General features: G+C 32.8%; 3 protein-coding genes across 5 annotated transcripts; all 3 read right to left on the reverse strand.

Moving 5' to 3' along the window:
• Nucleotides 1–484: 484 nt before the first annotated feature.
• LOC128987291 (uncharacterized) lies at nucleotides 485–8,873 on the reverse strand. 3 transcript variants are annotated; one of them, XM_054408060.1, is made up of 6 exons: nucleotides 8,791–8,873; nucleotides 7,896–7,947; nucleotides 5,709–5,813; nucleotides 5,366–5,568; nucleotides 4,039–4,081; nucleotides 485–1,025 (listed from the first exon to the last, which is right to left on the reverse strand). In XM_054408060.1, exons 1-6 carry the CDS (start codon nucleotides 8,824–8,826, stop codon nucleotides 574–576), a joined length of 891 nt encoding a protein of 296 aa, XP_054264035.1. In that variant the 5' UTR covers nucleotides 8,827–8,873; the 3' UTR covers nucleotides 485–573. The 3 variants fall into 3 exon arrangements, with proteins under 3 accessions (XP_054264035.1, XP_054264034.1, XP_054264036.1); XM_054408059.1 differs by having other exon boundaries at nucleotides 5,366–5,523; nucleotides 5,607–5,813; XM_054408061.1 differs by lacking the exon at nucleotides 5,366–5,568 and having other exon boundaries at nucleotides 5,602–5,813.
• Nucleotides 8,874–14,326: 5,453 nt separating this feature from the next.
• LOC128984923 (probable cytochrome P450 6w1) lies at nucleotides 14,327–21,004 on the reverse strand. Its single transcript, XM_054404292.1, has 4 exons — nucleotides 20,957–21,004; nucleotides 17,403–17,568; nucleotides 16,278–16,457; nucleotides 14,327–14,475 (listed from the first exon to the last, which is right to left on the reverse strand). Exons 1-4 carry the CDS (start codon nucleotides 21,002–21,004, stop codon nucleotides 14,327–14,329), a joined length of 543 nt encoding a protein of 180 aa, XP_054260267.1.
• A 1,440-nt stretch (nucleotides 21,005–22,444) lies between these two features.
• LOC128984924 (uncharacterized) lies at nucleotides 22,445–52,313 on the reverse strand. The gene is made up of 3 exons (XM_054404293.1): nucleotides 52,226–52,313; nucleotides 26,873–26,971; nucleotides 22,445–25,192 (listed from the first exon to the last, which is right to left on the reverse strand). Exons 1-3 carry the CDS (start codon nucleotides 52,311–52,313, stop codon nucleotides 23,136–23,138), a joined length of 2,244 nt encoding a protein of 747 aa, XP_054260268.1. The 3' UTR covers nucleotides 22,445–23,135.
• Nucleotides 52,314–72,089: the final 19,776 nt, after the last annotated feature.

Raw genomic sequence — 72,089 nt, forward strand, 5'->3', positions numbered from 1 at the left:
ACTACACTGAGCTTTCTCTGAAACATTCTGTACGTTATGTTTTAAAGTTTAAAGCATTGAGTAACAACAATGGATTAGCTGATACATGCAAATCATGCTGGAAAAATTATGAGATCCTCTATCATATGGTCATTTTAAAAATTACCTAAGGATGCCAAAATAAAATATATTAGGCTTCATAGTTGTTCATTTTTTTAATTTGTTATGGTTGTAATTTTACTCAAATGTTTCTATAAATAAGTCATATAATTAAACTGAGGCTACTTAAGTTTCAGGTTTGCTGCTACGGGAAGGTTAACAAGCGTTTTAGTAACTTATGGTAATAGCTTATTCCCTATATGGGAAATTCGCTAAAAGATTGTTGCATATTTTTATCATATTTTGTTTGATTTAATTTATAATTGAATTACAACATGTAAATTAAATATAGTTATTTGTTATTTCCATAAGAGAATTTATGTAATCTTAAATGAAAGAATGCAACAAGAGTCGTTAATATTTTATTTGCTGATACAGTAACACAATCTTGTGTTGGACAGTTTGATTAAAACTGTTTTATAAATAGATTTTCCCTTATCTTCTAAATAACCATCTCCATGGTCTATTTGATGATGTGATAAAGTCTCCAACATTCAGTTTAATTGCTGTATAGTATTCTTTCCTCTCTGTAACGGCCACTGTTATTTCTCTTTCATAGTATTCATTATTCTCGAGCATAAATTTCGTTTTATATCCAGTTGAGGTTTTTGATGATTTAATCTGTAAGCCACTGCAAGAGGACACTCTAAAACTTTCCAAAACTAAGCCAGTGTCGTCAATGAGTGAAGCTATTACGATTGTATCTATGTTACCATTAATATCATGGCAATAGGCATTACATTGTATCCTATCATTAGATAAGAGTCCCCATAATATTCCCACTTTCAGAGTCTTAGTTTGAGGGCTTCTTTTTAAGTGATGGTACATTTTCATGTTTTCAAAGTATCTCATGTCAAAATAGTTATCTCCACTTGGCAAAATATTTACTGAAAATTAATATTTCATAGTTATATGTAGTATAAAACTGTAAGACACATAATATTATAAGCTATGTACGTTGTTGAAAGTGAATGCCTTTTATCAGAAGGTAGTTAAAGAAAATCATTTTGAAATACAGCATGTTTTTTTTACGCAAGCCAAATATTAAAAGTGATGTTTGATAACAAAATCAAATGATATGCATTTTTGCATGCACATCTATCTCAAGGTTGAGGGATATTGTAAACTAGCTGTGTGCCCGTTCTACGTTCGGGAATCTTGTAGTCAGTTGAAACCTTAAGTCATAAGTAAGTCATAAGTCATTTATTTTCAGAATAGGTTCAATTTGTTACAATTATACATCTCAGTGGTCAATGAGAACTAAATTAATAACATTTAATAAATAAGATAGACAGTAGATAAAAAATAAAGATATAATCAGCCAGACATAAATTCGATAAAACTGTACCGTTCTTTTTTTACAAGGTATGATTTCATTTTTTTTTCGACTAAACATTCCTTTATACTGGTTGGAAGACGGTTAAACATCTGTATACCCGCTGTAAAAGTTTCTCTTTCAGACAGGGACCGGCGGATTAGTGGAAGAAGAAGATCTGAGCCATGTCTTGTGGGATACCTATGTCAATCTCCGACAGCAGGAAGAGACCCAATTTTATTCTTGATAAAAAGGACAACTTTAAAAACATATAGGGAATAAAGTGTGAGTATGTTAAGATTTTGAAAAATTCCGCTACAAGAGTGCGAGGATGGGAGACCAGATAAAATACGAACGGCTCGTTTCTGTTCCGATATGTTGTCTGCATGTGTGGAACATCCCCAAACCTCTATACCATATGATATAACAGGCTGAAAGCATCCATGGTAAACATTGATCAGGTCCCTCAGATCAAGCAAAGAAACCGATGTTCTCAAGGCAAGATTCTCATTATATTCAGATCAACAGATGGATTAATATTGAGTGCGCTGTTTTCCAGATATTCTTGCAAACCTATTATAAGTTAACTCTCAACATTCGAAAACACAATATCTGATAGTTACTTGGCGTGCTATAATCAGTATAAAAAAGCATGCTTTGTCAGGTAACTGTAAGAAAACATATTAGTTTGTTTTGTCAACAGTCTCTAACAGTACTTGAAATTGAGATTACGTTTAGAAAAAAAACCCTTTATACAACCCATAAGGAATTAGAAATAAAATTATTAACTCTTTGATCGTACACAGTGTATTTGTATTGTCTTTAGGTTGATGTTTAATTTTTTGTTGACATATTTAGGAATTTGTACCAGGGCTACGATTATAAGTAAGAGCTAGTAAAAAACATATTCCACGTGATTCCCACTAAATAATTATCACGCGCAGTACATTGTTATAAAGGTAAATCAGGATTAGCACACGCTCAAAAATAAATCCATGTAGGGATTATTAATTAACCTGCTTATCAACGAGGAGTTAAATAATTCTGTTAATAATAACTATGTAATCGATTTAATAAATAAATGGGTACTGATATCTCACCTCCCTTTGATTTCTCAAGGGGTGTGCCTGGGGGGAGTGCCTTCCTGGAGCACATTTTGTTTACCCTGTACACTGCAAATCTGTCCAGATGTGTGAGGCACTGCAACGTGCATTCATATGCTGATGATTGCCAGTTGCATTTCTCGTACGAGGTTCATGCCAATGAGCAAGCTTTTGCGAGTGAACTCTGATCTGGAGAGAATAAGTGAATGGTCATGCAAACATGGTTTGCAATTGAACGCTTACAAATGCACTGTTCTTCATATTGCTCCACCCACTACCCAAGCTACCAGGAAACCCATTAATGGTGAGAGATACCGTCAAGACGTTGGGTATGATACTTGACAGAGGCCTCACATTTCGGACCACATTACTTATGTTTCCCAGGTGGCTTTGGGAAGGCTGCGTGGTCTGTACGGGTACAAAAACATCCTACCAGAGACAGCCAAGCTGCAGGTGGTACAGTCACTAGTGTTGTCAGTGCTGCATTACTGTTTTCCTGCATACGGCAACGGCATCTCAAGGGAAGAGATGCCCCGTTTGCAAAAAGTGCAGAGCTCCGCCGTTCGTTTCATCATCGTTCATCGGTATCCGTAAACGTGAGTGGGTATTCTCTTTCAGTACTTCAAGTACTTGGTGGAAAGGCTTGTGGCACGTGGGGAGATGACCCAACGCGAGACCCGGCACAACACCTTGCTCCACTTTAAAAAAAAGCGCCTGGAAGTGAGTAGGAAAGGGTTTTCCTACTTTTGCCCAAATATCTAAAATGATCTTCCCTTAGACCTAAAACAGCTGAGGGTCCTGGCTTTTATACGTGAGTGGGTATTCCCTTTCCGGGAAAATGCGGGGGTTACTGTCAATGGATGCCGTGTGCAGGGCACATACTTGTAGCCTCATCCACCGAGTCTTGGTTCAGCAAGAGCCTACTTGGTAAGTAATACTTTGTGTAGTAATAGTAGTAAGTAAGTTGTAATAAGTAAGTACTTGGTGGAGAGGCTTGTGGCACGGGGGAGGTGACCCAACGCGAGACCCGGCACAACACCTTGCTCCACTTTAAAAAAAATGTACCTGGAAGTGGGTAGGAAAGGGCTTTCCTACGTTGGCCCAAAGATTTAAAATGATCTTCTCTTGGACCTAAAACAGCTGGGGGTCCTGGCTCTTAAAAGAAACTTAGAAAATGTATTTACAGTATACAATAGTGGTATTATTTCTATGTTATCACACGATGTCTTTTATTATAATAGTGTTGTATTTTTAGTTAGTATTTGACCTGAGTTACTCTGTAAAACAGTTAAATTGTACTGAGAGACGCTCGGAAATAAAGGAATTTTTATTTATTTATCTATTTATTCAGACAATAGTTAGGATATTATCCAAAACCTTTTATAGGAATATTAGGAAACGCAATTTTTTTTTTAAATAAGAAAACAGTAACACGATATTGTACAATTAGATTATAATAACTATAGATAGCCCTTCACTCACCTATACCAAAGGCTGGGTTGTCAACCAACGGGGATCTCAGTACCTAAACAAAAACATATATTATGTACCATACAACATATAATTATATAACTTTATGAGAACTCCTTTTAAATCGGAACAGAAATTGTCACTATCACTTGCCCTAGTTGTTTAACATATTTTCTGCAAAACAAGTAGTGAGCTTATTGGTGTTTGTATAAATTTTGGTAATTGTGCCTACAAAACCTAAGTATATCGTGTTTATAAATTATTTTATCATCTGTACCAAGGACGTGATGATTATGGACGTGATATTTTAGGTTAAATTTAGAGCAAGATTAGTGCTATTGGTTCAGAACGTTCTTTTTCTGTAAGTTAGCACTTTTATATCCTACTAATATTATAAATGTGAAAGTATTTATGTTTGTGTGTAACTCTGAAGTTCCACCACGTGAATACTACTGGACTGATTGAGCTGAGAGTTGAAGAGATATTTGATATTAGAGTTTGCATGTTATTCTTATATGAGTATTCATATTTCAAATTAATTAAAGAATTTTGCCAGCTGTTTCAATTGATCAAAACGGTTCTATGATATTTAATAGCATAAAAAATTTACGGGATATTCCAATAGGTGCAGCACTATTATTTTTTCCATTGATGACAACAGGTAAAAAGTAAGCAGCAACAAAAAATTAGAAGTGTCAGAGTAGGATTGTTTACAGTTATGTTTATGTCTTAAATTTAATAAATTATTTGTGGTATTTTGCAAATGTTTGATAATTAAATTTTTCTATTGTTTAGGGGCAGTGGTAGAACATTATGGCTATGGTAGATGTGTCATACTATAGCATACAGTAGATAACAAAATATAAAAAATTCTCAAACCACGTCCCCCTTTGCAAACGCAACGCACGAGTATAACTGCAATATGAATTTTTTATACGCCAACCCCGTACGAAGTACAGTTGCCGAAATAGATGCACAATAAATAGGCGTATTATACTTCATAACTGTTTGGTCATACCAGCCACATTTGAATGACTATATATGACACAAGTGTCATAAATGCAAGGTGTAATCAAAATCGTTCGTCACCCGGAAACAATGTCGTAGGCCTTCACTTCTTCATTAGAAGGCTAAATAAGTTGATTTTAGCAGAAAATATTCAATACCAGATCACATACAGTATTCCAACCTCACAGTATACATTAATTAAAATTTGAAGTCTTCATAGCTAATTTAACGATCGCTGAAACAGAACGTTTGAAAGTGCATTGATCATTGGTGTGTATCACGCTTCCTAAGTAAAAAGAAATTCAGTACGCATATGTGACATTAAACTCACTTGTTCCAAACCTTCCGGACATTCAACATATTTTAGTTCTGATCGATTTACTAGAGCATAGGTCTTTTTCTTTTGTTCAACATATGTTCTTTTCTTACATTTCAACTGTCCATCTTTGATGTGCCATGCATACGTTATGGTAGTTTCAGTGGCTTTCACTATAATTTCAGGACAGTATAGTCTTCTAATAGAAGTACATGCATCTTTTTTAAAATCATACAAGAATCCAGCCATACTCCACCGACTTTGTAGATGTCAGCTTTTACAATGTCCTTATTGTCCTCATCGTTTACTGGCTCCTTATTGTATTTTCCACATACTATGAGAATATCGCCCTCTACACCTTGGTGGTTGTCGCTAGGATACTCTGTCTCTTCGGCGTTCAGCACCTCCGAAGTGAATACGATTTGTGTTCCCGTTCCTTGCTCTAGCCACCAGTCTTGTAAAACTGAAATACAATGCGAATTTGAAAACAACATAAAACACTAATAGGTACAGCATTACTACATCCAAAGGGCATTTCATTTCATTTTTTCTATAAGTTCTATAAGTATTCTGTTCTATAAGTCCAAAAAATTTAAATTATCATTTTTAAACAAACTATTTATCGTCGTTAAAACATGTATACGTTAAGCATGTTCTTGACTAGACTAATACAGTACCATTACGACTAGGGTAGTAAATCCTACCTCATACAATTTTGCTAAAAGTAGAGAGACAACATTTTTATTTTAATAAATTGTATCAGCCAATTAATGAATAATATTTTAATCTATATCTATAAAAGAGGAAGTATGTATGTATGTATGTATGTATATGCCCAATGGACTCCGAAACCGCTTAACATATTGTACTTTCATGCATTATTAGGCATTATTCAAGGATGGTTTGTTTGAAGTTTGGTGCATTTCCGCCAAAAGGGCTCCGCCCCAGATGGTTTTAAAAGGTCACATGTCAGACTTTTGGAACTGTAATGAAAATTAGACCAATTCGTATATACCGTGGCAAAAATGTGGTTCGGATTCTACTATAAACTGTAGGTCCCTTCGTTGCCATTAGCTGTATGGGCTATTAATTAACAGCTGTGTCTAAGGAATAAGTCGGCCTTAGTTACTAACAAGACTACAAGATCGCGTCACTTATCCTACACTCATCTCCATTCATCCTTGGCTTAAAATACCTACTTTGTATGGTCACCATTTCATTGAAAAAGTATGAAGTAAAAGTATAAAAGTACAAATAAATATGGTTTAAAAGCATATGTTTACTATCACTAACTTTTTTGTTGGATTGAATAATCACAACATTCTGTATTAGTCATGATTTGAAACACTCTTAACATAAATTATTAAGTGAACAATAATCGTGCGTGCTGTCTCAGTTATTCAAATGTCTCCCAATTTGTCACTAACCCACTACATTTCTTTCATTAAAAGAAATAACTTTAATAATAATAATGCAAAGCTTAAATCCACCCAAGCTGTGCAACGGAACCAGACTGACGATTTAAAAAATGACAACAAACTTGATCGAAGCAACAATCATCAGTGGTAAGTTTAAAGGAGAAACAGTCTTAACCCTAAGAATACCGATGTTTTCATCCGAATTACCCTTTGAATTCGAGTGACTGCAATTTACTTTGCGTCTTGCTTTCGCAATCACCATTATAAGACACAAGGGCAATCCCTGACTATCGCCGGTTTACATTTAGTAAAATACATTAAGTTCGTGCTTTTCTCACGGACAGCTGTATGTTGCGTGCTCATGTGGTGATAGATACGCCTAAAAACTTATATATTTATACACCTAATGAAAAAAATAAAAACATTTTTATCCAAAGGCATTTAAGTAAAATAAATATTCTACTTTTTTTTAATACATATTTATTAATGATCGTAAAGAAAAATTACCATTTAAAATAATAGTTTTTTGCGCAGCAACGATCATGCTATACTTTCAAAACTACATATTTTGACTGTCTATGATCAATATATACCAGAATGTGTGTTAAAAATCAACTACACAATTTGGAAATTAGAAAAAATATCCATTCATATGACACTAGAAATAAGAATGTTATAAATTTATAAAAACATAATCTCAACTTCTTTGAAAAAAATTAAACCTTTATGGGATCAAAATATTTAATTCATTTTCTTACGAAATTAAAAAGTAAAATAAACCAAAATAATTTAAAAACTAGTTAAGAATCATCCGTTGCAAAAGAGTTATTATTCATTTGAAGAGTTTTTTTTTATGTAAAAACGACTAAATAAATAATGTTGAGGTGGTCTGATGGAAAAAATAAACGATGAAACTGTATGCGATTTCTACTTTTCTGCAAAGTGAAATAAAAACGCATAAAAATAAGTTATAGTATGACATTGGCATTTGACACTGTTCATGTATGTACATACAATATGAATAGAAATTTTGTTTTTGATTTTGATTTTGACCGCGCGCCGGGTAACTACTAGTATCTATATGTAAATTGAAAATGCTACGAACTACAATAAAAATAATATCCTACCTTGACCATCTTTTATAGCAGCGACTTCAGCATTACGTTCCCAATTTAATACCTACAACATAAGCATAATGTTAAATTGTATATAGTACTTTATGGGTTTAAAATGTAGACATTTTATAAATTACTAAAACATGTCAATCAAATCAAATCAAAATCGTGTTTATTTCAGAAAGTAAAATATTGTATTAAAATACTTCGCCACTAACAATTTTATAGTTATGTAATAATAGCTATATATATGTAATAATATACTGACATACTGTAGTGATTTAATATGAAATGCCTCTCACATAGGCTACTGACCGTGCGTGCGAGATTTTCGCTATCAGGAATTAAATATTAGAAATTGAAAAAATAGATATTTATGGAACATGACTTGACAGTTAATTGATCTATATCTATATTTATAAAAAAGGAAGTATGTATGTATCAAGTATACTCTTTGCCTTTTATATATATAGATACACTACATTGCAGAATTTACTGGTAAATGACTAATCCAAATGTAATATTGCTTACTGGCTTGAGAAATCACGATCAGCTTTATTGATGTAAACAAAAATCTGCAGTAAATGTCTTCTAATGCTATTCTTATGTAGACAATTTTTATGTTTATATCAAATTTAGTGTTAGCATTTTGGAAATTTAACTATTTTTCCCGCCGTCACGGGGTCGAGACCTTTAATTTGAGCCCTCTCCCGCCATTCTAAGTCTTCCCAGTCGACCACCATTTTGACGCAAAGAATCGGCTTACGTAATAAATATATATTATTTATTGTTGTAAATTAAATTACAAGATGGAGTTATGAATATATTAAAACATCTTACTCATATATTTGAATCACAATAAAACTGACGAATTGATGTACTAAAAAAAAAAATAAAACTAGCTTACCAGAAAATAAATAGATACTAGCAAAAGATTCTTCATGTTTTCATTTCACTGGAATCTATCGAATCCACAAGCTAACTGAGCTTACAAGGTCGATCTCGGCCGTTTTCAAACACACCTGGTCATTAAATGATCAGCCATGTTGGTTATGTATGTTGTGCAAGTGGTGGAGAATATCCAATGAAACTACAGTATTATTTTCTTATAAACTTTAGAACATTATTCTTATGATGAATATTTTCACATAAAAAAGCTTCATTATCACAAATAATACATTCCGTGAAATGTACTATTTTGTATGTCTAATGTCTATTTTTTTTAATTTTCTACAAATGTTCATTGCTCAAAACATGCTACATTAGAAACCATAACCAAACATCTGGATGCATGTCTTATATCTTGTATCCTAAAGGACTACTAAGCATCGATGCTATAATTCACTACGTCTATGCTACTGACCTTTTTTATTAAGAGAGGAAATTATATAAATCAACATAATGACGTTTATTTTTAAGTACTTTCTTTTAAATTGATTACAACAGTATTTGTACACTTTTTCAATATAAAACCCTTTTTTTGTTTGGTATTCATTCAGATATTTCTACTCCACTGGAGCAGTTCCGCTTAGTTAGACTTCATACGTGTCTTGTCAGTTAAAAAAAGATCGTGAAATAATATAACCGTCATAGCAAACCTGCAGAATGAGCGAATTTTAATCTATCTAATTGGATTTTTTACTCAAATATTTATATTTAATAGTGTGATATTAACTCTAACTTCATGGACATGAAACTCTAAATCACTGTTATAACTTTCATCCAGGTTTTCTAGATAATTCCGCGATAAGCAATCAGCAATGTGCATTTCCGCACCAGGCAAATATTGAGATTCCAGGTTATATCTCAACAATTTCAACAACATCCTCTGCATTCTAACTGAAACCTCGTGTAGTGGTTTCTTCATTATTCCGATAAGAGGTTTATGGTCCGTGTAATATATTTATATAAGTAATATAACAGTTTTTACTATTTAATAATTTACAAGGCTATGTTGGCAATATTTAAATATGTACGTTGAACTGTAACCGTTTGTATTTCCCACTACCAGTTAATAATATTTGAATAAACGAATGCTATTGGACGATCGGGTCACGCCACTTCCCCAACCCATGAGTCCATGTTAACCGACACCTCTACACCTCAGTTATAGCCAGCTTCCATCCTGAGTAACTCCGGCCCGTTCGGTCGTTAGCAGTTTTACAGTGTTAAACCGTAGTGCTTATTAACTTCCCGATTCCCGTAGTGTAAGACGTCAGGGTGACGTAGTGACTTAGTTACAGTGTATAAGGATAGCACCGTGTCAACGAAGGTACGTCAGGGTGACGACACTTCAGTCCGTTTGAACAATTGTGTGCTTCCCATAAATGTAGTAATGAAATTTCTCAACAGCATATACTATTGCCAGTAATTCCTTCTCTTTTTGAGAATAGCGTTTGTGTATTTCCGTCATGCTCCGAGATGCATAAGAAATTACTTTACCTTCTGAAAGAAGTACACTTCCGAGACCACACTTGGATGCATCTGTTTGGATTGTAACTGATTTATTAGGATCGAAATGAGCCAAAATGGGAGCTTTCGTAAGAAGCAAGTTTATTTTTTCAAAAGCCAAGCCGTGATCATGAGTCCAGTTCCAGGTGGAGTCTTTTTTCACTAACTCCCTCATCGGTGCTGAGATATTAGCAAGGTTGGTTAAAAATTTAATGAAGTATTGAACAAGTCCAAGGTAGGTTTGCAGCTGTTTAACATTTTTAGAGTGTTTCATCTCAGTTATGGTATTGATCCTCTGATCATTTATATTAATGCCTTTTGCACTAACAAAGCCTAGAATCTTTATCGATGACTGCCTGAATTGAAATTTACTTTCATTGAATGTTATACTATTTTGTACAGCTCTTTCCAGCACTTTAGCCAGTGTTTTGTCATGAATTTCTTGGGTGGGGGGCTGTTATGTACAAATGATCAATGTAGATTTTTAAATTCTCGATATCAGCAAATATTTCATTGTTTTTTCGCTGGAATAATTCACTAGCAGGGGATAAACCCATTGGACATCTGACGAACCTGTAACGACCAAAAGGAGTTCCAAAGGCAAACAGATCTGAAGACTCTTTAGAAATCCTGATAAAAAATGATTCTTTCAAATCTAAAGCAGAAAAATACTTCTTAATAATTAAATAAACTATGCCAGAAACTATAACCTCCTTTCATACATTTAATATTTAGTTTGTCAACATCCAAAAAGTTATTTAAGTTATCGGTTGCACCCTCAAATTGTACTCTACATTTGAAGTTCGTTTGTTGAAAATATGGCCAATTATGACACAAACCTATTTTGAAATTTAAACAAGTCACAGTATCGGTGTATCGTCCTTTCAGGAAGTTTTAAAAATCTTGTTTTTTCCTCCCTCACGAATTGACATATCAATAAAATGTTTGATTCGTGTTAAAAAAATATTCTTTGGCAATTTATATGATCCGTTAAATATTTTTACTTACGCTTAAAACATTTTTTCGTAAAGTAGTTTTTTTAAATATTTTTTTATCTATTGAATAACATTTAAATCTAAATTTAGTTTATTTAGTAATATAGTTGATAATTTTTTTATCAAGCCAGTCCGTTAGTCTAAATAGGATTGAAGTGTTTACATAAAAAGTAAAAACGCTAAAATATAAGTCTGGAAATAATTTAAACCATAGCTTATTATAAAAAGAATTGACTTCCCGCAAACTTTTAAACAGTAATTTAATAATATTTATTCTGATAGCCCCTCGACTACGTATATATGACTTTTAGGCTTACCTTCGCCAGTAGTCCTAATTACGCAAACGACACATATGCATTGCAACGAAACATATGTCAGCTGTAAATAATTATTGAAATGTATTAGTAGCGAGCCTAAAATACCAACGGTTATCGTATACCGTAACTGTACTTCGCTGATATTAATATTGTGGCAAAATTAGTAAAATGTAATGGTGATATGAAAAAGTCAAATATGACCATTTCAAACATACAACTTGTTATCAAACTTTTATTTGTAATTTTTTACACAACCCATACAAGAGTACAGCTGAAAAAACGTGTAAGACAACATTTATAATTTGTCGTAGGAACTGGTTAACAAAATTTGGGTTTGCACTTACGACTGCTCAGGTGGCGTCAAATATAATCTTCTTCTTTAATATTCCTCATTGGATGATCTTTTTTTTCAAAATCTCTTATGCTATTTTGAAACATAATATTGGCCTGACCTATATCTATACAATATACATAAATGACAATACCTTGAAGACGTAGGATCCCGCATAACAACCAAGGATATAAAATTGATTGATTAAAGGATACCAACTACAACTGTGGACGAAAAGGAAGAAACTTCTGAAGAGAAATGCTTATGGATAACCGGTTTAAGACATGTCAATCGGATCAAACTTGTAAAAATTACAATGTGGCTCCTAACAAACAACCATAGGACTAAGGGGTTTTAGAGAAGTTCCCTTATAGGGATGAGATATTACAGTTTGCCCTAGGGTAAGAACTGGACTCGGGATCGATTTAAAATTTCGTGATAAGGTCCCCTGAGGCCAAAATACTTGTTCAAATTCACATTTTCATATAATGTGTGTCTGTTACCACGATTACTCGAGCAAATATTTTCCGATTTTAATGAAATTTGGCATATACGTTTAAACAAAAGTTTATTTGAACAAGTTCACGACCCATGATCGAACTATGGGAACGGGGTTTTTATCCTTATCAACCCCCCCCCCCCCCCCCGGTATCCCTTATTAACCCGTTTCCCCTTGGGCTTGGGTTAATGGGGTGAAAATTGATTTATTTTTTATTTTTTGTGTAAAAACATACAATTTTACATAACCATTTTGTAGAGCTTAAAAAAACCGTATTATATGCTAAGTGGTCAAGAGAAAAACTGTAAATTTAAAATGTCTATGTTATTCTTATGAATAAATTAAGTTAACTGTTGTAGTTTGCTTATTATTGACCATATGTTGATCAAATTTATAAAATGTATTAATTTCATACTAAAATATTAATACTACACTAAAAACACTTTATTACCTTCCTTGTAGCAGCAAACCTATGTACTAAATTTTTTAAATGGGTATTAATAGTCAAAGGTTTAAGTCAGTATAACATTTTATAGTAGGTATTTGAGTAAAAATCGATTTAGGAAGATGGGAATTCGGTTTGTTTGCAGGATTGCTGTAGTGGGGCTGTTTTATGTACATGTTGTTAAGGTGATTAATTAATTAATTTAATTTAGGAACGTGTGGATATTTTGGGCTTTATAATAATCTTTATATTTTTTTCTTATAAATATAATAAATAACGGGAGTAAATCAGAACTTTGAATTATTTTTTAGTGCTATTGAAGTAGACAATTATTTCCAAATTTATTTATCCTGAAAACTGTATGAGCATTGAATTTAAATAAAATATAATGTACTCCCTACAAAATTAAAGGTATCGACAGGTTGGGGAAATGTAATGAATTACAAAGGGCTGAAGGTGGGAAAATTTATATTCTCGAATGTTACCAGTTTGGTAGAGTGAGAATGAGAGACGACATACGAGCAGCTAATTTATTGATTCTTGACATTCTGAAAGGCATTTTTTCGGGCGTCACTGCTCCATAAGGCCCCTTTTAAACTCGGCGTGTTCGACGGCCCTGTAAGTGCATTGAGTTAAATGGGTGCTTTTATATTCTGCGGCCGCCGCATTCCGCTGCGGCTGGCTAGAAGCACGACGGCGCACCTACGAGCAGCAGAAACGTGCGGAGGTGCATGGCGTTATATGTAAGCTTTTATACTTTGCGGCGTGGCGCAGTGGCGCTTTCTGTTGCCGGTGTGGTATGTGATTTTGTTTTTCTCTTCTGAGCATCAGTTTGCAGGTTTTGTGTATGTTATATGACGGATCCTTGTACGGATTGACGGATTGAAGTACATATAGAAGTTCCTAAGTTGGTAGCCCTGATACCCCCACTGATGCCATAGCCGCCGCACAAACATACGGCACCCGCCGTCGAACGCGGTGACGTGCGGCGCGCCACAGGAGCCTATTTGAAATATGCTGATCCAAAATGCAGTATTTATATTGAAGGCACTGCTCCAAAAATAAGTTTCAGAGTAATTATGCCTTTAGGCACACCGACTGGACACATAATAAGATTACAGCTGGTTTAAGATTTTAATAAATTGAACTTTGCATGCTACTGGCTATGTTTTAGTCCCATAGTAACTTTTAGAGCACCTTTTAATGAAATGTTTATCATATTATTGATTTTAAATTGACGTAATATAATTAATGTTGAACACATTAATTTTATACGTCTAACTCAGATAACTAAATAAAATTAAAAATATTCAAACATTTATTTACAATGACAATATTTACATAGCTGCATTTTTATCTTTTTCAAATCATTTAGACAAATAATTTGGGTTTATTTCAGCTTCTGTCATGCAGTTCTACAAAATAGCCTTCTGTGTTGACTAGTGTTATAGCCAGACTTCTTGACATTGTAAATGTCCATATCCGTAGTCACTCTGAACCTACGCAGTATATGGACAAGTATTATGTTGACTAGGTGATCCGAGTAGGTCTTTCCTACAACATACACAAGTTTTAGGCTCATATAGCTTAAATCACTTTGAGAATAGAATAAGAATGACGGTACTTAAAACTGGTCTATGTAAAGGCTTTTTCATGTGAGTATTACTTGAATGAAATTGTTTTTTTTTTTGGGGGGGGGAAATCCAAAGGTGGTCACAGTAGTGTTGTCAGACTGCTTTATTTTCAAAATGTTCATAAAATTAAAAAAGTTGCCTATAATTTTGTCAAATAATTGTTTATTTCTCAGAGAAAACGTCAACACAAAGTTAAAAACGAAAAATTGTCTAAAACTGTATTAGTAGGTTTCGCTTTACATAAGTTTCAAATGGTCTCACCAAATATACATATACAGGTGTATCACAATTTTTAGGAATGAATAGATGCTTCAGTTTTATTATAATGTAGCTAAAGATAAAAACACTCTTTTAAAATACGTTTAGGCTTCTTATCTAAATATATAAAAGGCAAAGCCCTCACTGACTGACTCACTCACTCACTCACTCACTCATCACTAATTCTCCCACTTCCCATTTACCTAGGATGCTGAAATTCGGTACACTGATTCTTTCGGCATTAAATAGGAAAACTAAGTAGTTTTTATTCTGATCGGGCTTTCGGGCTCCGCCCCAGTGGCTCTGGATTTTCCCATGTTAACCTTATGAGTACTCATATTTAAATGGAATTAATGAATCTTAACAGCTGTTTCACTTAAACAAGTTGGTTCTGTTCTATGATGTTCAATAGCATTAAAGTTAAAAGGATTACCAACAGGGTGCAGCACTGTTATTTTTTTAAATTTATGACTACAGCCAATTTGCAACCAAAAGGTGAGTGAGCGTAGCGAACGAACTTCAACCTGGAAGCGAGTTAGCGTAGCGAACGAGCTAACCTGAAGGCAAGTGAGAGAACGAACGAACTTCAACCAGGACGTGATTGAGCCATGCGAACGAGCTCACTTGTGAAGTTAAACGGGGCAAAGCCCGCGGGTACAGCTAGTAACGTTATAATTTTAAATAATAAACGCTTTTCCTGAATTTTTGCCGTAATATTTCTATAAAAAAGCTTGTTTTTTAGTTAAAACAGATACAGAATACTGTGAGGACCAAGGCTTTACTACATCTGGTGGCTTTACCCCTCGTGGTTCTATCTCTGGGGGCTTTACGCCCGATGGCTTTACACCTGATGGCTTTACACCTGGTGGATTCACCCTTGATGGCTTTACACCTAGAGGCCTTACCCCTTGTTGCTTTACACCTAGCTTTACGTCAGGTGGCTTTACCCCTACCTTCACCTCAGGTAGCTTTACCCCTAGTTTTACCCCTAGCTTTACACCTAGCTTTACCCCTGGTGGATGTACCCCTGGCCTTACCTCTGATGGCTATACCTCTGGTGGCTTTACCTCGGGTGGCTTTACGCCTGGTGGCTTTACACCTGGTGGCTTTACAGCTGGTGGCTTTACACCTGGTGGCTTTACCCCTAGCTCTCATTTAAATAAATGATAGTAACTAAAAAATACCCCAAATATTGATTAGCTAAAAATAAAATATTTTATATTTTTCATCTTTGTAAACTTTTACTTTCTACTCCATTTTCCAAAGCAGGACTAAATTACAACACGAGGAATTAATTTGCACGTATTATGCTATGGTTATTAGGTGTTTACTTATTGTAAATATAATAAATAACCAGTTTTGACATTCTGCCACGAAGGCAACTAATTTAAAAGTATGAGATGTAGGGCTTAGGTAGTTTTTTTTTTATTTGTAGGACAAAAAAGAAGAGTCTAAAGTGCTTACCAATACACATTCTGCTGCCGGAACTAAAGGGGATGAATGCATCGCGACTGGTAGGGGTGGTGTTGCCGACAGAGAAACGGTCAGGGTCAAACTGGTCCGGGTTCGGATAAATATTAGGGTCCTTCAATGGTCCAATTAGACATACAACCACAGAGTTTCCAGCAGGGATAGTGCAGTTGCCTGAAAAAAGTGTGATAACTTCTAATTCTTTTAGAGTGAAAAATTCCATAGTAGTTATCGTTGCAATCTCAACTAATCATAATAGCCTATGTTATATAAATTTGAACGTTGACATCCACTCCACTTGATGCAGAACTAACATAATAGAAACTTACACTTAAGAGCGACAGTAGTACTGCGAACTGGTTGAAAACAGTACAATACCTGTATGCTGCAACATTTTAGATACAGGCATTTACTTCTGCTTTTGGTTAACCATTTCTTGTATTTTAATAGAATTTAAATGTCGAAGTCTAATGGATGTTTGAGTTATCTAAGGCTTTGTCTAAGCACCGTAAATTGTAGGATTCTACAACGTCTGGTGTATGCACAACTCATGAGTTTACTTTTTTGTTGCAGAGCTAAAATAGAGAATTACTCCAGTGGAAGTTGGCGATAAGCGTAATTCATTTGTAAGCTTCGCTTCAACTTAGGTATTTAATATGCTTCTTTATCCAAATTGTGTGTGCCTACAGATTTTTATACTGATTTTCATATTTTAATAAGATGGGACGAATACAAAATAAATATTGAATAGTTAACTCTTTGAAAATGTATACAGTTTATAAGTTTGGGTCCAAGAACTGTCCTATTTAAAAAAAAACTTCATTCAAGGATGATTTAGATAACATGATCCAATTAAACATTTCTGTAGTTTCCTTTTAAAATATTAGCAATAAGCTTCATGAAATGTTCAGAAAAAAAAACTCATGATTACTGTACCTGGATCTTTTCGGCAATTTGTATCATAACTTAAAGCCTTTAATATATTGTTAAATAACATTTCTTTATTGATTTACATTGATTCAAAGTGCTTAGTATAGTAAGGTACAGTAAAACACCTGGTTGGGCTTAAAACATTTCAAAAGAAGGGGAATACTAATTTTTGAATTATAAATATCGTACTCAGTTTGACATTCTGTGTGGCTTCTCTAAGGACGTAAGGTATTATAACTGCCCATCGCAGAGTTTCCTTGTACGATTGGTCAAGGTATGTCATTGACTGAAGATGTTCTTTTGTGACGTTATCCGTGGGTCCTACTGTGAGGCGGATATCTTCAAACACCCGATCCTGTAAAAATAATGGTTATTAAATAATGTGGTTGAACTGTGTTAATGTAAACTTTAAGGATGTGATTAACAAGATTGTTTGTGAAACGCATTCTCTTGGATACATATTTAAAAAATTACTTAGTAAAATGTAATCTTGTCTTACATTTCACAACAAACTTACATTTCACATAGAAAATATAAACCGTAAATTTGAAGATAACAAAATTAACATACCAATGTGAATGCTTGTCAAATTTTTGTAAACAATTTTACCATACTACCTTTAAACATAAGTTCTCTAGTAGAATTTGTCATAATTTTAACATAGTTTATATGTTAGACATTTCACAATGTTATATACACAATCACTCATCAATACTACTCTTTATTAAAGTACTACCTGTATATCCTGACGTTTTCCAAGGAGCTGAAGACATGTTGCTACCGTGAGTCCAAGGGTATCGGTGCCCAATAAATACAGTCTCATTAGAATCAATGTCGGATGAATGAGGAATATTTACCTTATTGTGGAATATGTGACTGTTTCTAATGCTAAATTAGAGGGTAAGTCCGTAGCGAGACGGATTGTTCGAGAAAGTGATATCAAAGGTGTTTCCAAATTGTTCACACCCTGATGTCTCCATATAAAATCCATCAGTGCAGTCCATTCCTGTGCTGCACTGGCTCATCTCTTGCTATGGTTGATATATTCCAAACACAGTCCCATGTGAACGAAAAGAATCCAGGACTTTTCGAGGCCACTAACCACTTTTTGAATTACAAAAATTTACAAAAATGATTTCGTCATTCCAGTGACGTATGTTGTCTATTATATGTATGCATATGTATGTAAATAAGTATGATAATCAGAGAACGTTGGTAGAAAAAGTTTAACTTTTATATATTTACGTCGTTCTGAAATCACGTGGTCCCTTTGATACCTGCTTCGAGCGGGAAGGATGGGATAGCCCTTAATAACTCACTTATTATTAATTTTAATAATATTTTAGTACAGTATTATTATAATAACACTAGGATTAACTTTGTCTCTAAATACTTAATTAACTAAAAGAGTTTTTGCGAACCATTGAAATAGTTCATGTGTGGCCTTTTCCGCCTTGCTGCATGGTATAATTCTGGCTGAGGTCCAAATTTGATTTGCGAGTAGATAAAATTAAATAATTGCTATTGTTGATTAAAATCTTGGGTTCATAATCCTGTGTAGAAGGATCAACGCATCGTCAAGGCCAGAGGAACCACTTCAACAAATTAGAACTATTTTCTTGTTAACCTGACTAAACTTATTCGTACAAAACAGTTTTTCGTTAGTTTTGTTCCAGTTTTATGCCAATAGAGAATAAAATGAGGGAATTGGAATTGCAGTTTTTTCTTGAGGATGGGCTTTTCTTATGATCGAAGGAAAAAGTAAACACTGTACGGATATTTTCTTACATTTGTATTTTCCTAATTTTCTTCCGCTCTATGCTGTCTCTAATGAGCCTCCATTTGTTCCATGAATACTCTACTACTCAATAGTTTCTAAAGACAAATCTGTAGTACAAATTGAAAACTGATAATAGTATATCTGTCAAACAAGTGGAACTGATATGCCTTTATTTCTTTGGCTGCTATTATTATGAATAAAAAATAACACCAGCAAAAGACCTAGTTTTCGAGAATATTCTTCCTCTTTCATCATATAACAAAGTTATTAAAATTGTACTAAGTTTGCTTATTTTTTTAACTGTTCACAAAAACATCAGATCCTGAAGCTAACTTCAGTAGATTACATTTTATTATAATATCCTGTGTATTCAGTTCATTGCCATCAGAAAAACAAACACTAACCTCAGAAAGGATCTTACTTTTATCAGTTTGCAATGGTGTTTAAAGATTTCATTTTTTTCCTTTTTTTTACATTCAATCGTTTTCGTACTAATTATTATGAAGCAGAATGCACAAAATTATAATTTTCGTATTGTATTTATGAGCAAAACTTGAGTATTGAATTGGATTTATTGATGTGGGCCTTCTTAATCAAATAACGCAGAGATATGACAAGATTAAGAAATACTTGAATAATTAACCTGCTCGAATTCAACCTGCTTCATTCATTAGGTAAATTTTAATTTAAAATTCACACATAATTAACTGTCGTATTAGTATTGTATCTGCAACTGTTTTAATTTCTGTTGTTCAGTAATAAACTAGTGGTCAACCGTCTCTCACAAAAGCTGTGAAACGTTATAAAATAGTATTGTTACTACGTAGCTCCTGAGAAAAGAGAAATCTTAACGTTTTTAATTCAACAATCTTGTCTAAAGCTGTTACAATGATACCACACTTTTACTATGTAACACCTGAGAGAAAATTTGAAAAACAAAAGATCAACGTGAATGAAAATAGTCTTATCTACAGCAGTTACCAGTTTAATCCACACTTTTACAGCCTTCTCAGCAGAGATCTGAAGTAAACCTCTACAAATAAAAGCCCGCCTCTAAGGACCAAGGAGAGAGACAAAGCACAAAGAGAGGAGACAAAAGATCCTTTAGTGTTTCAACAAAGAGAAAAAGAAATTAAACCGTCTCTCTGTCTTTGACCATGCGTCTTTCATTTCGCCGGCTTAAATTACCTGAACATATTGCTCAACATCAATTTAATTCTTCTTAGTTCTAAAACAAGATTTAATTTAAAGTCTTTAGTATGCTGTAAATTGAATTGAACATCCTATGAGTTAAATTGTTGGTTTATTAATTTCTGTTCATTTGTGTACAATATTGTTAGCTAGATATAAGGCCTTTACAACTGATATACACAATGATGAAACTGATATGAATTTAATTTACTTAACTTAAATAGGTTTTACCTGCGACTGATTTTTAAACTAGCACAGTAAATACTGTTTTCACTTAACAGGATTTTTTACTTACTAAATGGCATTATTTTGTTACTTTGCAGTACAAGTTGGTACCCATAAGGTTCAAGGATTAGGAGAAAAAAAGTAAAATTATAATGCTTGTAATAACATCAACTTATCAGCTGTTTACGTCAATTAAATTTATCATACAAATGAGTAAGTGGTTGGGACAATGAGTCGTTGCATCCCAATCAGTGGCAATGAGAGGTTATAAACTGAAACATAACCTCTCTTAGACGTTATGAGTAGTGATTGTTGAAATAGTGTACGCTTTCAGGTTACGCGATCGCTCCGTAAACTGCTATAGACTAACTGGTTGCCCTCCAAACAAGCCTTGGTAGTACGACTACAGCTGTTTCGTGCTGTCAAAAGTTGAGCATTTTTTTAAATCACGAACGTCTTGCTAATAGTCCACAATTTAGAGTTCGTATGGAAATTTAAGTAAGATGGAGAATGCATTCAACCGTTTAAACACTCGAGAAGGACTCACCTTTAACCGGCGCTGCGTCTCGGGCCCAATCAGCGTCTGTTCGACCATGTATTAAAAAAATTCATTTAAAAATGTAAATGTATTTGAAATTTCAAAAATACGTCAAATAACACGTGTAATAAATATATTTACACTTATACTTTTTACTCTCAAGACGGTAAATACATATACAGGATGGTATGTGGTGATCGATTTCGATTGGACACTCCAATCATCATCAGACATTCGAGTGTCCAATTGAAATTGATCACTTACCATCTTTTATACGTATTTACTGTATTGTGTGTAAACAGTATATATATTTAATAAATATATTTAAAACTCAGTAAATGTATTAGTTACAAGTGTTATTTCACTATTTTTGTACTTTTAGGTAATTTAATAACAAGTAGGAGGCTGATAAAGAAGTTATTAAATGAATTTTAAACGTTAAAGATTTTCATCTCGTAGCTTACATTAAAAACTGCAGCTCTACGACAAATGTGCGAGAGGGTAACACAAGCTATGTAAGGATTTCTGGTGTGATTTAGCCCAGAGTCAGATTTCGTAACGGCTTAATGGCCATTAGCAGAAGTACGTGCTGTTAACTCTATAACAAAGGAGTTAAAAATCACAAGGAGTCTTTCCATTAACAGTTCTCTTTTAAAGAGAGTTTTAGTGTACATTGTCACCACGAGGTAATGTGTATCTATATTTAGAAACAAAACTAAAAAGTATTTTACAGAATTTAGATAGTATAGTGTATGAAAATAAGTTTATTCTTTAAAGGGTAATCAAACCTTGTGTTACATGATTTTTTTAAATATCTTTACCTGAAGGACTTTTTCTTTTCTGGTTTTTCGAATTGGAACTCTTATAGTTTTAAGATAGCTCCAAACGGCTACCCAGCATTATTATTTAGAAACAAATAGTTGGTTTTCAGTAGGTTAGAGCTCCGTCACTCCAGGACAAAATACTCACACACTATCAGATCAGCTTACCTTCAATTTCTCCTCAACTATGTGTAAAATATTCTTTTCTTGTACTTGGTATTGAGAGAATAATCTGTGGAAAGGTTTGGGTTCATTATAGAGTAGTTTTCAAATCTCAAAAACGTTTCATCACAATGTAATGGATATTTTTTTTATTTCATAAGCTAGATGCTATGAAAATAAATAATGTAATTAATAAAAAGTTTAATAATTCGAAATGAGTTCTCAATGTTCTTACATTTAAACCAATAAATAGATGATAGAAAATTGTGAAAACATTTTAAATGCTGATACAAGAGTTTGTCATTTACTTCGTTAGTTAATGTAGATTGATAGCTAAATCATATTAATAAGGCTCGGTAATAAAGTTTATGTGCAATTTGTATTATGTGTTAATTGTTTCCAAGATTTCAAAGAACAATGTTCCTTTGCTTTGATATCAAAGTTCTAAAATCTAGTAAAACTTTTCCAAGAAGACTTTTTATTATGTTGGAAAAGGACCAGGAACAAAACCAGATTTATAATAAAACAGTAAGATTCAAGACTATATTTTAGCAAACTTAGACTAAATTACATATCACTCACGGTACTATTTACACCATTGTACAGTTATCTTCAACATCCTGATAATGCAATAATGCCAGCTGAGGAATGCAAATCAACTACCAGAAAGGATAACACCAAACATTAGTGGATAAACGGTAACATAGAGCCACGTAGAGGATTCACCGATACATAACGCTAAATCAAGCTGTACAGTAACCATACAGGCACATAAGGGGTAACATTTTGGAGATACTTATGAGGGAAAACATATGCCAATTGCAACTGTAGATAATATCAAGTTTTCTGATTCTAATTAGAAAATCCTAAACTGTTCTATCAACCAATTTTCTATCTCCTATCTAACTATGCACGATTAAACATATTTTCAGCCAAGTAACAACAATCTATCGATTTGAACCTCCTCTAAAGCCGTCTATACTCTGTTCACTAAAAGGGCAAAAATATAACAGATTTGACTTAAAAAATAACATTTCAATATTTCTCTAATGATTAATTATTGTACCGATGGTAACGACAAATTTATTGGAAGATCTCAAGTAGCATTCGACTTTATACAACGAATACGCTAGCACAGTCTGATTTGTCTGAAAACTATATTACATACTCGCATACAAAATCTATACACCCATAGTTTGTTGCAACTATGATTGGTAGTTGGGGTTGTCGACCCCTACTCCCTGTATCCTGACATCCAAGGTGTTCTTGTGATCACTAGCGCTCCTGGCGGGCTGGTGGGGAAGTAGGAAGTGGTTGGGACGGCAGCCGAGAATGTGCAGTTTGTTGTCCAAGTTGAACCTGGGACTCTCATGAGTTATGTTGGAGAAAGAGTCACAAATCTCCGGGAGTGCTGAGTTACTCAAAGCTCCAAATCCGTAAACTGGCTGTCTGGTGCTCTCCAACGGATCGGGAATGGATGGAGGTTGACAATCGTCTATCCATGAACCAGAGCTTGGAGCAGTTCTGTCCACAAAGTTTCCGGAGTAAATCACAGTCAGGGGACCTCCGATGGATGGAGTTGGTTCTTCTCCCATTCTTTGATGCCTTGGAAGGCTCCATGGAGGTGTGAACCGTGGTTTCGCTCCAGACCAGGGCCAGTTGATTGCAGCAGTTCGTAAATACCTCCAAAGTCCGAAGAAGAACGTAACGAGAATCGCTAAAGCACATGTTCCTCCGACGATCACATAAATGATCAGCTCAATGTCCATGTGGCGGTCGTTTACTATCATGGAAGTGGCTGATGGTGAATCCTCCATTTGGATAGGCTGTTGTGACCTCAGTGATAGAAATCGTACTACATGATACTCTTCTCCAGAGAGCTCTAAAAGAGTCGCGTTTGTCTCGGCGAGCTTATGCAAGGGAGCTTCTTCCTCTCCGAAAATCTTGTCCTCGAGATCTAGTTCTTCGTCCAGATCCTGATTGCCCCCTTCGTTTGCAGGAACTACACTAACATTGACCATCAGTCGAGGAGGTGCTAAGATAACTCTGTTTACCTTCACCTCATCATATTCTAAGCTCAGTCTTGCTGCTAGGTTTAGTTTGAGATACTTTGCAAAATCCTTTTGTCTCAGTTTTACAATTGTGGAATTTCCAGCTAGAAGAAGTATGAACCATCGTCCAGGAGGAGGAATCACATCTCGATTGGAACTGTCCATTTGATCGTGTCCTTTTATAACCATGTCTTCCAACATTTTTTCTTGTTCTTCACTGACTGTATCCCATTCCTTGAATAGATTTTTCTCTTTTTGGTTTCCGTCCGCACTTTGTTCCGCATTCCTCAAATCGTTGTTTTCTTGTATCACATGATGATCTCTATCGTTTTTCGGAAACAAAATGTCCTCACTAGGTCTAGATTTTATTTTCCCAAATTGGAAAACCTCTTTACTCTCTGTGATCTCACGTTCTTCTTGTTCACTCCCAAAACGCTCTTCCTCCTCCTCAAAATTATGCACTTCAAAATTTTTAAACGTCGTCGTTGTTTCTTTCCCTTTGAAAACTGTTTTACCACTATCCTCCTTCTTCAATAGATCATGAACTTTGCGAACTGCAAGACCTGCGATAATATTTTCTCTCTCCTCATTTGTAACATTTATTGACTTGTCTGTCTTGAATTCCGTTCTGACCTCCCCGAAAATTACAGAAAACGGATCAGAAGTGTCATAAATAATTTTTGGTCGGTAAGTTTTTGTTTTGTTTGACAAACTTTTCATTATATTTTTTGTGATGTTACCCATTGCGGATTCTGTGTTGTGACTTTCTAATTTTCGATCCGTCGGGTAGAGAATCAATTTTCCCTGCACGTCTGAGTGGTTTGCTCGATTTTCCCCAAAAGAGTCATCACTTGACTTATCTGTTGACGTCATCAATACCTGAGGTGTCGCAGCTGATTCTTCTCCGTTATTTCTTCTCGCACCTTTTGGAGCTTTAGAAACGTACTCTGTCTGTGAGGAGTTGGACCCCTCGACACTGTTCTCTATCTGGTTGGCCATGGTAGCCGTAGTGTTTGCATTTTCCAGGTCACCAGGCGTGGATGATCCGAAGGGCTCCGCCCCCAAGACCAGGTGTTGTGTCAGATCCCCGACGTGGTCCCATAGGAGGTCCCGCTCTCCTACCCCGGGTGCCCGAAGGTCCTCTTGGTCGGAGGTCACGGTAGTTTCCTTCACGGCATTGGTGGGTTCGTCGTGGTTAACCTGGGTGTAGCCTAGAACAGATCATATAGAAATGAGTTAAAAGACTAATTTTGATTAATAATTAAATGGATGAAAGGTTATGTTTACATTATGTTGCTTAAAAGAATACGTTTTAAAAATATGTTCATATCTAAACAGTTTATTTAGATTTTAAACTTTTAAACGAACGGAATAATTTTTGGTATATCATTATACATTTTGGTTTGTAATTTACAGACATTCGTTACTCATACATTTGCCAATGTTTTGCAGTGTGATGAAAGTTAGTATTTGTAGTGGTTTCGTTTTCTAGTTTTCAAATGAATTGAAACATTGGAAAACTTTACAACCAAGTAGACTAACTGGTTTTTAATTCGCGTTGCAAAAATATTCACCTTTTTAAATGTCGGCATTCCTTATAAAATTACAAACTACCGTAAATTCAATCCACGCCCATCTCTCCTGAATTCATAATACAGTAATGGCAATTTCTAAGTTTCCTATAGTAGTTTTCATTGAACTTATATATATATATATATATATACAGGGTGATCAACTCAAGGAGGCCACCATTGGGATATCGGAAACGGTAAGAATTAGAGAAAACTTTAAATGGGGGACATTCCTTTATTTTTTGTGGCAGTTAAAAATATGATTTTATTTTTTCGAAATTCAGCCGCCATTTTCCAAAATGGCGGCCAACTTTGGAATTTCTTATGGAACACCCTTTATTTTATTACGTTTTCGGATAGAACAGGCAATTTAAAAACTTTTTTATTCTTGACATTTTTTCGATAAACCCACTCGTTTAGGAGTTACAGCCTATGGAAAAATGACTTCCGGTTTACATTTTACATCATGTAGCTCCTAAACAAGTAGGTTTATAGCGAAAATTCGAAAAGTAAATAAGTCAAATAAGTCTTAAAATTGCATCCACATTCCAAAAAGACCATAAAATTCGTTAAAACTATTAATTCTATTATTTTAAAAATGGCGGCCATTTTCCAAAATGGCGGCAAACTTGAAAAGTGGAAAACTGTGTATTTTATGGTCTTTATGGAATGTGGATGCAATATTAAGACTTCTTTGACTTATTTACTCATCGCATTTTCGCTATGAACCTACTTGTTTAGGAGCTACATGATGTAAAATGTACAACGGAAGTCATTTTTCCATAGGCTGTAACTCCTAAACGAGTGGGTTTTTCGAAAAAATGTCAAGAATAAAAAAGTTTTTAAATTGCCTGTTTAATCCGAAAACATGATAAAATATAGGGTGTTCCATAAGAAATTTCAAAGTTGGCCGCCATTTTGGAAAATGGCGGCTGAATTTCAAAAAAATAAAATCATATTTTTTACTGCCACAAAAAATAAAGGAATGTCCCCTATTTAAAGTTTTCTCTAATTCTTACCGTTTTCGATATCCCAATGGTGGCCTCCTTGAGTTGATCACCCTGTATATATATATATAAAACTTGTATATATACAATGAGCAATAGTTAATTTTAACTTATTCACTCAAAAACTCGTTTTAGGGGTCATTTTACAATTTAATTGATTGATTTAGAACAAGCTAAAGCAACAGATGATGCCGAAATTTCCTCTATTATTTCATTTGCTAAGCCAACATGCTGTTAAATAAAACAAATAAAAATAGTTTTTTTATAGACTTTCGTTTATATTAAATTTTGAATGTATGACCAAAATACTTACTAGTTGTAGGTGCCACGGAGGAAGGGGAGAAAGCTAAATGTAGAACAAGCAGTAGTAGACATCTCCAGGGCGACATCGTACTGGACAAACTCACATCTTCTGGAACAAAACCCCTTCAATTAACACCTTATAAGATGTTACAAAGCTTCTTTATTGCAAAAAAAAAATGATTCGGTATGCATAATTAGGGACAATTAACAAACATAGACTATCTGCCTCAGCCTTACAGTTACTTCAGTAAATTAAAAAACAATTTATGATAAAATATAATGATTACGTTTCCCAACCTCAGTTGTTGATATGGCGAATTTCGTTCCTTAGAACTTCATCAGGTCAAATCTAAGGAGCTTTGTGTAGTCAGTGGCAGTGATAGCCGGTGATGGCCAGCACGTACAATTTTAATCAGTTTAATCAATTTTTATTCCGTGTAAACTATTTTATCAACATGACAAGTTTCAATTATTGTGATTATGACAGTTTTTAAGAAATCTATTGACATAGCACATAAAAAAATTTATTATGTGGTTTCATACAAAATGACCTGATGAAGTTCTAAGGAACGAAACTAGTCGTCATACCAAAAACTGTGGTTGGACAAGACAATCATTTTATTTTATCAATATAACATTCCAACCAAGAGTTACGACGTTACCAAAATTTACCGCCGTAATAATAATATAATAGGCCTACTCAATTAACCAAATTTAGATTACTATCAAGCTTTCTAATAGGCTCAAACAATAACCAATGAAAGACGTTATTCCAAATAGCCTAGGTTGTTGTATAGTTGCAATAAACACCGATCCTCTTGATGCTTTGCAATTTCAAGGTAATAATAATTAAAATTCTAATAAATACCTCTCTAATTAATAACAGATTTAAGTCAAATTTCATTATTGACTAAGTTGAGATAACCTACAATACGTACACTTACCGTTTCGATATCATAACGTCTGCCGATACAACTTTTACTTTCATCAAAGGCCGTAATTAAATTAGACTCCGACTAATCATTCTTTTATTTAAATTATCCTATAGCTGTGATTTGTTTTAATTACTGTAAGATTACTTAAATTCATATTAAGAATAACTTTATACGGATGTCTATTTACAATCATCACTAACATAACCTCCAGGACATGACATTTGACAGACATCGGCACCCGGCCCGGTTTGAGAATTGAGTGAGAGGAAGTAAAACTTACTTACTTGAATACTTGAATACTTGTTGTCTTAATCTTTGACCGAAGTATATCGGATAGATTGCGTCGTTATACTAATATTTACAAAATTACTATATACAAAACTTGTTTTACAAAGTATCATAAACTTAAAAACTTGAACTTGAAACTTAGGCTGTGGTAAGCGTGTCTATTTCTCAACCTGGCATCAAAGGATCATTTGACAACTCGTCAAGACTATACAGGGGCCTATTTGTGAGCAAGTTCTTCAGCTCGGACTTAAACGCTGTACCGTCAAGGTTCCTTAGGTGGTTTGGAAGGGAGTTGTAGATTTTGATAGCCGATCGGGGGTATCTCCTGTATGCATGTAAATATGTGATATAAACAATCACATTACGTCATATAGTTTTTTCTGCGCGGTACGTACTCCGGTATCATGGCAGGGCGGTATTTTTGAAAGAGAGAAGACTTCTCTTGCTAACTCGGTTTTTTTTAGCTGGAAGAGTAGAGTCCTCAAAGCTACATTCGGCAAACACTACACTCGGCTTTGTGCTGGAGTTGGTAAGAGCTGAAAGTTGGCAAATTAAACTACAGATTAGGGGTTTTTTTAATTAGCAAAATTTAAATTTCTTTCTCAGTGATTACATTATTGCGAGTTAGGGAATTGTTGAGTCATTAATATTTTGCGATATAATTTAAAGTAGATTTTTTCAATTTCAAGTTAAATATTTATGAATTTTTAATGTTTGTGAATTGTTAGTGAGAAAGATCACTGTGATAATTATTTAATAAGACTGAATGTTAGATTTAATAAATTTGTTGAATAAATATTTGGTTGTTACAGCATAAACTCTTGACTTATTATTGTAGGGACACGCTCTCATCTCTCTAGATATAAATAAAGAGAATACAATATCATAATAAGCTTTGATAAGAAACAACCCCACTCATTAAATCGGCTGGCAAAGAACCTCTCCCTGAAGATAGCTCATTGCTCTACAAAAAAAATAGCTAGGGTAACAAAATAACCAAAATTTTGAGTTAGAGTGTTGTAGAGTAACAATGAATAATAAACATTTTATTTTAAATCTAGTGACAGCAGATATCATTTACTAATATTCATAAACTACACAAAGAAATTATTGAATAAACACGAAATTACAACAACTTTTGGTAACTTTATAAATGGACAATGTCCTTAAATCCCCCCCCCCCCGTATTTTTGTATAGAAAAACTAAAACAAAGCGGAATCATATGTACAACATTTATTTTACTGGAGGTGAAACAGCGATTTCACTTTACAAACCCAAAAGATTCACGCTCTAACACCCTCATTGTCCAACTACAACTCTCAGCGGAATCAAGACCCCACAAAGGTTACCCACTAAGTTTGAATAACGCAGGGGCTTACAATACAATTACTAAACTCCATTTTGTAACAGTGACTGTGCAAAACACACCAAAACATCTAAGACTATTACGACACAAAACCGCTGAGCAAAATACACAATTATATTAATAAGTTATTTGGATTGGTATAGCTTAGTTCAGACTCAGAAAAATAGTGAAGGCGATTGAAGGTTATTAAGTGGTTATGGGGTCAACATACAAAATTAAATAACTCTAATTGTTATGGAAGGCACGTAGTTTTTACAGGACTCACCACACGTTCCAGTGTATTTATGGTTCAGATGGTTTCGTATCTTAGTGCATGTTAGGTTTAGGGTTGTAAATCTGGTGGACTATTAATTTAAAAAATCGGTCATGCAGTGAACAATTGTACGATTAACTTTTTTTTTTTTATGACCTTAGAGGCCAAAATAATAATGGACACAACTCCAAAAATAGTTCATTTAAAATTCCCATGTTATTGTTTACGAGAAAACGTAAATTTCTGCATCTTGCTTAATTTTGGATATATTTTGACCAAACTGGAAAAACGTACTTATTTCATAGTATACTTATAATGTTTTACGAGAAAAAAACACTTTGTTCTTTTCTTGTAAAACAAACCTAAAGTACCCGTTAAAACTAATGCTATTAAAATGAGGGATAAATTTGACAAGTTTAAGGAAATATTTAAGTAAAAAACAAATCAGACAAATGAATTTTTTTTGTCTGCAGGTTTGCTGAGGGGATATTATATATAGTTTTGGTCACTTAGCAAAAGCAATTTTGCATTTAATACCGTAAAGCTATTAACTGAAACCGAACTTCAATGATAATCTAAGGGTTTTGATGTACGTTCATCGCTATAAATGCCATACTTGAAGGTACTCTTACAAGGTATATGGGCATGAGAGGGGCCGTGTAAATGTCAAGTATGTTTGTAATGTAGAGCCAGCAACAATAACCTTACACCGTAGCTTAGGTGACGATCAATACAGCCGTGAGGACGGTCCTTGATAGTGAACTTGACGACGAATCTCTTGATTGAGAAGCAATTTGTTTCTAATTAGTAAAAAAACATTTTCATCTTATTGCAGCCAAAACTAGGGTAAATACAAGATTCCTTTTATCCAAAGGAGAACTTGACGACGAATCACTTGGCGGAGAAGCAATTTGTTTCTAATGAGTAAAAAACATTTTCATCTTACTGCAACCAAAACTGGTGTAAATACAAGATTCCTTTAATCCAAAGGAGAAAAGATTTAGCTGTATTAGCTATACGAGTATAATGTATGCCTACTATTCCATAAAGTAGACACATGTTTGTGAGACAAATCGTCCCGAAAAAATTACAATACCGCAGTTTGAATAAACTTGAGTTTATTATTTTGTTACGTCGTATTTTACATTTACTCCACTATTTGTTTTTTCTACGTGTATACGAATTAGGTATAACAAATATATTGTAAAACTTAATTTTAAATTATAAATGTGTTGGAGCAATGCTTATGCATATAAATAACGGTAACGAATTTTCATGTTAAGGGGCAAAATCAGATAGTAACCATTTTTGGAGCCTATTTATAAAGGTGAACAATGTAAAACATTTGTATTTCTTTGGGTTGGTTAGTTTTAAGAAAGGTAATGAAAAATACAATGTGTCACTAAAAAAATTTAAAAACCTATACGCTTGTTTTTGAACGTCATAACACCTTTTAACTTTTCTAGTAACATATTTCTATGGTAGCTGACGTATTTTGCCTCTAATAACTTAATACATAATGATTCTGAGTATACGTAGTGAATTTGGTTTCATCATTATCGTTTCTATAGAGACAACTGTAATATCCTTTAAGCAACATCAAGCAGGATCCAATAATGATGGAGTCTAAACTTATCAATGAGGGCTGACATTTGGCTTCAATAGGAAGATTAGAAGGGATTCTGCAATATGCTCCATCCTTGCTGAGACATTCTATGTCAGCTTATTAGAAGCATCTTCTTTTCAGTTCTTATAGGATTATCAGGGTTTTGTAATATCAACCTAAATTATTATAATTGATTGGATTTGACCGCAAGGATTTGACTGCGCGTTTTTTTAATATTTTGATTGTATAAATGTCTGCAAAAAGAAACAAAAGAAGGTAGATGTAGTTAATTATTGATCACTAGTTCTATTCCAGTCTAAAAACTTTTATTTTATTTCATTAGGCATCTACAATACATGAGCTCAATTGTGTGAACCCGCTAAAATTTACACGGGTTGGCTTTAGTATAAAATTAGTCCTTTTACTAAAGGATAACTGTTTCGACATACCAAATATCGACTTTTCGAAGGTAATATACTGTGATCATAATAGCTCCAATTTACAATATCTAGAATGATAAATTACAAGATATTTGAATATTCTTTGTTCAAATATTGGAGGAAAGCAGATATTAATAAAGAACTTTTCAGGTTCGACGATCAGGCCCAAGTAATATCCCTTCCCTCCCCCCATATTACCCTTCTAAATCTTTCAGCTGAACCTATTTAAAACTCTATATCTCCTTAGAATATTTTCTGTTCTTTGTATTTTTAGTTTTGGAATTATACTGTTAATTATATTCTAGTGAAAATATACTATTAACACGTTCGCTGCTGACCGCTAGATGCCGGGACGGCGCCAGGAGCTGAACTAACGCTTGTCGCTGCATAAACATTGCTGCCGACACACTGAATTACAGTAAAAACAACAGTAGTTATACTGGATGGCAATGTTCTGCAATAAAACTGGCTTTGGACATAGTACCAAGCGATTCTGATAGATAGTAGCATTACCCAGGTTGCAGTCGGTAAAGTAGTGTCGCTATCTAGCAGAAAAGAGGTGGGGACAAAGCCCTGTTCTAAACGACCCTGGTGGGGATTTTGGGAAACTATATTTTTTATTGTCAGAAAAGTACGTCCCCACGAGCTGCAAAGAAATATAGGACGCTCGTGACGAGCTGGCTGATCCATGGAAACGTTAAACAACAATGACACAGCGTTGTATATGTACAACGCTAGCTCCTGGCGCCGGGTAGGCACGTTGTAAAAATACAACGCCAGCAGCGACCACTCACCACGCCAGCAGCGAGACCAGAATTGTCTCTCCACCATGCATGATTTACACATATCCTATAACATGTATACTAATTTACGCATAGAACAGGGAAGAGTTTATTATTTTAACTATTAGAAATAATGGCTTTGAAAATATTATTTGTTCACACAAAATGAATGTTGTTTGCTCCAAGTGACGTGCTTAAATAAGGTATACACGATAAGTAATGTCTCAGTTGTTGGTGTTACCCGCCAAGGAAACAGCCATACTAAGGGAAATGGTTCTATGGTCAAAATAAAGATAAAATCAAGAATAATGTTTTTTTTCCAAAATACCTTCGTTAACCAGATATACGCATTTTTTACTTACGGGACACTCTGTAAAACAAGTTTTGATTAATTTCAGGTTAATACAGATTTACAAAGATTTGCTTTAAATAGTAAAATTTACCTCTTGATAAAGTAGTATAAAATATAACTTCACTAAAACAATATAATCCCATTAAGGTGGATTTTCATTTTGCCCTCGAAATTTTACATTTGTAACAGTCATTGAGCTTGTGACTATTTGCCCTACAAACATGGAATAATGTCGACAATTCACCAACAACCACATGATACACTGGTTGGGATTAATTCTAGTTGTGTGCAATTGCGAAACAGGTCATGAGTTATCTCACATATGCAGAACAAATGTCCATCGCTGGTATGTGCTCAGCATCAATGCATGAATATGACAAACGTTACCGCTAACATGAGCTCGACATATGGTCCATCCAATGGGCTAAATGGTGACGTATACTGTAGTAAGCAGAGCGTATCTAATTAAATGTTAGCTTATTGCACTCAAAAGCTAATTTGAATGTGAGTTTCAAGAAGTTTAGTGATTGCCAGCAAAGCACATGATTTAATTATTTAGATTTAGATATTTGAAACTACTACTTTCTTTCAAATCAGCAGTCGAAAAAATATATAAATATAAATAGATACTTTGTATTATGGAGTGATGTAAATATATTTCTGGAGAATGTTTAAAAATATAATCAATAGCCCAGAAATAACTACCTGCTAGGAACCTTTCAATTTTAAGATTTTTCGTTTTGCGCTAGAGAAACCATCGTTACAGCCTGTGTAGTCCTTTGCTGCAGTACCTTTTGAATGAGTAGTAATTGCTGCAGTATCTATAGTACGATTTAGGTCTGACATTGCTGTAACACTTTTGTGTTAGCTAGAAGCCAAAAAAACGCAATTCCACTGCAAAATACTCTCGTGATAATAGTTTTTAGATTCTACTAGCAATTTAATTTCTTCCTCATTCTAAATCCACTTACACAATGGGAGGGATGGCCTTCGACTAATCTAACAATAGAGTGAGTGTTTTAAAGGTGATATCTAAACTGAAGGCGAATACAGTATTTAACTAATAAATCTATTTGAATGAACATGTCAATAAAGAAACGAAATATTTCCATTGTCACATGTTTGTTGCATCCAAGAAATTTGTATAAACAATCTTCTATAAAAAATATATATCAGAGACAAGATTGTACTTTTTAGTAGATGTTTGACATATTATATTTTATAACGTATGATTTAAAGTCTGAATTACGGAGTCTATCGCCTGCCCCCAGATGGCCTGGACTTTCCACCATTGGCCAGTCCCCAGGTACACCAGACCTGGTGGGAAAGATTTCTGTCTCCAGTCGGTCAGGAGTCAGTTTCCGTCATACGTTTATAACATTTAGGTATTTAAAGATGTGTCGCATTTTTAAGCGTACTCTTTTATAATTAGCATATCCCATAGAGTTTTTCTTTGAAAATCAATTGAGTATGATGACTTGAAATCTAGTAAATTTAGCCTGCTATGAACCGAGTTTGATTTCATTTATTTATCAAGTATCCACATAGTTTTATTATTTTCACGAATAAACCATTGTCAATTTTATGTCTATGTGCAGTGTTTGTAGTTTTCATTTTGATTTTTGAAATTGTATTGCAATAATAGTGTCAAAACTATTACAATTGAGAAATATACGTATGGTTTCCTCTGTACTAATAATGTTGGAAAACTTCCAAACACTAAATCGCAACCTGATTAAAACTCCGTAGAAAAAATTAGTGTTAAAATTATTAGATCTGAAGTGTAATCAGGCAACACAAAAAAGTTTGTTCATATTTACAAACAACGCCAAATTGAGATAAACCCTGTACTTTCAGAATCCAAAATTGAGCCTTTATACAGTTGAACGAGATTATTAGATGTCAACATTCAAACAATAAAAACTTTAATTTTACATTTGTAACAGTCTTTGAGCTTGTGGCTACTTGCCCTACAAACATAGAATAATGTCGACAATTCGCAAACAACCACATGATACACTGGTTGGGATTAATTCTAGTTGGGTGCAATTGCGAAACAGTTATCTCACATATGCAGAACAAATGTCCATCGCTGGTATGTGCTCAGCATCAATGCATGAATACGACAAACGTTACCGCTAACATGATCTCGACATATGGTCCATCCAATGGGCTAAATAGTGACGTACTACTGTAGTAAGCAGCGCATATCTAATCAAATGTTAGCTTATTGCACTCAAAATCTAGTTTCAAGAAGTTCAGTGTTTATCAGCAAAGCACACTAATTAATTATTTAGATTTAAATATCGGAAACTACTACTTTCTTTTAAATTAGCCGTCGCAAAAATATATAATAAAAAGATACTTTGTTTAATGTATCGATGTAAATATATTTCTGCAGAATGTTTAAAAATATAATCAATAGCCCAGCAATAACTACCTGCTGGGAACCTTTCAATTTTAAGATTTTTCGTTTTGCGCTAGAGAAACCATCGTTGCAGCCTGTGTAGTTCTTTGCTGCAGTTAAGCATGTGGTGATGCTTAACGGCTTGTATGTGCTATTAGGTCCGTAACATATTAACACATTTATTTGTAACTTTGGTTTATTTCCCTTTTGGATAGGTAGTAATTGCTGCTGTATCTATAGTACGATTTATGTCTGACATTGCTATAACATGTTTGTGGTAGCTAGCAAATTTTTATGCATACGTGGAATTTGTATCTTCATTAAAAAATATGTATCAGAGACCAGATTGGCCACGCTAAGCAGAAAATGTAAGGGTTCCAATAATTTAATACTAGCATAGGTCTTAGCTATATCATTCGAATATTCGAAATATGTAATATTGATCATTTTAGTGTATTAATTATGTGCCAGATCCTCCTACACCTTTGACCTTATTTTGCAAACGACTAAGTCAGCTTTAGAATCTTGGCTCTAACACAACTACTCTCGTCATACAAATTATGTACCAAGAAGTGCATCTCGATTATTTATTCTTGATACCCCTCAGAACATAGTGGCTGTGGTGCAACCACGCTCAAAGTGCAAATGATGTTCCAAGAACTAATTATTATAATCTGAAATTGCCTTTTGAAACATAGTTAACCTCTGTCATTATGAACATGAAAACGTATCCATATTTATGTATGTAAGATATCTTACACAGTCTCACACATCCTTGGCATAGTTCAACATATTATCAAATATGCTCTAGAGTTTTGGTGGCAAGACAAAATCAATTCTCTCGTAGTTTATTTGCCAAATAAGGACGCACTATTTCGTTGTGTCTCCTACCTTAGACATATTTATTTGACGTGTCCTCCTACTCGTGAACTAATTATGCAATTATACGAACCGTCAACTCTGCATTAGGATTTGGCTCTGATACAATTACTCTAATGCATGCAAATATCACAAAGTAATTTAGCACAATTTTCATTAGAGTGTTTGGTTATTTTATACCTTACACAGACTGATTTAAATTAATCCAATTTGAGATTTGTTTATAACATGATTTGAACTAGTTTCAATAATCAAATCTTTTTTTACGTTTTGTAACAGTACAGTATACTTTAAATGTCATTAAATATGATATCAATTTATGAATTAGACTGTTACGCCCATGAATTTAAATGTGGAACATACGTAAACAGTATTTTAAAAACAGGAAATTTTGTTGGTTAAAGCTATAATGAAATTTGTTTTGAACACCTTCTAATCTTAACATTTAGAACTACGGTAGCAGTTGCACAAAAAAAATCGCAAACCATACGGTTTGAAATTTTTGATGGTATGCCTTAAAAAGTCACTATGTACAAATCTATTAATGATAAGTGATTTATATATTTTTACTGTGGTTGTATTTCTAGTTTTATTTATATTAAAAATTTTTTTAATATATGATTTTGTATGCCATTATGAAGACGTATAATCATCTAATGACTTCACCAATCAGTAAAATACTTTTTGGTTCCATTTTAAGCGAAATAATAATACGTATATTTGAGTACATGTAGTGAGGTGATCTGGGTAGTTTTATCTATATATATAAAATCCAATGTATGTATGTTTGTTTGTTTGTCCTTTATGGACTCCGAAACCGCACGACAGATTGTAATGAAACTTTCAGGTATTATTAAGCATTATTCAAGGATGGTTTGTGTGAAGTTTGGTGCAGATCCGTCAAAAGGGCTCCGCCCCAGTGGCTCTGGAGTTTCCCATGTTAACCTTATGAGTACTCTTAAATGGAATTAAAGAATCTTAACAGCTGGTTCAACTAAAGAATTTGATTCTATGATGATCAATAGCATTAAAAATTTAATAGGTTTACCAACAGGGTGCAGCATTATTTTTTTTTTTAATTTATGACAACAGCTAATTTGCTACCAAAAGGTGAGTGAGCGTAGCGAACGAACTTCAACCAGGACGTGACTGAGCCATGCGAACGAGCTCATCTTGAAAATGAACGAGCATTTGACATAAAATCACATTATGACAGGACGACGTCTGTCGGGCCAGCTAGTTACTGTATAAAAATGGACCTTTATCTTAAAATAAGTTGCTAATTATGGCTAGGACATAATATATTAAAAGCGCAATGATCAAGGTCAATACATCAAGAATACTGAGTTTAAACAAGAGACCTTCTAGATTTTAGAGTAGTACTTTAACCATTTAACAGCTAAGCTGGAAGGTTGATATTACCAAAAGCTGGGTTTTCCTAGACGCGGAGTCGGCCAGCGGAGAGCGGACAACGGAGAGCGGACTCAGCTTGTCTTAGGTAATTTAATGTTACTGTTTTCCTAGCAGCGGAGCGGAATGCCATGTTAATTTCAATTCCGCTCTCCGTTGTCCGCTCTCCGCTGGCCGACTCCGCGTCTAGGAAAACCCAGCTTAAGCCATGTAAATTTACACTGGGATGTCACCTACGCACTACCTACTTATTATATAATTTAAATCCATTTATCATATTAACTAAGATGACTATGATTGAAAGTGTCACAGGAATACGTATTAAGTCAGCAAGACTGCAATGGCGAAAAGATTAAAAAACACCTCTCGAGTCGAAATCTGTCATCGAAGTGCTTCCAAGATCAGCTTGAACCTAGTAGTGGGTCAGATTTAATTAACTCTTCTAGTCCCAGAACTCCTATCTCATCTTTATATCAACCAATCCACGCCGACTACTTTGCAATACTGGTGCCCTATTTATATAATAAGAAATACGTATCTTCTTAGATTATTAATTTCACAAATAAATTTGTTAATTATCTAAATGTGGCAAAAACGCTTGTTTTGATTTTATGTTTATATTTCGTTTTTATTTCATCACCAGCATGGAAACCCATAAGGCCCATGAATTTATTTTTTTATTTTAAACTCATTTTTTAGCCTATTTTAATTTATGATGGGATTTTGCACAGCTACAGGAAAATATCTTTTCCTACAGTCACCCGACAAAGTTGGCTTCCTTGTACTGTTTATAGTACAGAAAGCTGCTAATTGCTGCATATTTATACTTTGCCGTACGGTTTATACTTTGCCGTACGGTTTATACTTTGCCGCACATCAGGATTCCAACGAAACAACACAAAACAGCGTGGTTCCATTATGCACGTAATCCGTGTACGCTTGGAAATAGTTTGGCAACACTTAAAGATAATTATACTATGAGCAGCTGATTGACTATTATAACTACGATTTAACCTGTCATTTCGTGTTTATAGTTTCGGTATTTCTGAACTTTCTGGGCTTTTCTTTTAAACGTTTTTAAAACCTTCCTACGACCTTAATAAACAAGAAAATACCTTTTAAGCATTTTTTTTAGGCGCGGAAACCACTTCAAATTACAAAAACATACGGAACTATATTCTCAAAACGCGGAGCACATTTCTTGCCGAGGAAAAATAGCGGAGTGATATGGACCGCGGGTACTACTTTCTCTAGGGCACCATTTGTGTTGCCAGCTGAACCTAAAAACATGTTGCATAGTGTTTGAAAGACTAATTATTTATATGCTTTATAGTGACTGTAGGAAAAATATAATGTGTAACACGAGTGAAAAAGGCCTTTGCTGCACTCGAGATCATTCCACACTCGCCTGCGGCTCGTGCGTAAACATTGCTCTCGTGTGCAGCAAAGTGCCACTTTCACCACTAGTTACACAAATAACTATTCTTACAGTACACGTAGATTTTCCCTGCGATGCACACGAGCAGAGAAAAAAGGTTTTCAAGAAACATGCTTGCCTATTTACATAAAGATAGATAACCTAATATTATGCAATCAGAAAAATATTGGTAAGTTGTAGTGGCTTATTCGTTCCTTAGATTTTGACTTCAGTATACTATTTTTCTAGAAAATGGCAAAGAAAATATATTGGGCATCGTAATATATTCTTTACCTGTTGCAAGAAGCAACGCTGTTCAGAGGAGTCTTATAAACTATACTTTTTACAACATTTTAATATTTAAGTTATGGTTCTTTGACCGAAAACCATATTGGTATAGTCAAAAACATTAAATAGAGAATTAGGTTCATAGTTTCGTGCTAACCTAAACTCTTTATTTATTTGTTTGCATAACAATAACTTATTATTTTCGTATAAAACATTAGAACATATTTCTAACTAAGTCAAACATTACCTAAACTCCCAACCTAATACCCAAAATCTAAGATTCCTTTTGTTTGAATTCATTACACCTTTATTTAACTAAAACAATTCATTATTTCAGAAAGGAGATTCAAACAGGCTAACTTCTAGCGCCTCGGCTGAGCAATGTAATCAACTGCTTTTCATTTAGAAGCTTTTAGGAGAACACTTTCTCTTCCTTGATTACAATAAGTTGCTTGAACGCTTAAAGTGGTATCGATCACCCTCCATTAGTCTTTCGTCGTTTTATAAGATTTGAAAATAAAATCTTTTAATGGAATCATATAAGGAATAATTGTGTTGTAGAAATCTAAGTGACGATTTAAGTTTTAATGCTGGATTTTAGCAACTTTGTATAGCAACCAACCAATCCTACTTCACCCTAGAAGGTTCCACCCACAGGCTGTTTACCACGTATACATGGTCCTACTAAAAAGAACCTGCTGGCATTATTAAAGTGTTTATCGAGTTGAAACAAAATGTGAAATATTCACACAGATCCAAACTATGCACTGGCTGAACTGAAACTTCATATTTTTTTCTTTAGGTATTTACAAAATCATTTTTAATATCCGTAAATTAGTCTTTTTTATGCTATTTAAAAGCTAAAAATTTTTTTTTTTGCTCCACCTACTACAAGCTCTGATATGTTAAGAGCACAACAAGCACACAATCATTGGAAACAAATTAGTTTTAGAATGTTAAGAACTTGTACCATAAAGGTATGTATACAAACATTAGCATGTTTAGCCGCCATCTTGAATTGACCGGGTAGAACCCTCGTCACAAGTGTTGCAATAACTTTTGATTCTAAAACTTTACAGAAATTATGGTTGTATATTTTTTTTAAGAGTTAAAATGATTATTTTACTTTAAGTCAACACCTCGTACTTTTGAGCAAGGCCAGTGTAGGTAGTAGCTTGTGATTTCTGTCCTAAATGAATGGATATTGCATACTGCCAACGATTAACAGAGTTTAGATATGTAATAATGCCTCAAACCGGCATTTCAATGTTCATCATTTTAGATATTTACCAAATATTTAGTTAAAAGTTGAATACCGGTATGGAGTGAGCTTTTTGCAGCAAAGAATACAGTTCCTAATGTTTCAACACCTTTTAATGTTTTTTTACTGTAAATATGGCTTTTAATATTTCATCGTATTAGTCTGTTTAAACAAAAATTGTATATATGCTTTGTGAAAGTACTTGTACAGTCTAATGGTAACCAACATACAATACGTATACAATACGTTTAGTAAGGTGTACATTGTTTATGATCATATGTTTACTGTATTTTCAATTATAAAATAAGTTAAAATCATAATTAAGGCAAAATATGCTAGTAAAACTTCAAAGTTCATTTCTTTTATAATGAAATGAATATATGAACAAAAAGAAACAACTCGGTTTTAATATTCTCTAAAAGGACAAAGAAAAGTATTTTCCTCCGCAAGCGTTGGATATAAAGCTCTTTATGACCTCAGACTATGTTCATTATGAATAATTCTTTTCTTTGGATGTTGTTGACCTATTTCTTATATTGTATAGAGAGAAAAGTTTTTTTTTAGGTAAACACCCAGTTTATGATTAAGGAATGTTATTTATGACAACATAATTTTCACAGTAAAAGAGTATGTATTTTAACATTGTAAAATTGGTAAATATATTTAACAACCTATTGCCAACAAAAGTGTTTCATTTACCTAACAGTTTTCAAATTATGTGTTTTTTCATTCACTTACTAAATTTAGGTATGAATGAATACTTTATTTCAGTACAAGTATAATTCAAAACAAACAAATACATTTAGCATGAAACAAAAAATTTGGAAAAAGATGTTTTTGAACTTTTAAAAACATATGCTCACCTATAGACTATTCTACGTAAAAAATATACAAAATGTCATACAAAACTTAATTTTTGCCAAGCTTAAATAAACGATTTCTGCATTTTATACACTGTAAAAATACAGTACAACCCTAATAACAAGACTCTCATGGGGATTATAAAATAAGACCTGTTATCAAGGTCAACTTCTTTTCGAGGTTTGCAATAACATGCGATTAGGGGTAAAACAAATTCTAGGGGATTTAAAAATTACACTCGTTATCAAGGGTGATTTGTTATCGAGGTACCACTGTAATATAATTATTTATTACAACGTGCTTATATGGAAATAATTTAAAATGATGTACAGGTATTATTATTCCGGGAAGTCCCTATGTGTGCATGAGTAAATTAATTATATGTAAGTGAAATATAACAGATAGCTGAGCTTGCAGAATCTACTCGACGTATAAATTATCCTACCCCAGAGTTCACAGTCCCTTGTGACATGCCCGAGTCTCCATCTCATCATTTACTCAACCAGTCCAATCAGACTTGCTTGTAAATCCATTAGCTACTCGTGGAATCTAGCTTAAGTCTGTGTTCAAACCAATTGAGTTTTTATTAGTATGTGAATACGCCTATAGTATTCAAACGGATTGATAGTATCAGAATATCCCTATATTCAGAGAGTTAAATTGATGTACTAGCTAGTAAACATCTTCAAGAATATTTTAGTTTAACATATTATACAAGTAAACACTAATGATCATGTATTTGAATTTTTTGTTTTTAATCAAGTAAACACTGTTAGCATGCAAATACTTTTTGAGTTAAAAATAACAATATTTTCGAATAGAAAATGAATAAAAAAATTATACTAGCTGTGTTTTATAAGTTTTCACAAATTTAATCACTTTTTACCGATAATTCTTTTACAATGCTTTATCTCCTCTCAAACACTCCACTCAAGCTACGTATAAGTTAATGTTTTACTCAAACATTGTAGATTGTATTAGTCACGTAACGTTTAATTAATTTAGAATGGTTTTCATACTGCGTATTTTGTTACGTAACCGTGGGAGTCGAACAAGTATTATTCCAATTAGTTTAGCATGATTATCAGTCAGAATTACGTTTCTTACACTGCTTCCTCTGGCGCCTAATTTATAACGTACATTAATTAAAGCTTTTTTAAAAGGGACATATCAATTCACTTTGAAGTTAACAATAAAGACTCGTACGTTTTAAACACAGTATTTGTCCGTTTTTCGGATCTGATATGATCAATGAATGGAATTAACAAGGAAGGGTAAAGGACCAAATGACGGATTAGAAAGACACAGAATACCGTCTAGTTGTGTTTCTTTGGTCATCGTTGAACTGGTGAAATTACTTGGTGACGTTTTGGGTTACTTGCCGCAATCTATTTTAGAGACAAGCTAATCAAAAACAAGATAATCAGTCAGTTAAATTAGTTGATGTTCTGTTTGAGACATCCAATTGTACGTTAGTAAAAAGTATTACTAGGAAATGCTAATCTTTGTAAAAGGTATTTTCCACGTGCTGTTTAATGTTGTTTATATGCTTCCGAAGCAAATAAACAAATCATTAATCCATTCTACGCGATCAGAATTTCTTATGTTAATCACGTGTGTATGAATACAGACATAGTAAGTTAGTTTTGGCTGAATAAATAAAAACCAATAAAACATCTAATACACAAAATCTACAAGCCTTAAAATGTTTGTCCAACTATTGATTTTTATTTTAAATGTAATGCAATTTTCAATGTAATTTGTTGAAATTGGATTGATAAGATAAGAAACCAATAATATTGAGTGACATTATTTTGTCATCGCTTCAGTTTTATATCGAAATAATAATGATCTCATAGTTTAAATTTATGCTAAACTGACTAATTTAGTAAACTAATCAATTTGGGATTTAACACATAACTGAAATCATTACAAAAGGTTTTATGGATGATGGAAACTTACGTTGATTAAAACCAGCTACTAAATTAAAATAAGTACTTTAATTTCCTCTGTAATCAACGGATATTGGACACGTTTATTTTTTCATTAAAATAGTTTTATTACATTTATCTGTTTGTTCTGTCTCATTTGAAAATGCAATTATCACGAATCTCATTTCATGTAACGATTGTAATCAAATTATTAATTTTCATAACTTCTGTCATATTGTATTTGTTCCGCTATTCGATTAAGTTGGTGGATACACCGAAAATCTGAATTATTTTGTAATATTGAAATATCTGCAAGTAATATTTGCTGTTGTTTACGGTTTTTTTAAGTGTCAATATTATCAATTATATACATGGAAACCAATAACGCATTGTGGTATCTTATTAAATTCTCATTTTCCGTGAATTACACTCAACGTTTGCACTTTAATAATTCTTAACTTAGTGTATAATCACATGGAGGGTGAAATTTTGCATTATGTACTTGTTGTTGTTTGTTGTGTAATATGAGAGTGTTGTTTCTCATAGTTCCATTTACGGGGATTGATATTTCTTCCTAGACCTTAACTTTTTTTTAAACTATTAAGACACAAAATCTTAAAAAATTAAGACACAAACTGAAACATATAGTGATTATATAAACATAAGCTTTATATTTTTCAATTAGACGAGTATACATAGAAGTAGGTACTCAATATTAGATACTCAGTACCGGTATTACTCAATATAAACTATGAAAATTTCAATTGAATAATACTAACAGCTGAAATCCATTGGGGGTTGTCAGATTTAGAGTCCAGGCTCGAGAAAGAAGTACCGTATCCTATTTACCCTCTACTTACTAAGAAATCTTAAGCGGCCCAAAACAAATCCGGTCATCATTATTTGGTTGCAACATATTACACCAATGCATTAACACCCTTGATTTTGAACTTTTATGAGATGAAATTAATCATTGCTTTGAGGTGAACCGGGTACTTAGTTACTTAGTACGCAACGAGCCACAAACCCACAGCATTGATTTTTGTATTCGAATGCACACTATTCAAATTTTATTAGTACGGCTCACAATTACCGGCTTACACTTTGTTTGGCTGGACTCAACACAGTGCCAAGTCCTGGGTGGACTGGCAAATGTAAGGTAAAAAGTTAAGAAGGAAGAACCAAATTTAAAAGAGACTATGATTTGGTTACATAAAATACGTAATGTTGTTGACCTATTCAATATGGGGCTTGCGAATGTACCAAAGTTAAATGATGACTGTGATTATAGCCGGGGGTATTGTATATGGGAAATTACCAGTTGGGTAGGCTTTCATTAACCAATCATGGTTTAGTTCAGCTTGTGTTTGTGAAATATATTCAACAAAATCAAACCTTCAATATGTATATAGAAATAGTTCATGCAAAATAGTGTCTTAAAATCGTGTTTATATTTGCAATTACGTTATCCTCTTAAATTATGCAAAAAAATTAATTAGGTCCAAAATATTAGAATCAACACTAAATTATTTTAAAAAGGATACATACATTCTTGATCAATACTTGACCGACATATTGTTGAAATAGTAAACATACATTAAACTGCAGTAATAATCACCTTAGGGTCACACTGTGACCTTAGGGTCACAGGATTTAAAAAGAAATAAATCTCTTTAAGAACTTTTAAAATAAAATTATAAACCATTCTTGAGCACTTTATACACATGTAAGAAAATTGTTAAGGATATATTTATACATCCTCACCACAATAACTTGAAAATAACCCCTGAATCGAATTTATGTTGCATTAAAATTCCAACCTATTTTCAAAAGTTTTAACAGTAAAATAAATAAGTAATTCGGAACGTGATCACATTAAAGGAGAGGATCACGTGGGTAATATCACGGACGACCAAGCCTTTAAGGGTTGGATTGAGCCCGATTTAACTCAGTTTCACTAGCCTAAGAAATCCTCTTAGTCTTTTACGGCACGTGGTGAGTCGTCTTTTTTTTAACAATTTCATTTAATTGCAATAGCGTAAAAACCATGAAAATGTTCTATTTCTTTAGATGTTTCCTGAAAACCCTTAGTAACAGATTGGTGGGCAAGCTTTTTCAGGTAGGAATATTTCCCCTTATTATTCTAAAAATTATTTTAATCAAAAAATGCATAAGCTAACACAATGTGTTAGCACAATGTTAGCATGTCATGAGTATAATTTATAAATTTTAATTGCACCTGAGCTTAATTTGCGAAATAATAAAATTGAAAGTAAAATTGGTAAATTTTTATAATAATTGTAGGCTGTCAATATTTTTGATTGAAAATATTGTTGATATATTCCTGAACAATTCCGGCACATAAGAAAGATTCTTGTTATCCTAATAAAGTTTATTTAGTAAATTATTCATTAACAATGGTATAACAAAATTTAAATGTTCTATCCATCCAGTATAATGTCTGATTGGTGTAAATACATGTAATGTAATAACAATGTTTAAAGCTAAATTTTAGGATGTATGGTTTTCTCACTACTTTTGCATATGTGGTTTTAGAGGGTTAATTAACAATCTTTAATGTTTTTAGCTATAAAATATAAACCAAGAGTTTCACAATCGTAAAATATACTTTTGTTTTATTCTTTTAAAACCCTGATTCAGGGGTGATCAAATTTAGCGTTGTCTTTATAATTATTAATTGGTGATAACGCATAGTTTCATAAAAATATTTTTAAATTAACGGACTTTTTATTAAAATAATCTGCCTATTCACTTTCTAGAAATGTATAAACATACATAAATTGATTTTATAAATTTTTTTGCTATTCTCTAAAAGGCTTTAACTGATTTAGTCTATACAGTGTGTAATAAATTAAGTATGAAACAATAGTTATTTGTGCAACTAGTGAGAAAAGTGAGCAATTGACTCACTCGAGAGAAATCCTTACTCACGAGCCGTAGGCGAGTGAGGAATGGTTTCTCGAGTGAGGCAATTGTACTTTGAACTCGAGTTGCACATTATACTTTTCCTACAGTTACCATAAAACAAATAAATTGGCGAAGAAACATAACCTATTTTTACACAGAAGTGAACTTTTAATATAACATTTAACGTGAAGTGACAAATACAACAGTACAACAGTTGACCAGCTTATTTACAGCCAGTGCTGCCAACGTATTTAGGCCCGTATTACACTCTCATAGTTATATGACATATATCTATTATCATATGTCTTTGATGAAAATTATTACAGTGTAATGTACCAACTATTATAATGGTTTTGAACTATGATAATATGTTCTCCTTGAGAGAACATATTATCATATATTTGATAATATAATATGTCATAGAACTATGATAGTGTAATACCGGCCTTAGCGCGCATACGACGTTGCCTGCATGTTACGCGCTCACTATTTCGTGCCTTCACGTTGCAAATCTGGAGTGAGACAAAGTAATTAGAGTGAGACAATGTTAACATTGTCTCACTGATGAGCGAATTGGTCACTTTGCTTTCTCAAATCAGTGAGAGAACATGTACATTGTTAGGTAACTGTAGGAAAATCTGTATTTTAAAACCGAAATAAACAGAAATATTCTGTTTGTGAAAATAATTGTTAACAAAGGTTTTGCAGTTTTTTACATCAAAAATATTTTTTAACCCCCATAACAGGGTAGGGGGTAGGGGGTGACTATTTCTTTCAAATAGCAGCCCCTATTCTATACCACCACTGCCATAAAATCTTATAAATCACCATCTAACTGCGATAAATTGGGTGAAATATACATATTTTGAGCATTTAACATTGTTCAAAGAGTAATAAGTGTAAAAAAATAACAATATTGCGTTAGTTGCCAAATTTGGTTGTTCATTCAATGATTAAAATATTTCCTATCCTGTACGTCATCGGAGTTATTATTAGTATGTTATATGGTATCTCTTCCTTTGGTAGAACCTTTAAATAGTATTTAAATCGTATTGGTGGATCTTGTAGTTAAACACTTCCGCGACTTCATCAGTGTTTGAGAAAAAATATATGTTTGTTGAGAAGACACGTTCTAACTTCAAAGGGAGTTATATCCGTTACAGTGTAAGTTTGACTTTCCTTCATCACGTCGCGTCAGTTCATATCGTACTGTGCCAATGAATGAACCCTCTAGCATAGTTTTGAGAAATTGACTATGGGGCTACTGATAAAGCTGGAATTCCTTGACATGGGGGATGTCAGTTAGTTGTCTCGGCCTTCTCAATAACATAAAGTTGTCAATATAATCTCTCTACGGAATGTTAGGTGTAGTGGAATACATTAAGTAAAGTTGGCTTTTATTCTTGAACTGTTAGGGGCCTCCTCATTTATATGGTCTTGACGGCTTCATTGGCAACAAATAATGCAAATGACATAGCAATGGGACATTTCCAAAAAGCAAAAATACTGTAAAATGGCTGTTACGTATATATTGACGTTTACATATTGTTAATCAACGTATATGATAAATACTTTAATACTTTAATACGTTTTTATGGCGACCATTCATAGTAGGTAAGCCAAGTATGAATGGAGATGAGTGTAGGATGAGTGGCACGATCTTGAAGTCTTGTTAGTGACTAAGGCCGACATTCCTTGGATACAGCTGTTAATTAATAGCCCATACAGCGAATGGCAACCAAGGGACCTACAGTTTATAGTTGAATTGGAACCAAATTTTTTTTTGCATTGGTATTTATGAATTGGTATAATTATCAGGATAGCACTGCGGGTAGTCGTAGTACTCACTCGTGCGGACGTTAATCCACACCAGGGAGTATCGCATCCACAGTGCATTCCCATAAATATCCACAATTCGTGACCTCCTAGTAGCTGGATTACAGGACGACGCCACCCGTCCCAGTCAAAGAATTATGTGATCTAGTTTAAAAGGAATATGACCTTTCTGTCATGACAGTAGCTGCTTAAATTGTATTTTCTCTTTGTACCATATTTTACAGCCAAAATGTCGTGTTATTTTCAATAATGTTACAAATTCAGTGCGCCAAAGTCCGTAATATAGGCAGGTGCAAATAATTTGTCAAGATAGGTACCATTTTAGGCAATGTTTCTAAGTTTGGATTTTATTAGACACAATAAGAGCAGATATTTTTCTACATAAATATTTGATATTTTGTAGAATAATATGATAAAATGTATGGCGAAAAAGGCACACACCAACCCGTACAATAGATATAAGATAGTTCAATAAGAAATAATTTAAGAATTGCTGTGATGAAAGGATTTTCCACTGATTTCGTAATGGAACGTTATATTGCAAAACATGGCATGATAAAGAAGAAAATCAATTTTAAAATCAGAAAATAACATTGCAAATACTTATTTGGTAGAATTCAACTCCCAATAAATGTGTGTTGTTTGAAATACAATTTAAAAATGAACAGCTGTTCCATTAAAAAGTATTATCCACGTGGCCAAAATGTAAACAACTCTGTGGAGGGATCTTTTAAGGCTTCTGGGGCAGAGTCCTAAGGGATTTTGCTTAGTTTTTCTTTTGATAACTCATCTACAGACCAAGACCTTTCTTTGGACACCTCTACCAAGTTTCTACGCCCAACCGTTCTCTCAAATTAGTGGGGACAAAGTTTCCAATCAAATATTTAGATTCCCCCATGTTAATCTTATGGGAGAAAATCCAACTTTAATAGCCTGTGGGGCAAAGCCCGAGGATTTTTACTACATGAATTGGTGAAAGGGGGCGTCTACACAAAAAATACTTTATTTTGACACGTCGTTTGTAAAAACCCGTCCATTATTAACGGAGGAGTAGTGTTTTCTAGAAATCGCCTTCACGTATTATATATAAGGATTTTTTTTATACCTGAGATAGAATATGTAATATGAAGGAGTCAATAGTTATAAGTTCGCCTTTCAGTTGGTGTGGTTAAAAAATTTTAGTAATTGAACAAATCTGTAATTAAAGCACATTTTGTCAGTAAACTAATTTAACCACGTCCAGAGCAAGAACTGAGAGCAAATTATCATAGATACGAAATGTTCAGCTCCAACCTATAGTACAATATATATATCTTTTCTCTGAATAAATTTCCTGGTTGATTTTCTTAATTCGTAGGATAGTAGTTTTAATTTTGTTAGTACTAGTTTTAAATATACAGTATTTGGTATTTATTATTAAATTTTATAAGGTAACCCTATTATTTTGAGGATACGTTGGTAAGTGGTGTAGTATGACTATGACTAGGTTAAAACAGTTAAAACAAAACTATTACATATTTATTTTAAATATATCTGTTTATGTCTACAATTACACGTTTGTATTTATGACAGCTGCTCTCCACATATTTGACAATTAATTAGCGTAAGAAACTTGACTCGAAACTAAATTGATAACAAAGTAATATAATACATCAAAAGGTTTTGACAGAATACACCTATAGGAGGTCAAACTTGAGGTGGGGGTTCGCTCTGTTTTCATCCCCTCAATTATAGCTTGACATGTCTGAACTGTTTCTTGCCAAGGGGTTTCTGAACACCAGTTTGGTTTCAACGCAACATTGAACTGCTGTAGGCGGTATCATTAATTAATAACCCAATGACAGGCTGAAACTTGGTCTAGAGCCGATTGAACTGACCAAACCTAGAGGTAGTAATTTTAAATATTTTTTGTATTGGATAGCCTAATTTTCACTTTCCCTCCCTATACCATGGTATATCAAAGTATTGTTTTCGTCAAAATTTTCGAGTTAGAGTTTTGAGTGGATATATTCATTTTGTGTTCCCCTGGACCCAAAAAAGTGGTTTTCGAAGTGGTGTGTGTGTGTGTGTGTGTGTGTGTCTGTGTGTCCGGATGTCTACAGAGCTAGGGACTACACCTGTGGTCCGATTTCGATTAAATTTGGTATGTAGGTTCTAATCCATGGTATCTCCAGGCGTTTTTTCTTATTTTTTTTTGAAATTTTGATTTTTAATGGGGATTTTCCCATAAAACCCCATAAAATAACGGAAAAATAGGATTTTCCCAAAAACGGCCTGAACGATTTTTATAAAAATTTGGTATGTTATAGTCCTTTATATTCTGAACAAAATGGTAGAAATCCCATTTCTGTAAAAATTACGGTTCAATAGTTATTGTAAATTATGTTATTTTCCCATAAAAACCCCATAAAATAACTGAAATATCGGATTTTCACAAAAATGGCCCGAACGATTTTGATAAAAATTTAGTATGTAGTCCTTTAAATTCTGAACAAAATTGTACTAATCCCATTTCCGTATATTTACTCTCACCGCTTACACATGATAAAGGTTGTTGACAAACTTATGGGAGAAAGTATGAGTCAGAATGCTGATACCGTTTATTATCTTCACAATTCACTCACAACTGAACAGCTCAATTTAAACACAATTCATATTCAAAATAATTTGAAATATCACGATAGTGATTTTTTAATTCATTATTGTTTAAGTACGATTAATTTTTAACACTTTGAATAAACATCAGAAACGAGTAGTTTGATTTGTGTGGTCAAACTATCAACTACAGCTCAATCAAGCCCACAGTTTAGCGGTCAAAGTTTCGGCCTTGTTGACAAAACATTAATGGAGACTGGTTTCATTTTCACGCCATTAAATATATTTTTGGTTTAGTGGTTTGAACGCGCGTTGGTTTAAGTGTGGGTTTTCTGTCCGTTCACTAATTATCAGCAATAGTGAAATCGATATTTTCCTTGAACATATTAAAATTGGTTGCTTGTAGGTCAACCTTTTAGATCAATCCATGAAAAACCTACAAAATTAATTGTATAATTCAGTATTAGCTTCGATGTGTTTTTTATCTTTGTATGACAAAGTAAACATCAATTTACAAGTTAATAACATGACAATATCTTTAGGAAGGTTCCACTGTGTTTATATTATTTACAGTGAGATTAAGTATATGCAACATTTGCCTTTATAATCCAACAGTAAATATTTTAGCTATTAGAATGTATCTACATTCAAGTATATTTGATTTTATATTGATATAATTATTTTAATAGTAGTCTATTGAAGTTAATTTAAGGGAATTTTCTTTAGACAAATGTATATAAACGTATAAAATGGTCAAATAACTCTCTCAATGACTGATTCAACCTTGTTAAATGTAAGTTTGTAGCAAAGTTAAGAGTCCGCAAGGTCAATGAATGACGAGATAACTCTCATTTTATTCTGTTGTTCAATACTAAATTCTACTGTTCAGTGTTTGAAAATTGGCTAGACATGTCGACGCAAATTAATTGATGGTTGATTATAGAAAATAAAGCTATGTTTTACATAAAATATCAGGTATTACTATAGAGAAAATGCCATGTATTTATTCTGTAGCCAACACACACAAACAACACAAAAAATACATGGACGGCTTTAAGAACATGTTTACATGCTTTTTCACGTATATTTAAATGTTCCCAATTCTACGATTTAACTCAACCTCATTTTTAAACCTCTTCTTAGACGTATTGATTTTAATTAATATTCGTGTGCAATTTTGTCTATCCCCATGCCATTGTAAAATCCCTATGCTCATCTCACCCATCGTATCACCATGACAAATAACAAAGACGATTTCCCCAGCCTTATCGATTCCATCTTATGAAAACGCTCTTTTCACGGAGCTCCATACGTGTTTATATCCCAAAACATTTTTCGTGATCTTCACCACCCATTTTAAATCTCAATAACAAAACCATAACATATTTACATCCCAAACATCTCGCCCAACCCACTCACAGCCCACGCAACAACAACACAACACCTAGTAGTATTACTCCAGACACAACTCTAAGCCCTTAGCTACTACAACCTACGACTCCCGTACTTCCTCTACCTAGACGTTACCTGGTGCGATGGTATCCAGTGGACGATGGAAGCTGTTTCTGGACCGGATGGATACTGAGGGCGATGGCGCGTCTCCAATGCGGCGCATGCGTCACCCAACCTGCGTCAATAACTGGAATACAATTCCACCAGATGTAGCTCCAGCCTAAGTGAGGCCCTTGGTGGTTTGATGAGGATATTTTCTTATTGACTTCCACTTTGGGATGTATCTTTAATACTAAGGCAAAAAATGTGGTTCGGATTCCACTATAAACTGTAGGTCCCTTAGTTGTCATTAGCTGTATGGGCTATTAATTAACAGCTGTGTCTAAGGAATATGTCAGCCTTAGTCACTAACAAGACTACAAGATCGTGCCACTCATCCTACACTCATCTCCATTCATAATTGGCTTAAAATACCTACTTTGTATGGTCACCATTTCAAAGAAAAGAATTAAATTATTAAAGTGTATTTTGCACTTTGTATTCGTTGTGTACAGGGGAATTATAAAGGTGTTATGTTTATAGTTTGTGTTTTGAGCAAAAGGTTGATTAACGAGAAAGCAGAGTGTTTGTTTTGTTTGAGAATAAATTTTAAGGTAGCGGGTTTCATTTCCAAGGGAATAAACTCCTTACCTAATCGTCATGCGTCATTGGGTCATCAATTAGTTATGCTATATAATAAAATTCAAATTTAGATAGTTACAAGACCAAGATTTTGGACGGTTTCTTATAGAAAGTTAAGTTAATTAAATGACGAGTTTTTTTCTGTTTTCTCAAGTAAAATTTGGTTTACTTTATAAGCTAACAGATTAAGGGTTGTTTTGATATCACAGGTCAATCAAGAAATGTTTATTCCTAAGTGATCGGCGATATTTTAATCGCATTCATCTCAAAAGCATCTTGTTTATTATTGAATCTTAATTATTGTTGAATAAATATTGTCTTGCTTGGGAATATCTAGAATATTGGGGGAGATTTGACAGTGCCATTGACTACGAATCCATATAAGTGATGTCATGAGTTAATATAAACTTTTAGCTACTATTTATACACTGCGACAGCTCACTAACAATGCTTAGTACATTCGCATGGACACAAAAGATTAAGAAAATATATATTCTCAAAGATCACCACTCCCAAGAAAGAATTATAAAAATGTATGACAGATAAGACGTATTCGTCAATTTCAGAAGAGTTATGCCTGTACAAATAGATAATTTACTAATACCAACGTTTTTAAGCTCAAAACATTTTACAAAAAGGATTCAAAGTTGAAAGCTATTGAATTGGAGCAAACAGTATTTAAATGTTAATGTTCCTACATAAAACCGAAGCAGATTTTCAAGGTCAAAGCAAGGAAAATGGTTCAACGATTATATCATACTCTTTTGACAATTACGGGATCTTTGTAATTCACATGTGGGAAGTTTAGTACAAATAAATGATAATGCTAGTACATATCTGGGTTAATATGTGAGGTTATCCATGTAGCTTACCTTGTCAGACAATTATTTATACATGTAACCTATTTCGATGTTGACTAAGTTAATTGTTTAGATAAATCGTGTGAACAGCGTGATGCAATTATTCGATTATACAATTATATCTTACATATTAGCAATTATATCTTACATGTTGCGGCTTCATTTTCTACGGACCTATTTTTTCATTCCTTTAATTAGCTTTCAATGTAGTAAGAAGAAGCTCTGAAAATGGAAACGTTGAAAGAATTGCGAGGCTGTGTGTGGAAGAAAATGGAAAACTGGTCTAGAGGTTGTGGAATATCTTTATTTTGGCTTTTATTATTACATGCCAATAAAAAGATGTTCTTAGAGTTTCTAATAAAAACAGTGAAGATAAAATCTGTTCCAGCAACCTGCTATTAGCTTGAATATAAGAAGGTTTTTGTTCCGTGCTCATTAGTATGGTAATTATTTTCACATTTCAGGACATTATAGCTCTGCTTTAGCTACTTTCCCCAAGGTACGCAATGCTTAGCCTGAAATATTAAGTGAAAATATTTTTTCTGGAAGTTTGACTCAAAATTACAGCAAATGCAAGCAACATGCCAACAACATGTAACTATGCGGCAATCTAATAGGCATGGCACAAATATATTTTTAATTTAGTAATAAATCCATAGCTACTATCTATGTTATGAACTCGGTTCAGTAAACTTATACATCATTTAATTCAAACAAAAGAAAAAGTAATGTTTTATATACTCTCTTTATTATGTATATTTTTAAATAAACCAATATGGTAATATTCAAGAGTAACTATATAAGTAAATATTCAAGTAATATTTAAAGCAATATTCAGTATCTACAGGTAATGTTCAGAGCAATATTCACAGCAATTGAATAGCAGAGTGATCGAGTGTAGGAATTTACAAGCGTATTTTCGCAATTGAAAATATCCAATAGGAGATGGAGGGTAATATTTTGATTGATTCACCCAAAACCGCCAGGAAATAAACAGTAATCAATTTCAAAGAGTCCAAATTGAAATGTTGGATGCAAACACATTTAGGATGAAAATAAATATTCCCTCTTTTTGTAAACATGCTTGATTGTGCTCTTTTATCAGTTACTATTTGTGGAGAAGATTTCTTTGGAAGTATGTTTTCATTTTACTTTTCCACGGATTTTTGAATACATATTCACAAGTTAATTAATTATTAAAAACCAAAACTAATTGTTGTTTAGAATACAATGATTGTATAAGCAACCATTTCACTTACTATGATTGCATTTTACTGTATTTTTCTTTAGTTTTTTTTTTAACTCCAGTTTTTTTTATAATTGATGTATTATATTGGAACTTACTTTCATTTTGATTTATATACAGTCTCTTCTAAACGGGTCCAGTGATGGAAAGGACATAATTAAACTATATTTTAAGGTACATAACTTTACGTCCACACTTCAACGGAGTATGATCAATTTCACTACATGTTTTGTCTATTCAGGCATTGTCAAGTGATTGTTCAAGAATGTTTCACCCATTAGCGAACTCGTCAAGAACTTGACAATGCCTCAATAGGCGATACATGTATTAAGATTGACCATGTTTGACCATACTCTAACGAACTGTGACTTAAAGGTATGTACCTTAAATAATAGTCTAATTAAACAGTTCAGAGGATACACAATGAATTTTAACGATAGAATTAATCATGAATAAAACTGATCGTACATAGCATGTTTTTAAGCGGAAACGGGATTACAAAGCAAGGAGAAAACAAAAATATTTTTCATATACTAGTCGATTTTGCTGACAGATTTAAAAAGAGTTTTACTATTCTATAGTTTTACACAGTTGGACATATACGTATCTTATATCGCCCAATAAGTATCTTTATGATATAAAAGTACAGTACAATAAATTCAACACAAACTTTAGTCACCCTTTCGTCTAAGGGAATGGGAGTATTTATAGAGATGACAAGTGGTTTAAGGTAAAGTTTTGCAGTCGGAAGTCAACCTGTCCGAATTCCCAAGTGAGGAAACAATACACTCGTGTTTTGCTATTGTTTACACTTGACACTTTTTGTTTTAAATGAAGACGAAGAGTCCCTGAGGAATAGAGTCTGTTCAGTTAACAGGTAAAAGTAAAAGGTTTATTTCATGTTTTGTTTACATTCTCCGACAACATTGCAAACATTTAATTAATAATATAAAAAGTATGGTTTAAACTCCTCAGAAGTTAAAAAGGATGTGTAGTTATAAATCCTATCATTTTCTTTTAAGCTTATATCGTGCGATGCTTAGTAAAATTTGCAACAGAGTAACCTGTTTACGAACTTAATGTTTAACCTTTACAAACATCAGAGGTATCCTTGGTAAAAAAAAATTACCTGAATTTCCTGAATAAAAATTACTATACCATGATTATTATGACATATGAACAGAAGAAAGATATATTTTGACACAGAATTAAATAGGAGGAGAGTATGGGTATTCTAATATTTTCGATATTGATTTCTTCGCATAGTATATCTAACAAGGAGGTTATTAGATAATTTGGTTTTTTTTTATTAAAATTCTTGGTTTTTAAATCCTTAAATCAAGAGCATAAAAAGTGTTTTTTACGTGTCTATCTACGTCATTAGCATTCTATTACGTTTTGAAAGGGAACGATTCAAACCCTGGCCTTGTTACTATCTAACGTCAACCTTTCTGTTCGACTGAATCATTGGTTGATTGCCCAATGAGAAATTAACTTATCTTCAGATGTGAAGACGAGCAATACAACGAACATTCTTTAAATAGTTGGGATATCTCCATTATTTGCTAAAGACTGTTTCAAATCTAAAGCGTAAATCTGTTACTTTACTCTAATCCAATAATAGGGAAACCATTGCTATTACTTGTGGTGCTTTTTACTTTTATGAATGCGTAGGGTTCAGAGTTCAAGCCAACAAACTGCTTGGGAAGCAAACAAATCAGATGAACTCTTTAGTATTAATACTAAAACACCCAATGTTATTTTTAAATATTCATTTTGTGTAGGTATACAGATTTTTTTAAATGTTAATTGCAGAGTAAATAACCCTTCAATGGTTACTAAATAATGTCAAATTATTTTAATTTTTTTGTGTTAGAAAATTATACCAATTATACAATTAAGTGATTTCTTATCCAAACAAAGACGGTCAAAATAAATTTAAAATGCAATAATACATTTAACCCCCTTAGCTATATATGTATATGGATTATCAATATTCATGGTTATAATATTGTTCACTTAAAACTCCTTTTATACCAGAAAACTTGTTGCCTTTTTTTAGTGTGTATAGGTTTCGACATGAATCATCGCAAGTGCACGAAGGGAACTTTGCATTGTTCCTCAATCTCCCTACGTCTGCAAGCAACACTGCACTATTTGACAGCTAAAGCACACACTAACGCAATTTCCAGTCTGTAGGTACAGTAGTACAATATTTTTGCTTTTTCTTAAACATACATTATGTCATACTGATGCTAAAATATCTCTAATTAATTACTGATATTTATCTTATAATTTTGCTTTTCTCCTGCTTAAATTTAGTTGTTTTATTTAAAAGTATGCTGGCAAACCTACATTATAATAAAAATCATAACCAGAAAAGTTTTCTAAGATGTGTACAATATAAACAGTATAATTATTTATAATCCATAAATTACACAAATGTTTTATATTAAGCAATGAGTATTTTTTTTAGCTATATTGTATTATTGATGCGTACATATTTAATTTATTATGAGTAATAAACTGTCTTAATCTTTTCACAAAAATAAATTATTAATATTAAAAAAATATACATATATATATAAAAATAAGTAAATTCTCAATTGGAAATTTTTAATTTTGTTCACTATTAGAAATATTTAATTATACCTTAAATTTTTAAGGGTTTAAAGTGAACATTTTATAAAAGAATTACATTGATATGCGAATTCATTTACAAAACACTTTAGATCACATCACTTAGCAGTAAAATTCAAACATCAGATATCACTGAATGGTTCTAATCTCTTTTAGCTTATTTCACAGACAGTTTGATTAATGGCAAGCCATCTGCGTTTAAATTTCCCTCGTTTACATAAGAAAAAACCTTGAGTGTTTAAAACCATTTTAAATCTACGTAAAAGTGCAAAATATTATTCTGGGAATTTAATTTTAATCAATTATAAACTTTGGTCAAATTAAATTGTTAGACGCAGTTTGAACAGTATTCATGTTTGTTCAATAGTTGAATAATGAAACATCAGATACAATCAGATTGTAAAAAAGAGTATTTCATTAGGTTTGATTGATAGCTATTACGTCATTTGTGTTTCAATTTTTCTATTTCAATTAAGGCAGTATCCAAATAAAACCTCATTTAAAACCTGTACCTGTACCTGTACCTGCATTTACTCATACAATTAGAGTATTTGGAATTTGCGATAAATGTAATTAATCTCTTCTTGTTGTGCATGCATGGTTTCTGTTATTTCAATCGTTCGTAGAACTTGAAGAAAATCATTAATTAAGAGAAATCTCACTCTTTTGAAGGGGGGCTTGTTCTTTTTACTTTCAACCCTTGAGAATACTCCAAACCGCTGGTTCTCTGCATTGCTCAAAACATTGACTTTATACCATAATGGGGAGATTTCAATGGTAAAAGCCATTTGTATTTGGTGTGATATAAGTCAGTACTTCCTGGATAAAATTTCGCTTTTTTATCTTGCTTTTAAATTTAATGTTAGGGTAATCTACCGAGAAAGTCTTCTTCACTTCTGGGGGGATCTTTATAGTGCCCACGAGGAAAATCTAAGAGGTGAAGAAGCTAGATTATTGTTCTTTGATCTGGACTAGACTTATGAAAGTGTCACTTACATAGAATATACAATGTTCCTACAATATCTTTAGAACGCTGTTTTATCCTAAATTACCCATAGGAATGCTGTCAGTAATTAAATAACTTGTCTGTTCATATGGGTAAGCTACCATTTGATGACAAGTAATCTTAAGTTCTCTCAAGATATTTTCGTAACAGAATGACATACTAATTGAGCTTTATTAAACAAGAAAATTTTATAGCACATAACTTTGTTCCTGTAAGGTCATACCATAAGAATATTATTGAGATGCAGAACATCTTTCTGATTTAACACACACAAAAAATATATATACTATTGTACATACAACGCGATGAATCTATAAAATCTTTCCCAGACATAATGCAAATTATCGTTGCATTTTCAAGAGAGTACCTAACTTGTAACAGCATTTTAAGTGTTTACAAACTCAGACTTATAAAAGGTATACATTTTTCGTATTACGAAACACAGCAAATATAAAATGTAAACTATTTTGCATGATGATTAATATTAAACCAAATACCAATTGTAGTGTAATAATGACTCTGATAGACACATTTCAAAGTAATTGACAGCAGCCCGTCAAAGAGTTTGACCTTTTAGTAATTCAATCATGTTTCAGTTTAATGAATCATTGGCTGACATACAGGTGTAGTATCTCTGAATTTTATAATACAAACGCTAAAATTGGATACTGACTTGATTTTTTACGCTGTGATTTAAACCATTAAACAAATGTATTATATTTCTTTGGTGTAGGAATCTGTTTATTAAAATATAAAGTCTATTGTAAACCGCAACTATTTTTTTTTTTAGTTTTCGTTTCAGTACAGTTCTTTTAATTGAAAATTTTCTCACAACAGCTTTGTTTACTTACATAACAGCATAGTTTTACATAACAACACGGGTAACGGACCAATGAGGTTCAAGGATTGATAGAGAAGAAGTGAAATTGCTTCGAACTTCAACTAATCAGCTGTTCAGGCCAATTTAATTGTTGAGTGGTGCAATTAGTGATTTGTACAATGAGCCATTGCATCAATGCCAGTGGGAATGAGATGGTACAAACGAAAACATAACCTCTCTTAGAAGTTTTGAGTTCTAATAATTAGTAATTAAAAACCGGTGATTGGTAAAGTTTGGTACGCAACTCGCGTAAATAGTGTTTTTTAGTGCATTTTCTAATTTTAACCCCCCCCCCCGAAATTTCGAATTTCCCCCCCATGTTATTCTTATGGGGAATAACATTAAAAATGGCCGACTTTGGTGTGCCCGTCTGAACGGTTCAGAAACGTGCTAGGGACTTCAAATTTGCGTAGTATTGTAGTATGAGATCTTACATTAACGGTAAAATTCGTAAAAAAACCGTATTCAGATTTCAACCCCCTAAAAAATCCAGAATGTCGGACATGTAAAAACGACAGAACACGTTTTTTTTTATGGCTATAGCTCGAACACGGTAAGAGCTAGAAAGGATTTGAGGGAAAGTCGTAGGTTCCGAATTAAATTTTCTACAAGACACTATTGAGCATTTTTCGAAAATCGCACTCCTGAACCTTCTAAAAACGCCCTACTTTCAAAATTTTGTCAAGTTACTTCAAATTTTTAATGGTTTTGCTAATTTTTCCATACCTAAATAATTCATTTTTGCAAATATTATTATTGCTTTGTATTCTCCTTAGTTTACTTAATATTTTACACATTACGTGTTTTTTCATAGCTTTACTCCTTGGCCCCCGAGACTTACTTTTAATGTCAAAATTTGAAAGGATTTTACCACTATTACGAGCCCCACGTTATTCTTATGGAGAATAACATTGAAATTTTAAGACTTTGGTATGCTCATTTGATTCGTTTAGAGACGTGCTAGAGACTTGAAATTTGGTAGTATTGTAGTATAGGATCTTTAATTAACGGTAAATTATGCAAAAGACCGATTTTTTAATTTTTGGCCTCCCACCCAACAATCCAAAATGGCGGACATCTAAAAACGACAAAACACGTTTTTTTCAAACAGCTATAGCTCGAAAACGATAAAAGCTAGAAAAGATTTGAAAGAACTTTCATGGTCAGGAATTAAATTTTCTACAAAACACCCTTGAGCGTTTTTCGGAAATCGCACACCTTCAACTTCAAAAAACGCCCTTGTTTTAATATTTGGTTAATTTCTACAACAAATTTTACGATTTTCGCTACTTTTCCCAATCTAAGTAAATTCTTTTTGCAAACATTATTAATATTTTGTATTTACTCTGGTTAACTTAAAGTTTTATCCCCCTATCGTATTTACAACCCCCCCCCAAATATTAAATCCTACCCCCCCCCCCCAATGTTATTCCTACAGGTGCATAAGTCTAAATCACGTTTACCCATTTCTAGATTAACTGGATATCTGAAATTTTGGCATGATTGTAGATCTTGCGCCCTTTTCGAAAAGTGACATTTTACAAATATAACTCCCCCCCACGAAATATAGAACCCCCCCCCCCCCAATGTTATTCCTACAGGTGCATCGGTCTAAATCAATTTTACCCACTTCTAGATTAGCTAAAGATCTTAAATTTGGCTCAATTGTAGGTCTTGCGCCATGGCCCATTTTTATTTACCCCCAACCGCGAGCCAAAGGCGAGTGTAGTGATATATTTTCATATTCATTAAAGGTTGCTATATGTTTGTTTATATCTTGATTAGTTTTGAATGTTGTTTCCTTTGTGTAAAATGGCCAATAAAATTAGCCATTTGTATTTAGGTATTGTAGAAGTTACATTTGTTCGACATGACTCAACTTCACAACAAACGTTCCACGGTTAATTTGTTCTGTCTCCTCTCGAGACCTGAATATAGATACCCTTCGTTATGAACTGTACAGTTACTTGCGTCCCTCCATTTTCGACCTTAAATAATTACATTTTATTATAAAAACCGTGCAAGTAAACTAAGTTTATACTGCTGAATTCTTGGTCCTCCCTTGAGAGCTGGGTCAATCTGTATTTACATTGTGTACACAACTGTAGTTTTGTAAAAAATATTCGTCATAACATAGAAGCTTCCATGAGTGCAAATCTATTCGGGTTTTAAAAGTAGTAAATTTCAAACTTGAATGTGAACTGTAATATTTGATTCTACAGTAGTAAAAACTAATGCAATATTCACCAAAGCGTATTTTTAGACCATCTGAATATTGTTGATAAACGAGAAAAGCTATTGACGTCATTGCTACCTTGGAAACCTAGTGGTTCTGGGAAACTCCGAATCTATAATTTACCAGAAATAATTTTAATACTTTATCAACATCGGCATCATACGAAAGTTGGATTAAAGAATCTGAGTATTATTTCTGAGTTGAATGGGTGTTTGAATAACGGAGGACTAAAATTACTCAGTACAGTAATCTTTTTTCACTCAATTTCTACTGATGTGTTTAATGAGTATTTAACGTGAAATGAACACCTTCTCAATTGATCAGGATAAACTAATTTCGTCAGAGAAATTATATTAACAAATAATAAACTATTTAATTGTTTCAGTCTCAATAAAGCTAGAGTATCCTAAAAAGTGTGAAAGAATAACACTGTTTAATAGCTCTAAAACGAGTTTCTTACATACCTATATCACTCTACAACAATGATGGTGAAGGTATTTAAAGGATATAAAACATGGAACTTTGGAGCTCATTAGTGTCTTGGAAAGGACCCACCCTACAGCACAATACACTGGTACACAAGCCCACTATCTCGTAACTTTACTTTCATTTTACGTTTCTTTATTCTTTAAGGATTCTATATGTTTCGAACGGGTTCTATTAAACCATGTTTTTGCAAAAATGACATTTCCCTAACAATATTTCATAGTTAAACATTTTAAATAAATAATTTGAGCTTGTTGGACAAAGCTGCGTTGCTCTTCGTAAATTAAGACTATTGACGTTATGGCTAGAATGAACCCTTTTTGGGAGGTTTTACGGAACAGTCATCTCATAATGTATCTGTCAATTTTGAATTTGATCTCCATTTTCAATCGAATAGTCGTAGCTGTTATGCATATTAGAGTGCATTGAATATTGCTTATATTTTTCGTCATACTACAGCAAACGTTGTTTTTAATATGTAGATTGTGACGCTATATAGCCCCATTCTCTACATCGGGTGAAAAATAATCAGTTGGAGTCAAGGTCAGCTAAACATTTTTTTTAGCTGCAGAATTCGTCTGATAAAGTAGCTCCGATTATCGAATACTGATTTATTATCAAAATGTTTTTCCAAACATAAAACGTTATCCTTATTAAACATAAAAATTATGTGAAATAAAAATTAATAAATTAATTTAAAACATGTGCATTCATTGTTGTTGTTGGTGGAACAATACATATTGCATCGGAAAACAGTAACCGCTGTTCTGATATGATAGCATTCATTAAGTTAATATACGAATTGGATGTTTTTTTAATAATAGTGCTGAGATACCGTTATGACAACAAATATAGCAGATAACAGGAGAAATAGGTCCCTTTGCTCACATTATACCTAGGTTCTTTTAACTTGATCAGAGTCAATTCCAACCCTAATAAAAGTATAATATTGTTGTTTTATGAAAGTACATACAAATATTGAAAAGAAAATTTGGAAATTAGGAAAGGAGTATTGGAATTCTCGACATGAAACAACAATGAAAATTTAAAACGCCACAGGCAAATCCTAATACAAGATTCATATGTGCGTATGCGGTAGATTACCTAAACATTGCTGAAATAACAAAAATACTGACGTCACTCCTATCCTAACGTAGCAGTGGTTGGTGGAAAATTAAGATATTTACAAACCATCAAAAATTATTTTTGCAGTTTAGAAACAGGATATGAAAAATACATGACTTCTTGATCATGATCATTGGCTGAGGGGAGCAAGCTGGTCTAATGGTTAGAGTGTGGGACTTCAGTCCCTGAGATCCCACGTCCAATACCGCCAAATCACCAATGGATTTTATCTAAGTGATAATGCCGCAACCCCTAGGTGTAAATTTAAGTAATGTGAAAAACAACCCCAGGCTAGCGCCTTAGGACAAAAAATCATTGACTGAAATATGGAAAAACAATTCTACAGCTCATTACATTGGTTGATTTTCACTTTCATTATTTTTTTGAGCTTGATATTATTGAATATGTCTTTTAACTGCCTCTTAATAAGATATTTAGTCAAGCCACATTTTCTAATATTTTAATATCATACTGTAATCACACATTATTTTGTTTTATCTATTCCTTGTACATTCGTGTCACAAATCCGCTAAGTTCAAAGAATAATGTAAGAGGAAAATTAATAGAAAGGAAACATTAGAGCTTGGTTAGTTGGATGGAAAGAAGATGGATGGATAAATCGCGTTAGCTATTTTAGGCGTTACTTTTTGTTGTACTGCACGGTCATTGTACTGACGATACTCTATTTTTTTCCTATTTGGTCGTATTTGGATTGGTTTTTGTTCTTGTACACAAATTTGTTAGAAACTTGTTTTTAACACAGAAATGTTTAAAACTATTTAGTAGCCTAGTCTCTTTTAGTTCTGGGTATACTGTATATACTTATACCTACTAGTACGTAAGATGTAATATCCTATCAAATATACCATATTTATCAAACCCTGACCAATTATCATGCTTAACTGATAAAAGTTGTTAATAGTTTTGTATAATAAAAAAAATAAATGCTGTAAATAATATTCAACGCCAGTAAAATAGGTTCAGTTTTGAGGTAAATACATAAGTTCCAACTTTATGTTTTCTATTTTTTTTCTACTGTTCTACTTATTTTACATTATTTAGGCAGTAGTTGGTATAATGGATGAATCGTTCCTTTAGAAGCAGATGAAGTAGGTGTTAATGGTTATCTTTAAGTTTTTTTTTATTTATTAAATAGTTAATTTTACAATCCTTAAAACAACGTAGATAACATAAATTATATCAACACACTTATTAAGCTCTAGTATAGTTAAAACTAGAGTATTAAGACATAGAGAAACATTAAAATCTGTATTCAGGCTTACAAAAACATAAACATACACTAAAACATCATTTAGGTCAAATTATTGAAAAAAGTCACTATCAGTATCCAAATTCCCCTGTGTTTTCAGTATATATTTCATGGACTACATTGACATCTGTGATTGTAAATCCTGATTTCACTTAACCTTCAATTTAACTTGACCTATTATACGTTGCATGGTTAATGTCATGACAGATCGGTTCTCGGCTCAAAATAGTTAAACATATTTAGGTAAATGTATTATTTAGATAACCATGATTGATTTCAATAAATATTAGTGCATAAATTTACTCTCAAGTTAAGTTATCAAAAGTAAGGTGAAAGGCTGTTATCAAACGTAAGTTGTTTTTGCAACGCTCTTTAATAAAGACTTCTTAAGTCCCAATGGGCCATTAGTTTTCAACTCAGTTCATTATTGCGTTAACGGTAGCTACTTTATGTTGATGGCCCTTTGGGGATGTCACTACCTTAATGTGTTTCTACGGGGCTTTATATGGCTCTGTGTATATTTCAAAATGCTAATCATGGTGTAACATAAAAATGGCTCTGAGTATTTAGTTAAATAGCAATACTTGTATGGAATCAGTATTCAGTATTGAAGTCAGTTCGTTTGATCTTATTATTTTTAGGTCTTTTATATGGGGTTTTCTTTTTTATTAGGGATTTGTGATATTGTGTGCGATATTGTGTTTTGTGTGGATAATTTACAATAAACTCTTGTTCTCGCAAGCATGTATCATGTATAATAGCACTCTATGTCAATATGTTTATATGTTATATGTTATGTGTTATATGTTATATGTTTATGTATGTGTATAGTGTCTATGTTTCATGGCATCCGTAGTTTTGCAAAATGACTGCATTGTAATATGATTCATATCAAATCTGTCCATGCCATTTTGTAAGGTTGTTTAGAAAACCCCATAATTTACTTTGCTGAATACGTTTAACGTACATGCTTCTGTGGCCATGCAGGGTAAATTCAAGATTAAAGAGGTCGCAAACCTTGTCAAAGGTGTTTCTTGATCTTAATTTAAAATTAAACAAATATTCACAATAAATGTATGCGCAATAATTCAATTTGTTTAAATCATTTCAGTAACATAAGTCAATTCATTAAGGTGACATCCTAAGGACGAGGTCGTGTAACTTAAGTTGGCACAACTGTTTGGAGAACAGGCAAGTTAGATTGGCAATGCTGATTCAGCGTGGACTAATAACAGTTAGGTACCACCTGACATAACTATCGTGTGTTATGTCATACTATACTAGCCAATACACATGCCAATTTACACCTAATATTTACTGTGCCTATCTACGACTAAAGCCTTTTTTTTAAGGTAATGGTCCAAACCCTGGTATTATTACTATATAACGTCTACATTTTCAAAAGAAAAGCTTAATTGCTTGGCCTCGAAAAGTCAAAGCTTTGATGACTAATTAATTGGCCTTGGGCATAGATCTCCCATGATATCTAACCAGTGGCCTTTATAACTGAAAGCGAGCACTTTGACTTGGCTATACAGATACTTCAATTTTCAATTTAATACTGTTAGTTAAAACCAATTACAATTCGTTACAGGTTCGTAGTATTATATTGTGATGGATTTCGATTGATCTTTTGGACAAGAGAGGTTGCCAACAGAGAGATCGTCTAACTTGCAATCGAACGAAACAATCTCAAATAAAATTTGTAAATCTGCAAATAAAAATCTAATTGATTTACATTTCAATCAGTATAATTCTATGGATAATTTAACAGCCAAAACATTGGTCAACTTGGATATAACATATATGGGTGGTTGTTTAACTACCTAAATTAATATATTTCCGATTCATTTTTTTACAAATTTACAAAATGTATTTCTTACAAAAAATTCTTGTAATCAAAATTAAAATATGAGAGCAAATTTTGTTGTAAAAACAGTTTTTAAGACAGAAAGTTGTTATACTGTGTTTCCCTTCTTTTATACCATTGAAGGATTTAGTCCCTAATTTAAAAGTGTTTTTTTTTTCTTCCTTAGCCTACACGCTCTCATAAGACAATGAATAGGCAAGACAGTTTGGTTTACTTACAAATAAACTCAAATATTTTATGAAAACAATTAAAACCCCAGGACGAATATTTGTAAGCTAGATGCATTTATGTAAATGTATTCAGTTGGGTGATTCTAAAAGGCAGAGAATTATTAATGTCATCCATCGAGATCGTCGTGGCTTACTTCAAAACTTTTACAGAAATGAATCCGTAATTTTCAAGATTTACTTTTATTATATGACCTACTTTATTTGATTTTATAAATTATTTTAGTTTAAAGTGGTGGCAGCATAGTTTGTTCATATGCGATCATAATCGAAAATAACCAAACTTGTACAAGAACTACAAAAAGATTTAAATATTCTTACACTATCTCATCACATGCTACCACTTGGGTGAAGATAAATATACATGTAATACACTTTTACTAATATTTGTCTATATGATAATTTTAATATTCACTAGACGTTTAAATTTTTAGCGATAATTTACAAGGTCGATTGTATTATGTTAAATAGTATTTCCACACTGTATAATTTTCCCGTCATATGTTTTTGACGTTACCTACACGAGTTAACTCCTAAAATGTAAAAATACCGTGCTGATGATTTATTATTATTTAAAAGAGTTTTTACTGCATTTTTCACTTACAATTTTTTGCTATAACATTACTAACATACTAAAAGTTTTCGCTGGATTTTATAATACCTTCACGTACTCATTTTATTGGGTAATTAATTATACAAACAATTCCAGTTGATTGTGAACGTTTCGTTAACAAACAATAAACAATGAAGTTTCATTAAACATTAAACTCTGATTTTGTATTCAGTCAGTTACTCTTACATACGTTTGTTTATTTTTTATGTTTAATTTGTTTAGACGTGCTGGGAATTCAAACCGAAATCATAGAGTAACTTTATTTCGCATTATTCAAGTCATATTTTTAATGTTTTATCACATAAGACACTAATTTCGTACACATTAACAAGCTTGTAATGTTACACAATAGTGTAGGGTTTCGACTACAATATTTGTTAGTGATCGTATCTAAAAAATGCACGAGGTGGAATTAGACTATCTACTTCACTCCACTATAATAAAACTCAATTCCCAAAGTCTCCTTGGAAGATATACAGAATACCCCCTCCGCAGCAAACCCGCCGACTAAGCGAATTTTCATTTGACCGAATTGATTTTCAAATAATTTATTTGAAATAACATTGGTTTAACGAGTACCTAGGTTTGCTGGTACAAGGAAACTAAAAAAGTGTGGTTTTTAGTAAATTATTAATAGGTTAGTATAAAATAAATAAATTTGCCAAGTTTGATCAAAATGTAATCATAAACAAGCAAACTACAACATTTTACAATATTCTCCTAAGAATAACATAGGAATTTTAAATTTGCAATTTTTTAATTTTCCCCACTACTAATAACCCTACAAAGCACTTTGATATACTAAATTGTTTGTTTTAAGCTCTTTAAAAATTCTAGAGATAAAGTGGGAAATTTTGTGTTTTGTTGGTCAAAAATGAGAAAAAAACAATTTTTACTCCATAAAACCCCCCGTAAAACCCTTTTCTATGGTCCAGTCATGCTCGTTCGCAAACTCATTCAAAATTATCGCTCCTGCCACCTTTAAATCAAATTTCATCAAAATCGGTGAAAAATACTAAAGTTATCGTGTTTACGGACACATATAAAACGCATATAAAAATTTGAACGAATTGTGTTTTTGGCCTCTGGAGACATCAAAATGAAAAAGTAAATCGGTCCCAGGCCTAGGTCTTACCGTGTCACCTACGGTAATAGCTCCTTCGCTATGGGGAATTCGCTAAAAACCGTTTTGTTTTGTTTTTAACTAATTAAAAAATAAATTTATATTTTATTGTCAGGCTCGAAATGCCCTTTATAAGTTGCAGAGGTAATTTAAATGCAAAACCATTAAATCAGTTATCACAACAAATAAGTGTATCGATATAAGTCTTGATTTAAAATGATATTGAAAAGAGTATTTCTGCATTGTTCAAATATGTGATGTACACCGACAAAAACTAATACAGGATTCACCAGTGCGTATGGCGTATATTGCACGAGCATTGCTGAAATAACGGGAAAAGCTATTGACGTCGACACTACTCTGAAAATTTGATGGCAGTCACTGGAAAATTCAAATATTTATTGACTGCCAGGAATAACTCTTGTGCACTGTAAAATATCTTTACATTACCAATCCAGTTAACATTCTCTATTATTTAGATTGAGTTTTTGGTGTATTTAAATTAGATTTTTAGGATTTTACTGAGAATTTCACTGGCAAATAAGATAAAAGTGAATTATTTTTAAGTAAAATATATATTTACATCATACTATGAAGAATGAAAAACCTTTTTAATCAAACAACTTATAGTAGTCTAACTAATTCAGATAATTTTTTAGTTTAATCAATAGACTAATGAAGGTTTAATTAAGATAAAACTGTCATTTTGATTAAATGAGTTGGATATGAAGTGGGCGAATCACCTTGTCTCTAAGTTTTATTTTTCAATATGACCCTTGAAAGTATAATTGTTAAAATCCTTTTTTTTTAGATTTTAATTATATAAGCAATCATGGGATGAAAAATATATTTAATGAGTTTTTTTTCCCTGTGATTCAAATATTTGTACATACTGAAATGCCTGATACAAAATGTTGACTTATGTTTATTTATAGTGTTACCACTACATAGCAAACTATCCATGTACTTATTAATTATATTGCCCATTTTTTCTGATTAAAGGCTAAAACAACTTTAATGGAATTATCTGACAAATTGATTATCTTCTTGATTGGAGGTTTGATTACATTCCTTTCTGCCTCACTGATGTTAATCAAGTTAGTCATGGTCAAAGCTTCATTGGTGTTCTATTTTCATTGACACTGAGCAATTATTTGTTTACCTTTTGCTTTATTATTTTCAGTTTTTTTATTAACGTTACCAATTATTTGAACAACCGAATAAAGTACATAGTGGCTTTTGCTTTTTAGGTAGTAAAATAGTTGGATCATTGATAATCCACTTATTAATAACACAATAATAACTCATTGAGTATAATTTTAAAAAGTCATATTTATTTTTCCTTTTTCAGAAACAGTTTTAAGAAAAAAACTATTAAAATAGCCTATATCCTAAATGGGAAATTCGCTAAAAAAGAGTGTATGTAGGTTATTTAATGATAGGTGCAAATTTATGTTTTATAGCCTATTATTTTTATAAATTAATTATTTTATGTAATCAATGCTGTGTTTTTGAATATGTTAGAAAAAGGTGAGGTGAAAAATAATTAACGACTGTGATTTGTTTTGCAACGCCCTTCCTTAAAACTTCTTTAACTCCCAACCGTCATTACTTTCCAGCGCTGTTCAATATTGAGTTAATGGCAGCTACTTGAAGTTGATGGTGCCGTGGGGATGTCACTGCCATGATAGGTTTACTATAGTCCATGTCCTATTTTATAAGGTGATGTAATATCAATCCACCAACAAATGTCAATCGTACAAAAAGGAGAAATTGGGCAAACAGTTAATGTAACTTGTAGTTCCTATATTTGCTTTTTAGGCTAATGGTCATAGAGTTTTATCAAATACGTTTCCTGTTTGTAAATAATGCATTTCTCTATATTTTCTAGTTTTAATCGTAACTTCCGTATTAGAATATGACGATGCATCTTTTATTAGTTAAATTGAATTATTGGGCAACATAAGCAAAAGGAAAGATCATAAAATGTTAAACGATGTGAAATTACCTATTAATTAGGAGATGCCACAGATAAACATCATTAATAATTGACTTCAAATATTCCTTAAAGATAATTAATCTTTAAGGGATTAAGTTTAAACAGTGGTATAACCTACCTCCTACGATATTTCATCCATAATTATTGTGTTCCACAAAACTTTAATATCTTTTAAACAATGGTTGGGATACGAGTAACTGTTTGACCCAGAAAAACTTTGGAAAGATGAAGTGGCTGAAAATACGAGAGCAGAGCCAATTTCAAACAATGTTTGCGTGAAACTACATTGATTGATAGTGCTTATTGAACTTACAATCAATTTATTTTAAAACTTCCTACTCACAATGCACTTTAATTCCACGTATTTTTGTTCGTAAATAAAACCAGTGTGGGCCAGTTCCACTATCTTTTAAATTTTTTATTTATTTTTCACTAAAGTTGCTTATACGTCTCAATAAAATCTGATATCTTGAAAGTAAGTAACTTTTCTATGAAGTTTTAATCATGCTATATCGATATGTGTGGTGTTGATTATTATAACTGACAAACTAATACATTTCAATGTAATCCATTTCTAGTGATCATTAAGCTTTATTTTGCATAATTGAACAAAACAAATATGGAGGCAATAAGGTATACAGAAATACTTTGTAAAACATTTAAGATTTTTCTTACATGAAATCCCCTGGCTTTCAAAACCACTCAGCTGAATATATTTACATAAATACATATACCATCGCCATCCGTCTCTATCTTTCATTCTTTTTATCCAATGTCATGCATTCAGTAAGACTTTATTTAATCAAAATACTTAATTGAAATGTTTATTGCACAACAATTTAAGCTAATGTGTAATAAAGAGAGCTTTCATCCAGGGCACTGCCTGGTTTCAATGTAAATGATTAATGAAATAGTTTCCTTGCACAACAAAATAATATTAGTATTAGTTTTCATTGTTGATTTTGTAGATAATTTTAATATTAGGTGGTAGGATTAAAAATGTATTTTCAGTGTAATATGATTTATTTTGTGTGCTTTTACAGTTTTTTTACAATGTATGTTGGAATATTCGCAATGTTCGAACTTAGCAGTGTTGCAGCATTGCAAATTTTGGTAGTTGCATGAGTAGAATGTATATATTGTGTAAAAATTTAAAATATTTTGGTAAGGTTATTCAATGTATGCTAAACCCAATTATAAGTCTTACATAGTTTACAAACGCAGGCATATTTTATTAGTTAAAGGGGTTAAAGTAATATTGGCAGCAAATCGTCGGCCAGGTTAGAATACCGACGGTAAGTAATGTATAACATACATATTAGTCAGCCAACTCGGCCTTTACATCTGAATTTAGTATTCCATAACATATTATGGTAGTTTTATTTATATTTTATTTCTTCTACTCTTTTGCTACTATAAATATATACATTATTTTTTATAAAATATATGTTAGAATGAAAGGATTTGGAAATAATTTTCATAACATGATTCTTAACATTACATTAACCGGTTTTATTTTAAACTCTTAAACACATGACGATTTCTGGGCTTTCTCTAAATGTAACATCAAAAACACATCCCATTTTAGTGTATCTATGTAAACTTTTTTCCCTGTAACAAAATATAACACTTATACATGTCAAAGTATTAGTAGAATGTAATTAAAAAGTTTTAAAT

Source organism: Macrosteles quadrilineatus, unplaced genomic scaffold, assembly GCF_028750875.1.
Source record: "Macrosteles quadrilineatus isolate MER2022 unplaced genomic scaffold, UCM_ALF_1.0 Scaffold_2__2_contigs__length_208266976, whole genome shotgun sequence".
Taxonomy (NCBI): domain Eukaryota; kingdom Metazoa; phylum Arthropoda; class Insecta; order Hemiptera; family Cicadellidae; genus Macrosteles; species Macrosteles quadrilineatus.

Excerpts from the sequence above, each read along its gene's own strand:
- LOC128987291 (XM_054408059.1), bottom strand. The coding sequence starts at position 8,826 with ATGAAGAATCTTTTGCTAGTATCTATTTATTTTCTG. Across the intron at positions 4,082-5,365 it reads GTCCGGAAGGTTTGGAACAA|GTACTGAGATCCCCGTTGGT; the intron begins GTGAGTTTAATG and ends GTTTTTGTTTAG. Across the intron at positions 1,026-4,038 it reads CAACCCAGCCTTTGGTATAG|TAAATATTTTGCCAAGTGGA; the intron begins GTGAGTGAAGGG and ends ATTAATTTTCAG.
- LOC128984924 (XM_054404293.1), bottom strand. The coding sequence starts at position 52,313 with ATGCGCCGCATTGGAGACGCGCCATCGCCCTCAGTATCCATCCGGTCC. Across the intron at positions 26,972-52,225 it reads ACTGGATACCATCGCACCAG|AAGATGTGAGTTTGTCCAGT; the intron begins GTAACGTCTAGG and ends GTTTTGTTCCAG. Across the intron at positions 25,193-26,872 it reads CTCCGTGGCACCTACAACTA|GCTACACCCAGGTTAACCAC; the intron begins GTAAGTATTTTG and ends GATCTGTTCTAG.
- LOC128984923 (XM_054404292.1), bottom strand. The coding sequence starts at position 21,004 with ATGGTCGAACAGACGCTGATTGGGCCCGAGACGCAGCGCCGGTTAAAG. Across the intron at positions 17,569-20,956 it reads AGACGCAGCGCCGGTTAAAG|GATCGGGTGTTTGAAGATAT; the intron begins GTGAGTCCTTCT and ends TTATTTTTACAG. Across the intron at positions 14,476-16,277 it reads CGGCAGCAGAATGTGTATTG|GAAAGACCTACTCGGATCAC; the intron begins GTAAGCACTTTA and ends TGTATGTTGTAG.